The sequence below is a fragment of the Cavia porcellus genome, unplaced genomic scaffold (genome assembly GCF_034190915.1).
Source record: "Cavia porcellus strain 051 isolate PalLab524CR breed Dunkin Hartley unplaced genomic scaffold, mCavPor4.1 scaffold_2, whole genome shotgun sequence".
Lineage (NCBI taxonomy): Eukaryota > Metazoa > Chordata > Mammalia > Rodentia > Caviidae > Cavia > Cavia porcellus.
This window is the reverse complement of record NW_026947485.1, coordinates 63,232,479-63,304,567: the sequence shown is the minus strand read 5'-3', so window position 1 is coordinate 63,304,567 and position 72,089 is coordinate 63,232,479. Positions and strand designations below refer to the sequence as shown.

The 72,089-nt window shown below is 38.2% G+C and overlaps 1 long non-coding RNA gene across 1 annotated transcript; it reads right to left on the bottom strand.

The window, feature by feature from the left end:
* Positions 1 to 45,573: 45,573 nt before the first annotated feature.
* Positions 45,574 to 46,649, bottom strand: LOC134474474 (uncharacterized). The gene is made up of 2 exons (XR_010045357.1): positions 46,203 to 46,649; positions 45,574 to 45,781 (listed from the first exon to the last, which is right to left on the bottom strand). It is a non-coding gene; the product is annotated as an uncharacterized LOC134474474 (long non-coding RNA).
* Between the last annotated feature and the right edge of the window lie 25,440 nt (positions 46,650 to 72,089).

Here is a 72,089-nt window from a genome sequence, read left to right as displayed (position 1 = left end):
ACTTCACCCTAAATTGGTCATAGTCATTTAAATCCTAATTTTGTTTTATCAGAGGTATTGTGAGTTGAGAATCAATTGATGAAGCTCCCACTTTTGAGATCCGTTTATGATGCCGAATACTATGGTGTTTGCTAGCCATACTGAAAAAGTCCCTATTGTTCAAAAACTTTGCTCCTACAAACATGATCTTCTGTCTACCTAAATAATCCTATCTTATAGCTTCCATTTTTTAAAAAAGTTTAGAACAAAAAATATGTTTAGAGATTGAGTTCACATACTTCAGAGTACAGGTCTTTTAGTCATGAGCTATATATGGTTTCTCAATTTAAATTTATTATTTAAATTGTTCACATTAAATTTTAATTTTCACTTCTCTGTTTCAGGAGCTATACTTCAAGTGCTCAGTATCTACATGTGGCTTGTGGCTAACAGCTAGGTATGCCTATGCAGAACATTTTCATCACCAAAGAAGATTCAGAAGATTACGTAGGATGGTGCTAATATAGACCAATGCGGGTGCTACCTGCATTATGTGTAATGATTATGGTTAGTAAAAAATTTTAATAGGTATTATTTTAACGTGTAATATACAATATAGATCAAAGCCATAGTTCCACAGATATTATTGCTTAGGATAAAAGCTAACGTATACCTTATTATGAGTTGATTTAAATAAAAATATACTACAAGAGTTACTAAGATATGATATGATACATTTGTGCATTACTTGAATGAATAAGGGTTGAGAAACAGGGGGCTAATTGTTTAAAATATATTTTTTTAAATGAGTAGAATTTCTAGAAAGCCACATGTGTTATTCTGGAGCAATCATCTCCTCCTAAAAGTGATTATCAAAAAAAGTGTTTAACACTTAAACAAAGAAAGGAGGGAAGGAGAGAAGGGAAGGAGGGAGGGAAGGAGGTGGGCAGAGGCATATTCCAGGGAGGAGTAGATTAAGTCAGGAAGGCTGATACTGTACAAGAGGAAAGAGTTCATCAAGTCATCGCAAGTACAGCAAAGAGGGAGAGCAAAAACTTTCTAGCATGAGCTCTCAGCAGCCTATGAAATCATCCTTCACATTTCCTTACAGAGATTGAATATAATGCATATAGTGAAATTCCAATGTGCATCCATTTACAAAACTCTCAAAAGTTTAATCTTCCTTTCCACTTTCACTGACTGCAGTGGAAATTTCATTAGGGAAGATTTGGGTAGAAAGGTTAGTGCAGCTACAATAAAAGATTATTTAATCTTCGAAGTAAATTTATGAACTTACTGATCCCTGGACTAATCCGATAAAACATTCTAATCTTGCAAAGTCACATTCTGGGAAGCGACAGGTGCTGATGGTGCTGCTCCAGTGAGCTTTCCAACAAGCGTAAGTGCTCCTTCCATGGCGTCAGCTTGGTGGTAAGAGTGGCTGTGACTCAGACGCTGGATTTCACTTTTGCAATCTAACATCCCTGTAGAATGTACAGGCTTAGAAAAACTCCAGAGGACTCCCAAGAATATGCTGATAACATGTGCAGGAAGGGCAGAGCTGTAAGAGCAAAAGTGACAAGGTGAAGGGTCCTAGGTGGAAAGCAGACCAAAAAATACCATCAATTCATCTGATTAAAAAGTTTTTGTACATCAAAAGAAATCACCAAAGGAGTGAAAAGATACCTACAGAGTGGGAAAAGTTTTGGTCAGTAGTCCCTCAGAGAAAGGACTGACATCTAGAATACATAAAAATTGAAAACAAGATCACCCCAAATTCAAAGACCCAATCCAAAAATGGGCATTGGAGACAAATGCGTACTTCTCTGGTGAAGAAATACAAATAGCAAGTAAATATATTTTAAAATGCTCAACAACACTGGTCATTTGAGAAATGCATATTAAAACAACACTGAGTTTCCATCTCACTCCAGAGAGAATGGCTATCATCAAGAAATCACCAATAACAAATGCTGTCAGGAGAAAGAAACTTCACTGTTCATGAAAATATAGACTGGTGCAACCATTAGGAAAATCAGTTCAGAGATTCCTCAGAAAACTAGGATCCCATTCAACTCAGCTATTTCCCTTCTGGGTAGCTTACCAGAAGTATTAAAGACATCATACCACAGCAATATATATATATATATATATATATATATATATATATATATTCATCTTCAAAGCAACACAATTTATAATAGCTAAATCTTGGAAACAACTCAAATGCCCATCAACTGAGGAATGGACAAAAAATGTGATATTTTCATGCAATGCAGTATTAGTCAGCCATAAAAAAGGATAAACATGAGACTTTTGTAGGTAAATGGATGCAACTTGAGACCATATTCATACATGAAAAAAATCAAACTCAAATGTGTAAACATCATATTGTTTCTCTGGTACAAGTAACTGAAAGAGTACATAATGTCCAAAACATAAAATAGATGTTGTGAAGTGGGCAGAAATAGTTCAAAAGAAAAAAAAAAAGGGACTAGGATGAGAGAAAGGGAAAAAGAAGGAAGGGAAAAGGAAAAAGAAAAACAAAATAGTTGCACTATTAGTTTCTCACAGTTCTTTGAAAAGAAAGGCTTGTGCTATTATCAATTGGAGAATATTTTATGCCCATATCTCACACTTTGAGTAACTACTTTTAAGATACCAATACACAAAGTATTAAATATTGTTCTTCTCCTACTATATTATTTTTATAAAATTTTCTTTTACTTTTTTCCATAAAATAAAAAAATTTGATCAGCAAGTAGGCCATAAAAAAAAAATACTGGTAAGATTTTTGAGCATGTCAGAGATCTCCATAGAGATTCCAGAAATTCGTGGGTGGCATTTTGGAGGCGAACAGAAGGTATGAGGTACTGCTGGTTTGAAGGTAGAAATATTCACTGCTACATTTTCCTAGAAATAGCTCTGTACTTGGTTCTGGTATGCTTTCATGCTCATACTATAAAGAAACTATTTCTATTGACTTTAATTCCTTGTATCCAAAAAAAGAGAGAAGCTATTTATTTGTTTGTTTATTTATTTATTGCAGTGCTGGGGATCCAACCCAGGGCCTTATGCATGCAAGATAGAGCTCCTGCCCTGCCACTGAGCCACATCCCCACGCCCATGTTGTTTCATTGTTTCAGCGGTCCACCATCTGTTTCCCATCTCTAACATTTCCAGATCCCAGACTCTCTGAGAAGTTGGCTTCACCCTCCCATGTATGCCGAATTGTAGAACAATAAATCCATGAACTTCATTCTCCCACTCTCACTATGGAAACTAATATGTGTGTTCTTTGGCCAAAATTTTCTGTCTCTCTCATACTCTCACAGGATCATCTCTTACAGCCAGGGAGTGGGCATGTGAACAAAGTTTAGCCAATCAAATTTTATCTCCCAGGATTTTGAATCTTGCATTGAATTATTGAAGAACAGAAGAAGCAGTCCACTCTTTATAGCTACAGTGCCTAAAAAAGACTCTTGAACTGTCCCTGTTAGTAAGACCTTTCAATGCTACCTTGTTTAATAGATTCCATTTTTCACTTAACTAAAAGTTTCTGTTATTTCTAACTGTTATGGTATGAATTGTGCTTTGTAAAAAATGCAAATCTTGAAATTTTAGATCTTAGAATGTGACTTCGCTTGGAAATAGTATCTTTCAGATGTCATTATTTAAATTGGAGTGAATTCATATTAAAATAGATAAAAACCGTAACCAATATAACTAGTGTCCTTAGAAGTAGGGAGATTTTGAACATAGGATAATACCATGTATTGAATATGAAATCGAGGTTGGGTGATGTTTCTTCAAGCCCAGGGTTGCCAAAGGTTGTAATGTAGCACCAGAAGCTAGGTGAGAGCCATGGAGCAGATTCCTCCACACGGCTCTAAGAAGAAACCAAATCCACTGTCGTCATGATTTTGATCTTTTACCCTCCAGTTTCTGTTGTTTTAATGCAACGGTAGAGCTCTGCTATAACATCCCCACAAAATTAATGCAATAAAAATGTTGAATTCTCCTGAGGAGTTTAAGAGAGCAAATTCGCATGAAGTTATTAGGATAGGAAATGTCTGAGTAGCCTGAGGAAAGGAAAAAATTCATGTAGAAAGTTCATAAGTTGGTTTTCAATATAAATCGGAGTACTTCATGGTTTTGCTTACATCATCTCTAGGCTACAGAACAAAACAATAATTGATAAGAACAAGGAGATGATTGTGCATTTAGGATATAAAGAGAAGTCTGAGGTTAAACAATAATACACAGCTGGAACGGTTGGAGACTAAGTGAAAGTGTGGGATGCACACCCATGAGGATAAACTCTGTTAGAAGCACTAAAGTTTTTGCTTTTGCTTGTTTCCTAAAAATGATGGATTATATTTACTACTCTCTAGTTGATACCTTGATATAATGTTAGCATCTGCTCTGAGTCAGATGTTAATATGGTATGGGCAGAAGGCCCAGTTTTGATCTGATTAAGGTAACTAACTTTATCTCTTCAGTGCCCAAGGATTAAGTGAGCCCTAATTAACTCTTATTCTTTCAGCAAATATCTATTAAATATGTTCTGTGAGCCAGAAATGTGTGGTGCATAAAACAGACAGGTTTTTACTCCCATACCAGAGGTAGGAACAATTGTTATAGGAATCAATGGCCAGATGTATCATGGGGAAACAACATTTAATTTTCTAAGTAAAGGTCTGGTGAGAATTGTTAGGTGCAAGGTAAACAGGAGGTGAGGAGCATGGTACAGGTACCTCTACAGGCAGAGGATGCGTGATGGATTAGAAGTTACTGTGAATGCCTAGCGGTAAGAAAGAACACCTCATTAAGGCAGAAGCACTAAAAGAAACGCACTCTGGTGAAGACACGAAGTCAGGGAGGCCAGAAAAACAAAGAGTTTGTTTATTCACAGGAAACTTCGAGTTTTAATCTGGAAAATGATGTAGCTAGGTCTGCCATCCTTAAGATCATTCCTGTCACTGAATAGAGAGTGACAAAGAGACAGCCAGTCTACGTGTATGGAAGCTGCTTGAAATCTGGTAGCATGGAGGAGGAGGTGGAGACAGGTCATAGCACAGTCCCTGTGAACAGACAACGGCATCACATCTGCGAGAAGGCAAATGCCGTGGCTCCCAAGCAGGAGGGTGCATTTCTGTGCTGGCTGAGCCCAAACTACCATTTTTCTTATTGCCTGTGTGTTTGTTGAGGAAGAGTGGTAGCTCCAACATTCTCATTGCTAAAGATCAGTGGGTACCTTGACACATTTCCCAGGCCTGACCATTTACCATGAGAAAAGGGTGAGAACTCTGTGTCCTCTGGCTAATGGCCAACAGGTTTTCTATGATCCTGGACCCCTCACTCCTGTGACATACCAGGTCTAACACGAGCACAGCCTTTCACCCTCCTCCTTATCTGTATTTTCCAGACAGTCTTTGAACTAAGAAACATTAGCTCAGGAATAACTAAGGTGTGTTCCTCAACCCGAGCCCTCCTTTTACCTGGAAATTCATCACCTCCCTCCCAAATGGCCTTTTTTTTTTCTATAGTACCAGGGCAGGTAGAAAGCCAACTGGCTAAGCAAACACCCAACTTGGAAGTAAAATCAAAGTGGATATAGGCATCTTTGGGGATACTAAAATCCACAAAGGGAAATGCATTCCTTTTCTCTCTCCAGAAGTTTTCTTCTATTCCCTGGCCATGAAGGTAAAGACTGTAAGGCTTGCATTTTCAGCAGAAGGTGATTTGGTCCCAGCAACTGTTGATACTCTGCTTAGAGTCCTGAGTTTCTAATACCTTTGGTCAGATTTGAGACTTGTTACAACTCAGAGAAAAAAGCAAAACCAAATCCTGGCCCATCTTGTATTATACTAACCCAAATGTTATATTCTAAAATTTTGAGGGTGTCTGAACTTGAGAAAGTTAAATTCTGTCACAGCATTTTCAAAATGACAAGAAAGGTTGACCATCCACATTGTGACAGCATTTGAGTATGCTATGTATCAAAATACTTACACTGGGCCTGGGGATATAGCTTAGCAGCACAAGTGCCTGCCTGGCCAGCACAAGGTAGTGAGTTTGATTCCCAGTGTCAAAAAAAGAAGAAAGAAAGAAAGAAAGAAAGAAAGAAAGAAAGAGAGAGAGAGAGAAACAAATTACATTGGACAGAGTGACATTAATAAGTACCATACTTACAGTTGTAGAGATACAGATATATAGATACATTCAGAACTTCTTTCATGGGATTAATAATAAAGTATATCTTATTGAAAGAGTTTACCCCTAAACACAATTTTTAATGTCATCTAGAGTGTGATTAAGTGGAAAAACATATTTGAGTGTCATTTCAACTCCCAAATAACATATCCCAGTTTTTTATCAAATTGATTAGTTGTTGACAGGTCATCTAAAAAATAAATTTTAAAGTACTCTTCTTATAGTTTATACATGATGGACTCAGATACACTAATCTTCAAGTTCCAAAACTTTCTACCAGTGAAAGGTAGTTTCTTATGAAAGTGGACACCGAGTCCTAATACAATTAAGGCCTGTGCTTGTGGCTCTCTTTTTGAGGTCACCATCCTTATGTGGCTGATTAGATTCCACTTCTGAGAATAGATACTAAACACATTTCCAGTGACAGCAATTGCTTTAAACTCTTTAAAGCCTTCAAAATAGAACATGTTTAATTTAGAGCCCTTAGTTGAAATAATTAGCAATTAAGACTCAAGGAAATTACATTTAAATCTTTCCCGTAGAATACTTGAAAACTTAGATACCAATTCAGAATTGCCTATGAGAGTAGATTGCTCATTGTAAAAGTTTCCGAACAACTTTTTTTCTACTTTTCTTGTTTAACCCGAATGTCCCCTTTGTGCCAATAGCACGGCGCATGGCTAAGAGCGTGAGTCACCTTGAGATGGGCAACTGATGAGGCGCTGGACCTGCTGCAGTTTCCCTTTGGTGGTTTCGCCAATGACTCCTGCTCGACTTCATCCCAAGATAGGACAACCATGCCTATCACAGACTCAAAGACTTCCAATGTCCTTTTTGATTACATTAAAAAGAAAACTATTAAATCTCATCTCTGAGAAATGTTTCTTCATTAGCTTAAAAGGCGACCCTATAGCTGTCCTCGTGCACTCTTGTAAATGCCCATCTTTGCTTCCGCTTCCCTGTCTTCTCTACACGTTTCCCCAACTGAGATCCATAGTTTCAAGTCCGCCACGCCCCACAAGTCCTTCCAAAGTCAGGTGTCACGGCTAGGACCGAGCTCTCTCCATCTGAGCCCCTTCCTAGCTCACCTTCTGATCAGGTCACATCTGTCCCACTTCCCGGGATCTCTCCAGCAATGCTTCTTGACCCGCTAATTGAAAAACCTGCTTCCGTGAAGGCACTATTAAATAGAAATGGTATCACTTTCTCAGAAAACGTTGCTTTTTAAACTTCAGCCTCCATCACCTTGCTCCGAACCAGTGACGCCATGACAAGAGAGAGGCAAGCTCCTGAGAGGCAGAGGAACACTGCGGCTCTGCTGCAATTCTCATACTCCAGGCATGCTTTGTTTTGTGACTGACTTCATTCACAACCTTCACAAAACTACAAAGCCTGAGATTTGGAAAGGATTTAAAGATAAGTCAACATTTTCATTTGAAAGGTAAAGAAACCCTGCACAGAAGAGCTCTGACAAGTCATACAATAAACAGAAAGAGAAGCAAGGACTCCTGGCTCCAAATCCGATCCTTACTCCTTTACCTCACAGATTCCCAATTAATTAACTTTCCAGAAAATAAAGAATCTGCGCTACTATTTGAGGCTGTAATTTCCCGTTGAATGAGGCAACTAAGATTGGAAAGAATATGTATAAGCATCTGCAAAGAGCATGTTCAATTTTAAAAAGCATAATTAATATTAAAATATAATAAAACTCTTAGCAGTTGGATAACAAAATCCACAAACTACTATTAAATTGCCACAAAATCCTGGCAGGTAACTCCATCCTGTGTGTACAAATGATTCTCAAACATGCAAAAGGGAAAAGAAAGTGCTCTAAAGGGTATAACTACATGTACGTTTAAGTGTGTAGGACTGAACTATATTACTAAGTTTTTGTTGGATCGTTGAACAGAACTGTTTGCAGTTTCACTGTTTGAATGTCCACTTTGTATGCTTTAATTTTGTAAATTGAACAACTATTCCTAAGATGACAGTAAGTAATTTATCAACTAGTGATTTCTTAGTATTTATTTTATTATTTTTTTGGAATTCTGTATTGTCGCTACTCTTTTTTTCTGTTTTGCTTTTATTTCTCTTTAAATGAAATTTTTTAAAAACATACAAAAGGGTGGAGCCAAAGGCATGTCAAAACCTTCACAAGAGGAGGGCATCTCTAACTGCATCTGAAATATCTAAGACATTTCATTTATTTATGTTTTTAATTTTAGTTCCAATTAGAAAATATTGCAAACAAATAGAAAATAGAAATATAACCATTACATACATATTCACCACAGTTAAAATACATTGTTATATCACATTAGCTTGATATATACATTTCTTGCTTAAACCTTGTTAAGAAATATAATATATAGTCATAGATAGAGCTCTACCAGGAACATTACCTTCCTGTCTCTTTCTTTGAATGACAAGAACTTGGGTAAAGTATGAACACATCTTTGCCATATAAATAATTGTATGGTGCCAATATGCTTATGTTATATAATAATAATGGTATACTATAATAATTATTATACTATTCCTTTGAGTATTATAAATTTTTATAGAAATATTGATGTTGTATATATCTTTTTACAGCATGCATTTCCCTAAATACATTTGCTGAGGTTTCTTCATATAGATATATGTAGATTTCATTCAAGTTCTGAGTAGTATTCATTGAATAAGTAAACACAGCTTCTCTCTCAGTTCTGAACTAAGAAGCAATAAAATTGTTTTATGGTTTCACCTTTGTGAACAGTCTCGCTATAAAAAATCTTGGTGTATGGCTGTTTATGCACATGGAGACAGGGGTTGTTCTGAGGTGTATAACTAGAAATAGAACTTTACAACTTTGGAAATCATGTTCTAATTAATGGCATATGTCTTCCAAAATGGTTCCTGTGCTCAGTTTCCCTATTTTTTTTACCAATATTTAATGCTATCAGACTTTCTTATATCTTGGAAAAAAATTATATCTCACGATAATTTAATTGGTATTCTCTTTATATCAGTGCAATTGAATAGCTCTTCATATACTCATGAAATCTCCCAGTTTCTCATTCTGTGAACTGTCTTTTTATAGCTGTTTCCTACTTGCAAATAAGTTATTTTCTTTCCTCATTGATCTGTAAAGCTTTTTATGTATTCTAAATACTCTTGCCTTTTCAATCATATAAATGAAAAATATTTTCTCTCAGTGTGGGTGGCTTTTTCACTCTGTGAAATATTTGGTTGCCTGCTGCTTTTTAATTTAATGAAGTTCAATTTACCACTATTACTTTTATATGTATTTGTCATCACAAAAACATCTCTTATCTGAAGTCACAAATTCTACTTCTTTCCTTCATTCTTGAACATTTTAAAAGTGTTCTCTTTCACATTTTGTATTCAGTCTCTTTGCATGTATTTTTATATAGGGTGTAAAATAGGAATTTATCACCTTTTTTTCCATGGAGAGCTGATTGTCATAACACTGTTTACTGACCATGCCAGACTTTCCTTATGGATTTATAAGACCACATTCCTTTACAGGAAGGCTTACTTGGAAATCAGTCTATTTTAGGCTCTGGACTGTCTTTCCAGGAGTCACTCCATCACAATAACACTCTTTCATTTAATAAGTTTTACCCGTAATCATTTTCTCCCATTTCTTCTCCTATGTTTCATTTTTGTTTCCCTTTCAGTCATTTTTGCTTTTTGTATAACTTTGGGTCAGCTTGTAAAGTTTGTAAAACTAATTTACTTTTTAAATGAGTTAAAACAGAGCTTTCCTTCAGAGATCAAATCTTGCAAGTCTTGCACGTTACGTGTCTTCTCTACATGTATTGAGGACTTCTTTTAGGGCTTTTAGTAGAATTGCATAATGACTGTTCATTATCTACAGTGCCATTGAGAAAGTAGGTGAGCAGATCATGTCTGAAGATGGGGTTCAAGTATGCAGATTTAGTTCTGACTGTCCCTGCGGGTGAGCAGAGCAGCTGGTTGGTACTCAGTCCGCTGGCAGTTGGGCACCATGACTACTCATGCTGGCAGAGCTCCTATGTCTCCAAGATCTGCAGAGCGTGGCCAACCAAATGAAAGAGGAAGTTTGCGATTAATTAAAAATAAATGAAACAAAAATCTTCCCCCAGTGACTTGCCTCTCATTTTGGTTGTAATCCACCATGAACATGCAGAGGCCATATGGGGCGTTTACCAAATGGAAAAGGTAAGGAACTATGTCAAAGAGACCACAGACAGTTGATCCAGACCGCACCAGTAATTCTTTTAAATCCTTTCATTTCACCCTCGTCAAGAGACACAGCAGCATTTAAAATCTGACTGGCCCATATAAATTACCTTTCTACTCATCCGGCTGTGAAATTAACAATCTAGGAAGACAGGTCCTGTCAAGCTTGCCTGCGGAGCTGCCGAGGGGTTCAGAATACATTGGTGTGGGAAAGGAGCCCTTGCACCTGGGAGAAAATCAGAGGCCTGAGCTTTGCCCAGCACCGTGAGCTTGGGTCTGGGTCCGGCTGCCCAAGACAGAACCCAAGACAGCATGAGGAAGGTGTTTCTGGGAAAGACTGGGGTTCGGAGCCACAGCTGCTGGGCTGAAAAGGAGAGTGCTGTGTGCCCCAAGTCCACAGGAGGGTGACAGAGCAGGCAGCAAGCCCAGAAGACAGGTTAAGATACTAGAATGCAAAAAATACAGCCACAGATTTTACTTGTTTGTTGGTTTGTCTTTTGGTGTTTGTTTACATTTTTAACATCACCTAAACTAGATCCTTGGAGTAGGACATTTAAGCTTTCCTAGTCTTCGATCCCTAATATTTTAAAGAATACCAATAATCTATTTTAGAAGAAGTAGCTAACTCATAATGAAGCTACATTACTAAAAGGTTAAACCGTTGCATATTTCTCTGCTGTTTGAACGTGTGATAAGAAATGGTTAGAACCAACCTCATGCCCCTAAACTCTCATAATTTCTTTCAGAGCCTCGCGCCTCCTTACAATGGACAGTGCTGTTCATTTCCATCTCTATCTTTACGAATGAGTAATGGGATTACTTGAAAGAGTCCCTAAATTTATCTCCTTGAAAGGATTCACAGATTAATCTCCTATTCTATAGGAAAGACCAGTTTTATCAAGAAACTCTTACCTATTAGGAGATGAAAAATAATAGAAGGAGAAAAGCATTTTGCTGGTTTCTACCACTGGTGCTCATGTGTGCGCACACCCAACCTCACACACACAGCTGCACGCAGATATGTGAACATGACAGCACCTATCTGCCCACTAGGCTGCATTCTGTGTGAGCTGGCAAAATTCCAGCCTGGGAGTGAACAGGCCAGCAGAGTTTTGGTGACATTGCGTAAGAGTGTGCCAGAGAAGCGCAATCGAAGCTCTTGGGTAGCTACTGCTATTAATCATTTTGTTAGTAGTATTGATGTGAAGGATTCTGTTGGTTATCTCTCATTTATTAGCTACGTTTTCCTCAAAAAAGATTTGAGGTAGGCTTCATCAACTCCCTTTCATAGCTCAAAGGTTTATATAGCATCAAAGATCACAAGTTACGAGGCAGCATTGGACTTTGAATCAAGCTCGGACTCTAAAATGTCAAAAAAAAACCTTTCAATCCCATAGTGCACTGAAACATAGAAAAAAGAAGACTAACAAGGAAACAAACAAATAAATAAAAACCATAAGCAGCTATAAGCAGTTCTTGCCTTCTTCTCATGCCCAAAGCCTGTTCTTCTAGCAAAAAACAAGAACATTCTAGAATAATTTCTTCTTATTAGACTGTTAAAACTTAAAAAATGTTATAGATCATTCTCCATGCTTGTGCTTTACATAAGGAAAACTAGATGCTCAAAGAGTCACAAACGATCTCATTTTAGTGAGCGAGCAAAAATTAGAAATGGGCTACCTTTATTTCTAGATCAGTGCTCCTAATTTTATAACTAAAAAGAAAGCATTTTTCAGATAAAAATTTCTTTTCTTTGCCTTTTCCTTGTCTCAATGATTTTCAACCTAGAAAATTTTGAAAACTTGCAAATGTTTCTTTCCCTTGCATAACCAATGTATTTATTGGCATGTATTTATGGTTACAGTTTCCTCTACTATGAAGAAGAAAATCAAGATTATTATCTGAATAAAAGGACATTTTTCATTTTTTTCCCATAGGAAGAAAACATCAATTCATTTCAACACAATATATTTTTCTTTTCATCTTTTTCACTCCAACAAGAAAAGTTTTGAGTGAGTCTATGGTGTCAGTTTTGCTTTAGTTTTAACTTCCCTAGCAAGTTAGTCTGTAACTGTTGGGTCATTTGAGTTGTACATTGATATTCTGTATTCCACAAAATTAGATGCTGAAGGAATCCATTTGAGACATGAAAAAGTCTCCAAAGAAAAATATTCATAATCTTCAAGCTGAAGAAAATTTGACTTGTTGGAAAGTTAAACTAAAAATAATAATTTAAAAGAACACGTAAAATAAATAGCAGTGACTGGATCAACTCTTCCTATGCAGACACATATGAATAAATAGGCAAACATTAATATATTAGGGATTTAGTACTTCTTTTAAAATACAATTAAAATTGATCCACCTTTATTTGAGTTTCTAGTGAAAGGATCTAAAAGAAGTTTTGAAACGGCATCTTCTGGGCTGTCTCTCTCCATCCAAAATCCATCCTTCTTTACTTTTCAAAACCAGGGGTGGGAGTCCGCCAAGTCCATTCTCCGCCAGCTGACTTCCATGTAGGTTCTGTCAATAAGGGGGTGATGGAGATAGACAGAAAAAGTAGAGAAAGGGAAAAAAGACGGAGTAGGTAACCCTTCTGTTGGCTCTGGGCTCAGATTTATTTGGACACTAATGGAAATAAAAATTATTCGTATGCCCTGAGAGTAAAATAGCAGCCACCTCGAGGTGAAGAGCTGAGCCCAACATAACAGAGTCTCCTCCAAACTACTGAGTGCCTGCGCCCACCAGAAAGTGCCATGTCTACGCCAGTTCTTAGACTTGCCTGCCAACATCACAGTGCTTGTTCAAATTTTTTTTTTTTTTTTTTTTTTTTGGCTGAGCCACATTGCCCAGGATGTTTTTATTTTTTATTCTAAGAGAGTCTTGTTAAATTACGAAGGTGCACAGCCTGGGCTCAAAGCTCTCTCCCTCCTGCCTCAGCCTCCCAGAGTACTGGAATTACAGCTGTGTGCCGTTTCTTCTCAAGCAGCTGAGGTGTGGCAACAACCCCAACACCAGCTCTACAAACTCCTACTCTCAGTGTGGGATTTATTTCCTTTTCAGTCCCCAGTCCTGGAGTAGTACATTCCACTATATGCTCATATTGACCTTTTTTTTTTTTTTTTTTTTTTTTTTTTTTGTGGTCCTAAAATCTCTGTGTGACCAATTCCCTATATTAAATTATCTTGTAGAATGCCTATGTGTTTCTGTTTTCTTGGTCATACCTTGTCACAGAAACAAAAGTGACACTACGTGGAGAAATAGATGGCTTGGAGGCCTAAGGGAGTAGGTTGGGATGAAATACAACAAAGCAGAAAGCTCATTACTATTACTTTGAACTGGATGAGAAAACGACAGAAGGAATCTTTTAAAAACAGCTGTCCTCAGTTTTTCAAGGGCTGCCACATGGCCAAGAAATTAGAAAATGCAAAGTTCCAGGAGAACAAAGCTAAGCACAGAACCCAAAGGAAGCAAGGAAGCACTCACTTTTCCATGAGAAAGAACTTCCTGCCAGGACTTGCAGAGAAAATTCAATTTAAGAATCTCAAAACTAGGGGGCTGGGGATTTAGCTCAGCGGCACAAGCGCCTGCCTTGCAAGCACATGGTCGTGAGTTCAATCGCCGGTACCGATAAAAAAAAAAAAAAAAAAAAAAAAAAGAATCTCGAAACTCATATTTGATGTTTCTACTAACACCTGAAAATAAACAAAAGAGTAAAGGCAGTACGGGGAAATAATGTATGTATCGGTTAAAAGCACCAGAGACTCTTCTATTGACTACAGAATCAAATTGATTACCCATAAATTGATCTCTGAGATGCCTGGAAAAAAGATGCAAGTGATAAATGATGAATGTAGTGAACTCCAGTCAAATGTACCAAAGGCAATGTGAAAGACAAAAATATTATTTTTAAGAATTTATTAACACAGGGTTAAGGTACAAATGTTGTCATCTGTTACTCCATTAGAGTCAAGTAACATCAGGGGAATGAACTATCTTAGATGCAATGTAAAAGATTCTGGAAACTGGAGGCTCAACAGTTTTTTTGGTTTTTGTTTTTTTAATTCTGGTAGTCTAATCTAAAGCTGTTCTGAAGTCATTATGTTCAATGCCGGATTCCTGTGAATTTCTGATCAAGGATGTCCAAAGCTAGCCAAAGGAGAAGCAATCTTTCATTAAGCTTATAATAAAACAACAATGAAAACTGTGAATGAAAGCACATAATCAGCAGGTGCTTCTGTATGTTGCCCTCATTTCCCCTCACATTCATAAGTAGTCTCTCCAAATTAAGAAACGTACTCTATATACCATGGTTTTATCTAAATTTTTAAGTTGTATTATACGAATTTTGTTGATCTTTTCTTCTTGCAAGATTTTCGGCATATTCAAGTAGTAAGAAATTCCCACATAGCCATAACTTTCTGCACTAAGTGTAAGTTGTCAGTATCGAGGAAAGAAAAATAATTGTGTTTTATTGTCCCATTTTCTTTCTCCCATCATCTTCCAGTTCTTCTTTAGGCGTCATGGCCCCTGGAAAGCAGTTAGGGTTATGTCCTCATGTTAGAACTTTAATTTCAAGAAGCATTTCTGCTCCCTCAAAACCTCAGGGGAAGTTTAAGTTTTCATGCTCAGTAGAGCCAAGGGGGAAAAAAAGCCAAACACAATACAAAAAGAGCTAAAGTTTAACACAAATCCCAGAGCCTCAGGATAAAGTTCTGTGATATTTTATCCAGATTCTCCTCCTAGTCAATATTGACAAGTGCAAACATGAAAGGCCCATCTCAAGAAGAATGTGTATTATAAAATCACAGTAGAGCTGCTTACTTCACACCAAGTTACAACAAGACCTCACACCTCCTCTGGGTCCTTTAGAAAGAAGATTACAGTGGCACTAAGTCATGACGGCACATGGTGGCCCTGGCAGATGTGGATTTTTTAAATAGATGTTCGCACATGGGTTTCAGGTTTGATTCTTCCTTAAGCTTGTTCAAAAAAGGCTTTATTCTAGCTTTTGGAGACCTACAGTCAAGAAATCTGGGTCTGCCTGTGTAAACAAAAACATACACAGCTAAATAAGGGAATTTAACGTACACCTCTATGAATTTGTAAAGAACACAAGTGGCTAGTTACGTCTCTCCATTAATGCAAAAGTGGAATCTTGTGTAATTATTCTATAAATTTAAACCATCCCAAAACAGATCTTCTCCTGGGTGTGATGGCATAAATCTGTCGTCCCAGCACTCCAAAGGCTGAAGCAGGAGGATCACTGGGAGTTTGAGACCAGCTTGGGCTGCAAAGTGAGTTCAAGGCCAGCCTGAACTACACAGAAAAACCCTGTTTGAAAAAGACAATAAATAAATAAATCTGATCTTCTGAAAGATGATTGTTTTCCCTAAGATTACTTCCCAAAACACTACTCCAACAAGATCACTCAGTGAGCATCCTGGACAGCCAAGCACCCACTGACCTAGAACTCCTGTCATGCATAGATTCAGGCCAAATTTGACAGCAAAGTAGCAAAGACAATTAGGAAGACAAACTCATTATTAATAATCAAATAACATTCAACAATACTATTTTATCCTCACAATAATTCTGAGCAGAGGTTCAGACAGATTAAGTGGCTTTCCAAAACTTTCTTATCGAGTGGCAGTGTTGACGTGTGGACTGAAACCTCACTCTAACATTGACTTTTCCTGTAATTCCATCGTGCACAGACTGCTGCTCAGCACCCTTAGCTTTGATCCTGCAGAACAGAATTAACGTTTTATCTCCATCTTTGTGAATCTTGTTCATCCTCTAAGACTCAGCTTGTATTATACCTTAATAAATCTCCTTAATTATACTCTACCAGTACTCTCTCCAGGATCTAAGGTCTAGAATAAATAATCCCCACCTGTGTGGCAATTATCTTGTCATAGGTACATTGTCACTTTCCCAATGAGGTATGTTTGTTTCTTTGTAGTTTATAAAATGCCTAGCACACCACAGAATGGAAAAAAAAATGCTTATTTCTAGGGTAATTGCTAGCTGAAGATTTTATTAAAAATCATTTCAAATCATTCCAAACTTAAGCCCTTTCTTAAGTAGGGAGAGCTTGGATTTCTTTTCTTCTCTTTTCTTTTCTTTTCTTTTCTTTTCATTCTTTCTATCTTCCTTTCTTTCTTTTTTTTTATATTTCAATTTACCCGTTGATTTTGCAAGATTTTAACTTGATTTGTATATGTGACTCAGGGATGATATTCAAAATAGTCAGTGTCATAATATCAGGAGTATAATCAATCAGAATGGAGCAGGTTTTAATTTGCATCTCTTGAAGGAACAATGATGTTGAGCGTTTTTTCATATATTTATTCAGCATTTGTATTTCTTCTTCTGAAAAGTACATACTCGTCTCAGATACCCATTTTTGGATTAGACCTCTGAATTTGCAGGGTCTCATTTTTTTCAATTCTCTATATGTTTTAGATACAAATCTATTGTCTGACAGGCAGGTGGCTATAATTATTTTTCCCATTTTGTGGGTTGTCTTTTCACTCTGATGGTGATTTCTTTTGCTATACAAAAGCTTTTTAATGAGGTAAGATCCTGTTTGTTTATTCTATGTAATGTTTCCCAAGTGGTCCAGGTTTTGTTCATGCAGTCTGTCTACACCTATGTATTCAAAATGTCTACCTATTTTCTCTTCCAGTAGATTTAGTGTTTTTGTTTTAATATTTAGATTTTTGATCCATTTTGACTTTAGTTTAATGAGTGGTGATAGACTTGTGTCCAGTTTTAGTCTTCAATATGTGGAAAGCCAGTTTCTCTAGCACCATTTATTAAAGAGGCTATCTTTCTTCCAGTGAACATGTTTGTCAAAGCTAAGATGGCTGAGTGTGTTTCGGATGCACCTGCATCTCCTATTCTGTTCCACTGATCCTCAGGCTTATTGTTTTATTTGGTTTGTTGTTCCAATACCATGTTGATTTTATCAAAGTAGCTTTCTAGTATAATGTCATTGGTCAATTTTTCATACCTATATCTTATACTCTGAGCAACTACTTTGAAGATAATAACATGTAATGTATTAATCATTTTTACTCTCCTATTATCTTCTTGTTTTGAAATTTTTATTATTTTTTCTCTTTAAAATAAAATTTTTTAAAAATGGAGCAGAGTACCAGACCTTGTCTATTGAGTAAAATATTAAACCTTAATTGATGAATTGGTATGAGACTGTGGCTAGAATGACAGGAAGGTTTTGGCAGGGTTAAGGGGCTTAGAGCAAGACCTCTCTATCAAATACTTTTCATGGAAATATTTTAATATTTTAACAACTAACATGGCTGGATTAGTCAAAATATATTTGTCAGTGTTGGTCTGACTCTCATATTCTTCAAACACAGAAATAGCCAATATGGGAAATACAGCAGCCATGAAGTGTGTGCTAAGGAGGATCAAGCACATAACTGTCTTGATGGATGTTTTTAAATACATAGAAAATCCCCACTTCTCCTCTGAGTTTTGTGTAGCCAGGACATCCATGTAGCTTTAGAACCAACAGAACAAAGCACCGCAGGACTTAGTTTCTAAACTACATTAGAAGGGATTTTTAGCCAATGGTACTTGAGTTTTTAATCTTCGTATTTGTCACTTTGCTATGCTTTCACTGATCTTACTAAAATTGTGGTTATTGATTATAATAAATTTATACCCTAATACTTAAGAAAATTCAAAAAATATACAATGAAACATGATAAAATATATTTATTACTAACAAGATGTATTGGATAAAGAAAATAGATACAGTTAGGAGTGATACTAATGCATAAAGTACTTACTACATAGTCTGATAAATTTAGAATAAGTGAATGTAGGTTTTGGTTTATAATCTTTCTATTAGAAAATGCAAAGGGAAACATCCATTATAAAATACTCAGAGTCCAGGGATAAAAACAAACCAATTGTTTAGAGAAACTCGCTGATTCATTCTCTTGGGACTGCTACCAGTAATGAGAGCATATACTTTAAGTGGAATTCTATGCAACTGTCTTCTTTAATTGGAAACCTGTTGTAAAAAGCTAGTAAACAAACAAGAAGCTTAACTGTTGGAGGCATTCAGCTTGCACTGAGCTGAATTTATTCTTCTCCCAACCAAGACCCAAAAACAATCCAAACTCATTTCAGTCAATAAGCCACACTTAAAATTTTGAATACTGAGTCTGTGCCACAGTTTTCCATCTGCATGACAACGTGCTGGAAAGAACCAACATAAGGAGGTTTGGTTAATTTGGCTCATGGTTTCAGAGTTCAGTACATGGTCTCCCGGCTCTGTTACTCTTTGATACGTGGGGAGGCAGAGCACTGTGGCAGAACGCAGTATACAGTAGAACATAATTGCTCAATTTAAGGCAAGTAGGAAGCAAAAATAAAAGAGGCAAAGGGACCCGTGTCCTCATGTCCTATACTGCCTCCAGTGACCTACCTTTCTTCCACTAGGTCTCTCACTTGAGAAAGCTCCATTGCTTCCCCACATCATCATCATCTGGGGAGCAACCCTTTAGTGCATGGGCGTTTGGGAATATTTAAGAATCAAAGTATAACACCAGTCAAGCAATTTGGTCAAAACAACCACATTAGAGGTATCCATTTCCCCAAATTGTCAGAACCTGAGTGAAATGGACATGGATTTACCTAACATGTTTTGAAGACTCCAATCCTCTAATCTCAAAGACAAGTTCAGACCTTGTAAACATGCCACAGTGTTCACAACCTCAGGCTTGGAATCCCATTCTGAGCAATTACTAGAAGACCCATTTAATTTGAAATTCAATTTTTGTAGCTCTTAATTCTAAGCAATTCTACTATGAGAGATCCTTTTATAGTATACATTTGGGATATGTTCCTTTGTGTTTCTGGAGATGTGTTTTAGAAGAGATGTGTTTTAGAACTTTTTATGATAGGTGGATGTAATTGGCTTTAGTGATTCAGAGGCAGAATTCATTTTGGAGACATTTATGAAAAATGCATATTAATAAGAGAAGAGTCATTTTCTCTCTCCATTTCTAAAGAGGCTCCCCAGAGGAGAAACTAGAAGGTGTGATTGCTTTCAGTTTTTCCACTATCACTCTATTTTTGCTGCAATATACTAAATCAGAGAATTACAAAAAGAATCCAAAGAGGGGCAGAGTTGTAAAAGATTTGGGCTCATGGCAACACCATCTTCACACCCCAAGAACCCCATATCCAGATCCCAAAGTCCAGTGAACAGAAGTTGTAATGACTAGAAGACATGATGTGGGGGTGCCCAGACAGTGGGAGTGGACATGGAAGAAAATGTACTTTGTTTGATCATTTTGCTATCAATCTGCATGTCATTCAATCTTCCATGCCTCAGTGGATTTTTTTTATAGTATCTTTCAGAGTATACATTACGCTTGAGTTAGGTGCTTTTCCTAAAATTCACAGTATATAATTACTGTTATTTTGTTTAATTATTCTGAAAATGCAAAAGAGGAAGTATACAAAATAATTTAATGAACTTAGTTTTTAACTTGCCGAAGTCACTAATCTTATTTCCCTTAATAAACCCATGAACAAAACTCCCCCGGCTCATTAATCTTGAAATCGGAAATCAAATCCAAAGGGAGAAGCACTTAATATACTTAAAATGTTGAGCACTTTTACAACTCATTCTCATACAAAATCTTATTTAAATTTATCTTATGAGAACAATTTATTCTTTTAGCTTTGAGAGCTGTTCCCTTAGCACTGGAGCCCTTAATGGGCACATAATAAACCTTTAATGAATTTTTAAAAGGAGTCAGGGAGAAGGGAAGGGAAGGAGGGCGAAGAAGAGAGGAGGGAAGGGAGCAAGCTGGTTTTACCTAGGAGAACTCAAGGGATGCTAGGGATTTGTCACATTATACTGTCCTGGCAGGATTCAAGCCTTCATTGTTTAAATCTCTCATTTTTTTTATTATTTGAAGCCCCTTTTGTTCTGCCTAGAAAACAAGATATTGCATTTTCCTTCAGAATACCATATTATTATTTATTAACTCCAAGGAGTTGTTCATTGCTAACAATTGATTTTAATTCTTCTCCAGTCTCCTATTCTGGTTATTTCTGTAATAAAATCATAACCCTAACTTAACCCTAAAATCTTAACCCTAACTGTAGACCAGTATTATTTTAACACTAGAAACTTTAAAGCATAACTTTGATATTAAATTGTGATGCTAAGTCTTAATTTGATTCCAAGGCTTTGGACAGAAATTTCTCATTTGCACCTCATACAAGAAGGACATGATTTTTAACTTTTTCATTGTTGTCAATTCCTCTACACCATTCATAATAGGAGCAAATAAATGAAGTCTTCATTCAAACCTCTCACAGATACCACTGTAAAAAATTAAATACATAAAAGTGTGAGGTATAAATATAGAAGACGATGAGGCTTCCTTAGGTTTGAAAAAGAAAATAAATATATGATCATATGCTTAATGTTCATACCATTGACTGCGTGATCACAGTCTGATTCTTTCCCAGTCATACTTATGTAGGATAGAGGTCATGGGTTCAGAAAAAGAGATGCTTAATTCTCATAAAAATATTTTCCCACTGAATTTCAATTGACCATACATATAAAATTCTCCTGAATGTGTTACTGTTCATGCCTAGGAATACAATGATACAATGAGCCTATTAAAATGATGTGTGGATAACATTTAATGAGGTCAAAATCCTGATGAAACTGAGGTTACAAAATAAACACATATCCAGAATGAACACAAGCACATGCACACACACTCTCATGCACGCACATCAGTCATTAGTAATACTGGTAATCTCAAAGGATAAAAAGCATGAAGACTCACAAGATGCGGAATATGGTGCGGAACCGAAAGTATCTTAAAAGCTTTGAGGATCAGGCTCGAGGGCTGAGATAAGTATCTCTCCATGTGGATGACAATTCCCAAATCATTCTATCTTGTTTAGAAGCTAGAACTATGGGTGCTAATATCGTTTACTCAACAGTTTGTTGGGAAAAGTAAACAGGAAATGGAAAGCTTTTGGCTCAATGCCTGATCACGTATGTATTGAAATGTTAAATCCACTTTGCATGTGAGTCTCTAGTTAGTAAGGGCAAGGAAAAGATAATGCACATTTTTTTCCTCCATGGTCTAATCACGTTTCTCAAAATAGCTTCCTGAATTTTTTCCCTTAATTAAAAAAATAATAAATAAATAAATACTTTAAAAAAAAAGAGGGAGATTGAGATAAAAGAGGACATAACAACATAACAATACGGGTCAAAGCATAACAATTTCAGCGACCTAGTGCTTCAACACAAGATAACCCGACTTAATAGTAGTTACCATAGTGTCTCTTTCCTTGAAATATTTGAGTATAACTTCGTATACTGTAGCATCAAACATATCAAGGCAGTGTGAAACCATTCAAGAGGATGAAAGTATTACAGGGTATTTAGAACCAGCTAACAGAAAATGAACAATGGTTTCTATATTATCTCTTTGCCTAATAAAAATTTTTGTTTATACTATCACATATAATAAAACCCAGTAAGATACAACATGATAAAACCGATGGAGACAGAAGAACAACAGTTTGGTGGGACTTCAAAACAAGATGATATTAAATCAGCACTAGCTATTATGATGTCTTGTTTTCTTCAAAATAGCTGTTCAAGGGGCTGGGGATTTAGCTCAGTGGCATAAGCACTTGCCTTGCAAGGAGGCAGTCATGAGTTCGATCCCTGGTACCGATAAAAAGGAAAAAGACAAAAAAAAAAAAAAAATAGCTGTTCATATCATCACAGGCAATAATATCAAACAGCCCAGAATAAAGCCATTACAATTATTGAGTGAAAACTTTATAAGGTTTCAAAGCCACATAATGGGGAATCATGATTTCCACATACTTTTATATATTTGAGTCATTTCTTACAATAGGGAAACTATTTGGTATTCATACATGTGAGTTTGATTTATTTCACTTATGAGTATGGTCTCAAGCTGCGTCCATTTATTTATAAATATCTCAATGTAATCCTTCTTTATAGCTGAGTAGTACTCCATTGTATAAAAATACCACAACTTTTTTATCCATTCCTCAGTTGATGGACACTTAAGTTGTTTCCAAAATCTGGCAATTACAAATTGTGCTGCTATAAAAATCAAAAAAATAGCAGAGTATATATTAGCATGATATATTATGTAACTTTTTTGATTTCCTATTAACTTATTTGAAGCCCTGTATTGCTCCCACCATCTTGTTTTGACTGATTTTACTCTGTTCTGTTCGCTTTGATAGTATCAAGTTTAAGGGTATAGGCAACTAGTTTGAAGGCAATAAGATTCACTATGACGCCCATTCTGGTTGACTATTACCTTCTTTTGAAGTCCTGTAATTGTTGTACACTAGCAAAAAGAGCTTCGTTATATTTGTATTATACCAAAATACCTACAACGTGACCCTAACTGTTCTGTAGATGTTTTTCTTCTCCCTTCTCCCTCTGGGTGACCTAACTGATATGTTAAACATTGCTGCCCTCTACAAATAAGAGATGTGGTGCTAAAATAAGGTGACAAAAGGTTGTTAATTGCTGCTAGACTCCTCTATCCTCTGCTAAGGAAAACAAAGGTCTTCCTCATTAACAGATTTCCTGATCCACGCCCATGACCCCCTTACTTTGTAAATTGTAATATATACTGAAAAGTGGCAAGTATAGAGGAGCAACACACAGCTTTTGCAATCTCCAACTGCACTGTGTCGCTGGGCCCAGGATAAATCAGTGGTGCTTTTTAAAGTATGTTTTGCCTCATTTTTTGAACTCGAGTTTGAGGGCTCGTTTGGATTACAAGATCAGTGTCTCTGATGTTTAGGTTTTATTGGTCTTGTTCTGTACTGTTTTGTTTGGTTTTATTATACCTAATGATATAGGCAATTCTTTTTAAGGTAGCAAGAAGCATTATGGTAACCATTGTTGATTACCTTGTATTCTGTTTTTGCATCATGTACTATGTCCATCCTTTGTTTTGACTGACTGCTTTTTTTTTTTTTTTGTCATATTTGGTTTTATTCTTTTCCAAAAAAAGTAATAGAAATTATGGGAGTAATAAAACCCAAAATGTATAAATGTTATTGTAAAAAAGAGAGAGAAAAAAAGTGCTATAAAGGATACAACTGCAAGTGTGTTTAGGTGTGTTAAGATAGATGACCATATTACTAAGTTTTTGTTAGATCATTGAACACAACTATTTGCAGTCTCACTGTTTGAATGTCCACTTTGTATGCTTTAATCCTGTAACTTGAACAACTATTTCTAAGATGACAATATGTAATCTATTAACTAGTGATTTCTTATTGTTTTTTTTAATTCTGTATTACTTGTATCCTTATACTGTTTTGCTTTGTTTTTCTCCTTTAAATAAAAAAAAAAATAGCTTCCTGAAGAATACTTACTAAACAAAACCCTTTTTTATTTTAACAGAGAGTATCCTGTTTATACAGACCTGAAATAATAGTTTGTCATTTCTTATCTTTATTTTTGTTAAATTCTAGTCTGGGCTTGCCAAATTGACCTTATCAGTTATATCCCTGTACATTAAAAGTATAGCAAGCTTTTGGTTAGTTTCATTCTCTTCATTATCTTACTCAACTGAAATATTGTTTCTCTATTTTTTCTGGAAACTATTGCCCCTTCTGTTGACGTACCAACCGTCATTTCTGGTATTCTCATGCCCATGTCTTCTATTTCATTTTCCTTCTCTTTACTTTCATTTTCATCAGTATATATTTGCTATGCACAAAATTACATCCATCACGGGGAGTCAATACATGTGCAATACATGCATCTTAATTCTTTTTACTGCACCTTGCATTCTTCTCCTTCCCGTCTCCCTCCATTCCTCAGTACTCCACTCCAGAATTACCTTTCATAGAAGTAAGATGCACGGAACAATGAAGTCAGCTGTCACTGTGTGATGCGTATTACCTTAAATATTAGGAGTTGAACTTCTGTTTCGTCTGGCCCTCTTAAAATCTCTCTCTACAAAACCCCAATCAAGAAAAGCGTTTCTAGAGATAATTCATCATATCATCTTAGATCAGAAGAGTACAGAGGAATGCGGGTAGAGGAATCAAGGATTTGAGGCATTTGTTTACTACAGTGGAAAATTGCCAGGTCCCTACAGTACCAACTTTTCCTATGCTAAGCTTTCCTCCCAGTTAAAGGAAAACAAATTAAGATAATTATAAGGCAGTGGTTCTGAACCTTTAGAGTGCTTAAGAATTATCCTGAAAACTTGTTCTATGTAAGGACATTCCTTTTGAGTAGACTTGTAAAAAAGACAGGCCTCTGAAATTTTTAACATGGTTCCCTATGATTCTGATACAGAAATTTCATGGTCTGCTTTTTATATCAAAGACCTAAAACACAAATGAAAAGTAGCAAGTAAAAACTATAAAACCCAAGTTGATGAAATCATGAACAAGTAAATCTACATATTTACCATTAATTAGAAAACTATGCAAAGCAGAAATTAGTGAATGTCTTGTCTGCTTTAGAGTCATATCCCAAGAAAATATCATAGTACATTTATTTTAAAGTTACTATTTAAAGACAGTGAAGTACAATTAATCACACAAATATATTAAACAACAAAATTATCAACAAGACATTATTTAATAGGAGTTTATCTACTATGAAATATATAGTTCTCAGGCCCTGTTTAAAATTCACTTTTAGAAAATCTTATGAAATCTAAGAAATAAGGTTTGTTAATATGAACACATATTACAGAGATTCTAAATCATACGTTGTAAACCATGATGCTTCATGGTGATATATGAAATAAGGTGAAAATAGGAAAAACAGAATATACAATAATCTAATTACAACTTTTTAATAGACTGACAAGGATTACTGGCATAAAGGCGTAGCAATTTGTATTAGATTTTTCTGCTTGCATCTTTTGCTTTATAATTTTAAGAACATGCAACTCCAGAAATGCACAAGTTAAGACAAGTGAATAATTTTAATATGTGAACAAAACAAGAGTAGAAAACTGAGATTATAAAACAATCAAATTATTCAAATGAATGTTGTTAGGTATTACAAAAAGAGAAAGAAATCAAGGAGTTTTATGTGATCTCAGATTCACTGAAATTCTGAGTAGTTCTAAAGAATTTTTGGAAACTTAGAAAATTTTTTCCAAAGGTTTAGATAAATTTTGGTAGTCAAGAAACCTTGAGTTAGAGTGCTTTTTCCTCATTTCTTTGGGCAATTGTGACTGGCAAATGCTGGCCAAGTGTCCTTTGCCATCAGTCTGGCTATCTGCACTCCATTTCTTAGTTTTTTATCCTTCAGTCATTCCTATATAGGCCATTAAAGAATAACTGCAGAGAACACCTGTAATAACCTTCCTGATGACTCAAATCCAAAATTACATTCTACCCAGATCAATCCTTCACTGAGAGTTTTAAAGTTCCTTTGAATTGGTATATTGCCAAAGAGTGTTGACATCTTTGATAATTTGTTTTACCCTAAAAAAGATATACATGTATGTATGAATTTACATTAGCATCAAAATCCACAAGGAGGCAAATTATTTCCAGCTTATTGACATTTAGTCACTTGGAGAAAAACTGGCACATTCACTCCAATATAATTAATTTTTGCTGAGAATACTCGGAGGTCTGTTTTCCCAAAGCAGCCTATGATCTGTGTGTGGCACTGGGAAGGGCATACTTCATTGGACACTGTCATTGCTTTTCCATCTGGCAACAGGTGGCCGTTAATATGAAATGTTGAACTAACACTGAAATGAAATCCCTGCACAAGTACTGACTTGGGAATGCGCTATCGTGTTTGAAAATCTGAGAGCTGTTCATTTCTCTAAATAAGCAAGCTTTCTTTCCAAACTCTTACACAAAAGCAAATGAGCTATTGACATCAGACTATAAGGAAGCAGTTTCCAAGAAAGAAAGAAAGAAAGAAAGAAAGAAAGAAAGAAAGAAAGAAAGAAAGAAAGAAAGAAAGAAAGATAGATTATAGAAATTAATTTACTTGGAAAGCAATGTGTAAAATGGGAATCTCTAGCCCAAAGCAGGGTAAGTGCTGTGATAGCCCACCAGTGAGATTTCATGGAGACACATTTTATCAATTATTGCTCTTCTTTCAAGCACATCATGCAGCTAAATGTGGTAGGAATGAAAAGTAGACAGAGAGCAACTCACACTGTCAATCCATCATGGTCTCCAGAAGTTCGAGGGTTTGTCCTGCTGCTGGTTCATACATCCTTACATGCATCTGGATGACCCAGGCTCACAATGGCTGACCAGGGGCCATCTTAAAGAACCTGCATCTATACCCTTGTTGGTTCAACTATAATGTTTTGCCCTTGTCTTTATCTGTGATCTATATGTGAAGCAATTTTTTAAAAAATAAAATAAGCAAGAATTATATGCATTATGTGGCTAAATGTGCATTACAGACACTCTAATAGAGAATTTTTCTGGGTCCCCTTGAGAAACCAAAATGCTTATTCACATCAGATTAAGAGATTAGGCAATCTACAATGATTTCCTTACTACCTGAATTGCTAGAAAGATTTTACATTTTCTAACAGAAGTTATTTTCCTCTCATTCTTTTTTTTTCTCTCATTTTTGTTAAATCTCTTCCTAAGAGTTTTATTGCAAAATGTTTTCAATTGCTTTTGAAGATAGTTAAGATACAGAAAATAGCATATATGCAACAAATGCTTGCCTGTGAAAAGCAAGTAGCTGTAGCACAGAAAATTTAGATATTTTTATAGAGATTTGATGGGATAGTCTCATTTGATTTTTAAGTTCCAAATATTTAATAGAGTCTGTCTTAAGAGTTTGTCTTTCAGTATCTGATTGTCACCTATAAATATTTTACACTAATTATTAATATTGCACAAGCAACTGCTTCCATACAAAGGACTCTTATTCCGATGACTTTTGATTCCACATAAAGGTCACAATGGGATCACACTGAGTTCTCAGATTATCCTCTCATTGTGACAACACTAATATCCGAGAACATGTTCTCATTTTCACAAATTTTAGTAGTGGGGAATAGAAACTCTAATGGCCAGTATTGTATTTTAATCATCATTCAAGGAGCACAAATTAAATTATTTTCAATGAAAATTTGTCACCATCAAGGATACTTTTTAAATACAACGTGCCACTAGAGAGAACTTTCAAGCTGAACTTTCAAGAATATTTCAAGCAATATAGAACTCATCTCAGATTAACTGCTTTAAAACATGGCATCCTCCTTTGAATATCTAATCCAAATGGATTTCTCCTAGAAATCCCAGCACTTTTAAGTACCTCCTACAAAGACCATGAAGGCAGAAGCCAGACGCCTCCATTTTTGACATACCTAGTCAGTTGTGCCTGTGCAACTGTGGGGATGGGTGTAGAATGAAAAGCATGGTCACAGGGCCGGGGATTTAGCTCAGCGCCATAAGCACCTGCCTTGCAAGCGGGCAATTGCAAGTTCGATCCCCAGTACCAGGGGGAAAAAAAGAAAAGAAAAGCATGGTCACATACATACTGTGCTTTTGTACTACCCATACCACTGGAATAGATAACATATATATTTGAATCATGTGGCCAAAATAGTACGAATTAAAATGTGAGAAATTGGTAAGAAGACTCTACCACTATAAACTGGCTGGAATATGGAGGATAAACGTTAACTGTCTAAGCCTGTAAAGCAATGTATATATTCGGTGAATCTTACTACAGAGAAAATCCGAACTCCCCTTTGTAGACTGTGTGGTGAACGGCTGGCTTTGTTCAAATGACACTGTCCAGTCTCACAGTCATCTCCCTTTGATTCAAAAGCCTGCTTTTCCAGCCTCTCCTTACCAAGGTGCCACTGCTCATGTATAATAGGTTTGTCTCAAGTTTGAGAGCTTTGCTAAGATCATAAACTTCTAAAGCAAACTTTCTCTTTTTAATTTCCTTCTTGTCAACTAAATCTTTAATTGTCAAAAATATTAACATGGAAGTAATGTCTCTCAGAAGAATTTGTGAAAATTGCAAGCTTCCTTGTGACTTCCGATATGACTGGGACCAACTGTTGATAGTAACTCAGATAACAACGCATTTCAAACAGCTAATCTGGTGAGGCTTTCTAAAAATATTAATAACAAAGTCCAAGTGATTCAATTTCTCTGCATGAGTATAACGCAAGTTCACTGACTTCGTGCGTCATCGGGCTCCGGTTGCTAGGAAATCCATGAATAGAACTTAATATGCATTCGGCAACAGGCTGCAGGCACCATTTATCTCCATGGATGCTCCTTCAATTGCCTTTGAAATGACATTACAATAACTTTGAAGTATTCGCAACAAGTCAGAGTCAGTGAACACAAAGGAAACAAGCCATTTTTGGACTTCCTGCACAGCTCTTTGCAGTGCTCATCTGAATGTTTATTGGGGCAGGTAAGGACCATGAAGGACAGACAAGAAACAAAGAGAGATACAATATGAGGTCTGGAGGCGGAGGCATTCCAGGTCACCAATTTGCCGGTGTGGCCACATCAACTTTTCAGAGCTTCGCTTTCCTTTTATAGAATGAGAGCAATGGACTTTTTTTCACAGAATGGTTTTGAGCAATAAGTATCCATGCGTCAAAAGCCCCTGACAGACAACATAGCACAATTAATTATATAACGATAATAGATACTGCAGAAGTAGCAGAGTCTGTAGACTTAAAGCAACAGAAGTAGAAGAATGGCTATTGCTACCAGGACAACTACCACGATAGGAGCTACTATTATTATTTTGGAAATGACTATATGAGAGGAATCCTTTAGTTTTAAAGCCTTGAAGATATCATGATAACGTAAAAATAAATGAAAAGGGATGTTTATTAGTCATTTAAAATGTACAGGAAGTAGGTAAGTCAGAAAGTTTTGTTTCCTTTTTGTTTTTATTTTCCAATCACTGCAGAGAGGAGAGCATAAAGCATAACCCAGAAATATGAAAGATGGTCAAGGTTTGACTTCTTCAAACAATGGTTGCTTGTTTGAAGTGGCAACTTCTACTTCAACACATTTAGAAGTAGCTACTTTTTATTGATTCAAGAAATTTAAAAAATTATGAGTGACATCTAGACAGCTGGATTTCAAAAAGTGGTTTGGGTTGAAGTGCTTTGATTTGAGCAGGAAATTATAGAGCAGTGGAATGAAATAGCAATGAATGAACTGGCTTTGGTCCCAGCTCTGGTCTCTGCTCACTGGATGACTGGTCTCTGATCACTGGTGCGCATACAGCTCTGCACACACTCCGTCCCTTGTCTGACAGATGAGAAAGTTAAATCTGCCATCACAACCTTCTGAGATAGTTGATGTATGTTACATACAAGAAAACCAACACTCAGAGCTTCCCCAAAGCTAGCAAGCTCACAAAACTAGTAAGAGGAAAAGCAAAGAATTAAGTTCAGGTATGCTTTAAGCTAATAGTGATAGCTGCCAGCTGTTTGGTAATTTTTTTACCTGTGGTATGGAGTAATGTGCCAGATTTTGGTGAAGAAAATTTGGTAATCTACATGAGTAATAAGCAGGCATCTAGAAGCTTCCCTTTCAAGTTTAACAAAAACAGCTCTACAATTATCATTTGTATATATTGTTTCCAGATACAATTTTGTTCAAGAAACAGTTCCCTTGCTTAAAAATGCATAAAAGCTCTTTCATATCATGCTGTTTTTCAACATGTGCATTCAATTTCCAAGAGTGCTATTCCAGCAGAATTTTAGCTAAAATAGATATCTCCCTTATTGACCTTCTTCAGAACAGTGCCAGTTGCCATTTGTGCCTATCTCGCACTTGCAAAGTGTGTAGTGTTTGAGCAAATGAATTTTTGTGCTAAATTTTAATTAATTTAAGTTGTGTATAGCCGTATGTGGCTAACAGTTACCATGTTAGATGGCGCAGTAATGTACAGATACAGACAAGCAAGGAGGGTCCATGGATTAATGAGAGTTAAGCCACAGCAATGAGGCAACTTTCAGTTTATGGTTAAACGATATCCAATAAGACTAATGAGAAGCCAAAGTACCTTCCTTCAAGATGTGAAATAAGCAGATAGTGTAGCTGTCATGACTCTCTGGGCTTTTGTGATGTTGTTGTTTTCCCTAGAACAGACTGAACAACGTCCTCATCATTCTAAATGCAGGTGGAAGAGGTAGGGCTGTGTTTCCTGCACAACTATCTATCTACCCTGACATAGGGGCTCTGTTTATCTTTGCAAGTTACTCTACAAGCATCTCATTATTTTAAGAGGACTGTTTCAAATACAGCAGTATTTTTTCATTAAGTAGGGCAATTGAAAGGCCGACTTCAGTGTTCGCTTCTGCCTTTTTTAACAGCCAACTACTTCCTTCCCTGGGTTACCCTTCTCTTTCACCTTGGGGATCTTGACTCTTATTCTCTGCAGGGGAGATGACCCCACCCCAAAAGGAGAAGTTGCCAAGGCAAGGGGACAGATCGGGCAGAGCCCCTGCCACAAGTCACAGTTCACAGAGAGAGAAAGTGTTCAAATCAAATATCTGTCTCTCACAGATTATTATTACAGCTATGTTCTTTCCCAGTGGTTTTATAAACACAAAATGAGATTTCTTTTTTTTTGCTTGATTTCAAAGAAACCAGTGCATTCACAGTTCAGTTCTCTCCCCATAGGGACGCCCTTCCCCCACGCCCTCCATATCTCAGTGAATCAGACCACCTGACAGCAAAGGCAGGGAAATCATTTCTCATATTGTCAACTGATGAATGCCTGAATAATGCACCGTTTAAACAAAATCGGAGCCTCACAGTTTCAAAATGCCGATAACTGTTCTCCAAGCACTTCTGGTGGAGAAGTACACTACTGGTTCTGTATTAATTCATTCAGATACACTAGGGTGAGACATTAAAATCAAAATAGTCCAAACTAGAGTATTCTCTCAACTGGAACAATAAAGTCCCAGGGATCAAGCCACAGGACTTGATAGGAGCACCTAGAGAGAAGCCATGCTGAGTGGAAATCTTTAAGGATACTTCTGTCAGTTAACCTACCAGACCCGACTTCCGATCATCATGCAGGGTCCAGCAAACTTGTACATTCTTTCATATATGGATATTTATAGTCAGTGTACGATTCCTCCCATACATTAGGACCTTGATAAACGCTCAGGATAACACAATGGACAAGACCAGTACGCTCTCACAGAACTGAGATAAACAAAGACTTCAGTTGATTGGGGATCTCTTAACCTTAAGAGCTATGAAGGAAACATCAGAGCAGTGTTGAAGGGGACAGCTAAGGTCTTTCTGTGGCGGTGACATTGGGGCTATCAGGGGTAGGCTCACTGAGACACCAGGTCCAAGCAACCTCTGGGAGAGAAGGCTGACTCAAGAAATGGCCCTGCTGGCAGTAGTAACAGGACCTCTGTGGCTTCACAGGAGAGAGATGAGCTGCAGAGACAGCAGCACTTGGACTCTCAGGACTGATGCACTCATGACAGGTGAGATCTGATCCCAATGCCCACAAAGGAGCTATAGACAGGGTTATGAGCAAAAGGCAGTGATGACCTCACAATCTAAAAAAATGTCAAGAGGGCTTTTTGCAACGATCACCAGACCCTGTAAGAGATGGAATCTTTGGGTCATGCCCTCACCTCCTTGCGTGGGGCAGTGGGGCAGTGGAAATCCTTAGTCCCCAAAGCTGAGCAGTCACATCCCCTTGCATCATACTTCTTTGAGCACCACACCGCACCTCCAATCCAGGCCACACCATGAGCTATACCCCTCTTCTCCATGCCTACTTCCGAAAGCCATGGTAGTAGTTAGTAGAAACAGGATTTTCTAGGGATTCTCTGGTTAGTTAACAAGCAATCAGTTTCCAATTTGTGTTCCTCTGATCCATAAGCAACATAACTTTGCTTTGTGCATATCATATCATTCTTATTTGCATACTACGTACAATGTCATCATGTTTTACATACATTTGTTTGTTTTGTTTACCCAAAATAAAGCTATTTTTCTGCAATCATGGGAATAACGTGAACATCCAGAGCCTAGAATTTCCCATCTGCTGGTAAATCTCACAACAAAGAGGCTTTTTGGAAGCATGGCTAAACTTTTAGAGATGTATTTTACAACTCGACTCTTATCTGTTGTCAACAGAAACATATTTTTGCAAAACGTGGCCAAGATGCCAGAGTGTTGAATGTTAAGCTTAAAATATAGAAATATGGAGAGGGGCTGTGGGTAAATTTAAACATAGAGAGTAGTCTCATTATCCAAAGTTTTCAAAATAGCCTTGAAGCATGGGTCCCCAATGTCAAAGCTTGAAGGAAAAGAGTTTCCAATAGATAACCAAAGCCAGGAGTTTCCAAGCTTCTCTAGGAAAAGTCTTTCCTGGCATTTGGATGAGTGGAGCTCAACTGAGAAAGACAGACTTTAAAGCAAACAAGGAAGGTGAATTCTTTTCCAAGGTCATGGTTTCAGTGTTTCTACTTTCATTTCAAATCTCTATTGCTTTTCTCTATCTCTCACTCTCAACTAAACTTGTTCCTTATTTCAAGCAAGAGAAAAGACAAAACTGAGGGAAACCACCAGCATTGTTCCCACCAAAGCTACCGAGATGTCATTACCTGGGCCCTCCGCTGTTACCTCTCCACCTATCACCAGTGCTCCTACCTGCAGCCAGCCTTCTGCCTACCTATTGAAGGGCACTGCTTATTGAAAAATTGTCCTTTACACATGTCATTAACTCCCTGGGTCCACTGAATCTGTCCATCCTCATGAAAATAAATGTAAGTTCTCCCACTCACATCTCCTCAGCCTCTGCCTGAGTTCCCCACCCCTTTACACTGTCACACTAGAAATATTTTTCTTTTCCCTTCTATTTGCTCTCACCTCTTTCAACCTTACTCCTTCAGGGTTTTGACCTTAGGAACAACCACTGGTGGTCCCTAGTGGTCAGCTTATTACCACCAATAGCCAATTCTTAATCTCCATCTCCCTCAACTGCACAGAGACACTGATTGGAGTGGGTAACACTACTCTTAAAGACCTCCTTCACTAGGTGTTGTTATTTAGGTATCTTTCTGTCTCCTTCACCTCACTGTCTCCTGTGCCAGATTTTCCTTATCTTTCCAGCACTCAGGTGACTCTAGGGCTCCGTCCTCAGATTTTCTCTCTTTCCGTTCTCAGAAGATCTCGCACATCTGTTGAGTTCAACATGCCTGACGGATACACATCGATGTAAAGATTCCCAAGTTTACACATTTTCTTTCAAATATTAGACTCATCCATTCATCCAATATGCCATGCCCCCATGTGAAAAGCCAATAGCATTTTTACACCCAATACATCAAAGATTCAATATTTTTAGTTAATTTCTCTAAGTTGACAAAACTTGTATATATTTACCATGATTTACATGGTGTTTTAAACTGTACATACATTGTAGACTGGCTCAGTTGAGCTAATTTACATAGAGACAAAAGAAAGATGTAAAGATTTCTCAGCAGGGAGCCAGGGATGTAGCTCAGCAGCAAAGTGCTGCCTGGCAAGCACAAGGTCCTGAGTTCGATTCCTGATACAAAAATAAATAAATAAAGATTTTTCAGCAGGGTAACATTACCACGGAGACAGAATGGAGACTAATAAATGTCAGAAGAAAAAAAATCAACATCACTGTTGAGTGTAAAGTACGGAGTGGTAAGGGAATCCTGGAAGAGTGGATTCAAGCAAGAGGGAAAAAAGCTTGCCCTAAACTGTGATACTGAGAATAGCAGGTAGAGGGCAGCCATAAGAGAGGCTAGAGAAACAGGATTGCTTATGGCAAATTAAAGGTGAAGACTAAAAAGAAGCCCAAACCTATTAACCTCCATAACTTTTGACTCTTGGAAACATCAGGCATCCCAAACTTGTGTCTGGTCTGGCCAAGGAAAGAGGTGACCAGTTCCAGGAGAAGAACAGCTCCTGCCATGTGGGTCTAACTAAGTCAATTATCAAGATTTACATTCATGTCCTGTGCTCAGTGATCCTGAGTGGAAATGAAATAGTCACTTTTCACAACTGTGGAATACATTGAAGTGCGATTTCACTGTAATGAATTTGGATGAGACTAGTAAAGTGGGATGCAAAAGATTGGAAGTGAATAAAGTTTCACTACCACTAAATTTTACCTGTAATCAGCCTTGTTCCCCCACCAAAGAACCAAAATATCTTTGTCACTATCCTGTACTACATGGTTTGTTGCAACCCTGGACCTCCAATTCCTATCTGTCCTGTAGTTTCATATTAATCTACGTTACAGTTTAAGTAGCTTTTGAGACAGTTGTTAGCCTAGAAAACTCAGAATTGTGTATCAAACTGTTAATATTAAGAAGGCTTTGAGTTTTGAGCTATAAACTTATGTGAACTTTTTATGCTTAATCCTTTCATACAAGGAATAAGTTTTCTTTAGTCTATGTTTCAGATTAATATTTACATTTCTTTTTCAATAATGAATACATTATTGCACAGTTTATAGGAAGGCACAAAGTTAATAATCATACTTATACAAATGACAGAGTAGGTTATTAAAATTTAGTTTAGTAGCCACCATATTTCTGATGATAATTACAGTTATGACTACGATGAAAGCAACCCCTGTAATCATAATAAGCTCAAAGATGATTTAATGCTAATTGCTCTATCATCAATAAATTAGAATACAGAACTGTATGTGGATACAGTGCAATCACAAGGCAAGAGAACGCACATGGATATTGTTACCAGGTATTAGCTTTCCCCATGAGATCAGAGCAAAGAAAAATTTTGGTAAATCCAGGTTTGATTCAGATCGGTTTGAAGAAAAAAATGAGTGTTATTCTTAAAACAAAATGCCCTAAATTTGAAGTTTAGAAAATGTACTGATATATTGAGACCCTCTTTTGCTCCAAATGAGAAGTCCCTGAAACAAGTTAATGAAGGAAACAGCCAATCCATCAAAATCAGATGAAAATAGCTCCGAATGGAGCTGTGCTGTTGCGGGGGGGGGGGGGTGTTCCCATTGAAAAGGCTTCTGGAATGTTGTCCTGTTTTCCTATTACTGCACATAACAGAAGGTCATTCTTGTCAGTCATGATAACAACAAGCTGTGTGTGCTTGACAATTATAGAGATGGATGGCTGAGATTTTGTAATTCATAAATCTTATAAAAGTCCATACACTTGCTCACTGATAATTTGTGTTTAACTCTACTCCACTGCATCCGCACCTCAGTCCCAGAGACACTTTACAAGGCTACATGAACAGCATGACAGAGTCAGAAACCTGGAATGAGTTAGTGCACTTTCAGATATCCAAGGCAGGAGAAGGTATGCAGAGCCATCTGACGTGATAATGATGAGAGAAAAGAAAATACCAAGCTGCACATTTCATGATAAACACGAGATACGCTCATTTCACACGTATTTGCTACAGATGGAAATTTCATTTAATGATGGCTGGTTGTGGATCCTAGCCAAGAGTTTGTAAATACAAAGTAGACATCTTATACAGGATGGCCTCACTTAGAAGCAGCCACACGGAGACCCCAAGACACCATTGTAGCTGGAAATACCTGATGATAGTGGTGACGTTAATTCAGACAATTAGGAAAGTTCTGGAGGAGGAAGGAAGGAAGGAGAGAGAGAGACAGAGAGAGAGAGAGAGAGAGAGAGAGAGAGAGAGAGAGAGAGAAAGAAAGAAAGAAAGAAAGAAAGACAGAAAGAAAAAACTGTTGGTGATCTTCCATGGTACGAAGTGAACAAGTTTCAGTTATTTCATGGATGATGAGCATTTGAAATCTTGAACTAATTCCCACCCTGGAGTAGGCTCCCCAGCCAAACATTCCCAAAGCTTTTTTGACTCGGCGCACTCAAGCCTTAAGCCTCAGAGGCCTCTTACCAGCAGAGGACGCTGTTCCTCCGTGCAAGGGGCCGCACCCCGTCCCTTGTCCCCAGTGCCAGTTTCCCTAGAAAACAGTCCACAAAGAAGAGAAAGGATTTCTGTCATCGGGCCATTTTGTCAGTGTAGTTTTGTACTTCAAACAAAGAGAGAATGGACTCTTTTATCAGCTAAATTGAATTTAAATGCTTTTGTGGTAATTCCTAAAGCTTAATTTTTAGAGAAATTGTGAAAATCCTGGAGTAAAGTGGCAATAAGTGAAATGTCATTCTCTGAAATAAAAGTGTCAGACACCCTTTTCCCTGCAAGTTCAGTGCTCCCATTTAATGCATCTGATGACAGTGAATTTCAGTTGAGGAGGATGCTTCTCAAATTGATCACAATTCTCTCTGTGATTCAGTGAAACCAACATAAACAGCTAGGCTTTAGAATAAATGCAAAAAGTAAGCCATTCAAGTGAACAATGATTTATCATATAATGGAAATCTGACAGCGGAGAGATGTGTCTCCAAGGGGGGAAAAGTTTGAAAAAGAAAAGGAAGAAGATACATATTTTCTGGCGGGAAACAGATAAAACATAAAGACTAAGATAACGAATACAATGAAAAGGAAAATAAGAAATGAGCTCATTTCCCTGAAAGGAAGATCTGTGAAAAATACAAGCAGGATCAATTAGGCAGGGCCCCGTCTCTTGCAGACGTGCCCTCTCATTCATTTGATAGGTGTATCCTTAGCATGCCACACTTGCTAAGAAGTTTGAGGTGCAGACACAAAGTTAAATGACACCCAGGGTCTCGGATCCTGTTTCCAGGCATGTTAGACTCTGAGAGCAGACATAGACTCTATGGAAACCATAATGCACAGGAGAAAGTAATAAATGTCATGAGAAAAATAGGCATGAAGTGTTACAAGTGACAAGAAGCGGGGGTATCAGCCTGCGTTGATGGATGAGTCAAGGAAGACTTCATAAAAGGAACAGGTTTTCAGTTCGGCCATTAAGGCTGAGTGGGATGTCAATAAGAGGATCTGAACATTCCTTATAAAGAGGCAAAATGACATGACTAAGGCTCCAGTGTTGGGAAAGTAATTTGTTTTGTAGCAGTGAGTGTCTGAGGAAAGAACAGGATATAAGCTTACTGAAAGACTCCTGCAAACCGCATCATGAAAGCCCTGGAAGACAGTTAAGAAGTGTGACCTTTACTGTTTTGGAAAGGATGCTTAATTTACCTTTGTGCTTTCATTTGCAGGGAGTCCATGAACTTCTTTGTGTAGTTCTGTGGTTGCACTGGAGGCTGGAGGGTAACGGTCAGGTTTCAGTAGATGATGGAGTCTGGCCGGCTAGGGAAGATGTACCCAGCTCACAAAGCCTGGTCTTCTCCTAGCTGCTGACCTTAGCACACCTACAGCTGACCTCTAGTGGTCAGAGATGTACAGTCTGACCTCGCTCAAGAGTCAGTTGAATTTAGCTGGGGTGGTAACTTGCCCAAATTGGCTCAGTCAGAGCCCTAGACTGTGTGAATTTCAACCTAGAATCCTGAGGTCTGGAATTATGGGAATTAATTCATTCTAATAACAAAATTTAGAGAAATACTCATGAATTCTTTATCTGAAGGTGGCTGACCTTACTTTGCTTTCTAACCTTCATAATACTGGATTGTTTGCATCTTTCTTGAGTTCTTGAGATACCACAGTGTCCTTCCAATATCGCTCCCTCCTCCCTTGGTCTGGTTCGCCAGTTTAATTTACTTGTAACCAAAAGAAGCTGACAGATATAAAAATTTCCTACTACACACTGTAGTGAAAAAGTATTGAAATGTTTCCACAGGGGCATGATGTTACCTAAAAACCATTTCAGAAACATCAGAGTTATCTTTTTAAGTTTTTTCTATCGCCGGTTCTCCATATCAAATTGATACTCTCTTTTATCCACTTTGCATGCAGAAGACTATCTATTCCCAGTGAAGTTCTCCTGGTTCGTGTCCTAACCATTGTCTCTCTCTGAGACCATTAAAATGAGCTTCTAAATGGTCTACTACCATTTCTTTCCTGGGTAGTAGTCCAGACTGCTACCCTCATGCTGACATGGGTCTTTTCCAACTCATGTAAGAGCGTATGAATTGGCTCAAAAATCTTGCCCATATATTTCTATTGAAAAAGTCTAAACTTTCTTGTGCAGCATTCAAAATTCTTCAGTCTGGTCACAATTCACCTTTCCACTGTTATCATCCACAAACAATAGTTTTGAAGTCCCTAGACCTCTGATTAGAACAGGCCATAGATTTTCATAACCTCAGGTCTCTGCATCTACCAGTACTGTTCTCTAAGTTGGGGTTGATATTTGTCTTCTTCTTACCCTAGTTATTCAAGATAGATGTCCAGCCATGGAAGTATCATTCTCTTCAATACCATATAATCTTGAGCAGGAGATTGTATTATAATTTCACTACGCTATAGCTATTTGCACACTAATGCAAAACACATTCTGCTCACGCTTATATTTAGAATCTAAACATAAATACCTGTAAATATTTGAAAGATCTGCAGAAGGTGATGGCAAATGAGAATTCATGAAGGCGATAGAGAACACATGTTCAGACAGGCGTAGAGGGGATTTGGTTAAGTTGGGTGACTATCACCAAAACAGCTCTGGAAGGATGGGCTCGTTCTTGCCCAGACAGAAGTCTTGGAGATAGTCAAGGGTAATCACTGAAGGAAATTGACAGGAAGGGCTAGAGAAGTGAGACACTGGAATGTCAGGGGGCGAGGAAGAAAAGAAAGCAAGAGAAACAGATTAATATTGAGGAACTAGAAAAACAAAATGAGGGTAAAACAGCACTGGCCAGGATGGGGAGGAGTACACAAGAACTGTCCTAAAAGAAGGCATAAGCTGGAGGAACCAACCTTGTCAAGGAATAGAGGACCTCTCTCCTTAAGGCATCAGTGGATATGGCTATGGCAATTATTTTGGAGGGAAAATAAGATGTATTAATTCAAAAAAAAAAAAAGGAATAAGTAGAAAAAATGGTCCTGGGTGTTACAGTGGTCACTCTGTGCAGCAGAGACTATTTCTGCTGTCTCTGTCAAGAACTCTCCCCTAAGCAACATTCATCCAATATAGACTAAGAAAAAGGGAGAACTATAATTTCATAGAGGGAGAGACATTAAGGGGACATAAAGACAGCAAAGATCACTTGAGTTGCATCCACTTCAGATCAAGGGCACCCTTATAATCACATTTAGTTACACATAGATAGGTTGTGGAAACAGCTAGGTGGACCTTAATTTAATTTAACTAATTGATTTATTGGTTTCATTAATTGCTGTCAAAGGATACAAATACTGTCCCCAAGGGCCACAGTTTAGCTGGTCATCACTAGACCTTCTAGGAAAGAAATTGGATTTCTTCGTTCAGCCCTGGAGGTGAGCTATCACAAAGCAAGCAGGTTTTAACAACACAGTGCGGTAGAAAATAAAGACAAAGCAGAAGCTATTGGCACAGACAGTGTCTCCTGACTCCTCATTTTCCTGCATGACAAGGTCTTTGTCCATTAGTCTTTTTAAATTCCTTTTTATCACAGTAAATTACTTTCATTCCTTCCCCAAGCACTGCATCCCCACAATTGTTTTCTTTGGACTTCATTTTTCAGTTTTAACACTGACTTTTCTGTCGTTTTCATAAATGCCATCAAATCTTCTTTGTATATGAGAAATATAGACCAATAAATAATTGATACAATTATTAACTCAGAATTATATAATGACTTGTTTGTTTTTTCCTGCTAAGTTTTAATCTTTGGACATAATACTAAAGCCCAAAACCTTGCGATACAGAGATTTCACTGCTTGTTAGTTTTGGTTTTTGATTCTTGGATTGCTGCTGTTTTTAAAGTAAAATTAATGCCTACTCATTTTTTTCAAATAAAAATTTCAAGCACTGAAAGGAAAGTAAGAATAATACTAAACCTCATATTTATTTCCTTTTGATCTTTTTCTTCTGCATACAGATAAGACAAAATCTCAGCCAAAAGAAGTTAAGTGCTGAAAAAGAATAAAATTTTCACAGTGAATTATTCAGTGCACACCTAGGCAAACAGCACTTCTCATCATGGAACAAAATGAGGTAGAATAACCTTCTTTAAACATTTTGTTCTTCCTCCCTCTCCTTGCTTTCTCAGATTTAACATCTTTAGGACTCTAAAGAACTTGTACTGGGGCCGGGAACTTAGCTCAGCAGCATAAGTGCCTACCTGGCAAGCACCAAGCTCATGAGTTTGAGCCTCAGTTAAAAAAAACTTGTATCAGTGACTAGAAAAAATAGCAGTGTCAGACGTGGTTGCTACTGTGCCCAGGAAGCACTGGCATCCCTGTATGGAAGAGAAGGCAGGGCAGAGCAGAGAGTGAGCTGCCAAGTGGAAGCGGAGGAGCATTTCCAAGGAAATTTCTGACCCCATCACATGGGAGACAACCTCTAGTGAAAGTGCTTAAATGCTTGACAGAATGAGCATTTTGAAGGGTGGCTCAAGTCCAGCATCATTCATGTAAATAAAATCAGCCAAGGAAATTTTGGCAATGGACATGGACGTGAACTCGCTCATCTGTTAAGGCTCCTGGGAAATTGAGGTATTGGGGTATCTTTAGACATTCAGAACATAATGAAATTCAGCTCCCTTTCACAATGTGTGTTCTCTCATTCTCTACACCCCTTTGATAATTAATGCATATGACCACTATGTAATGCCAATTTCCTTTTAAATATTTAAATTTTGACTCCCAAACTAGGAGACCATTTATGCAGGAAACAGGTAGAAAACTTACCTTACACTGTTAAGATGAATGCAATAGTGTGCATTGGGATTAACTCCATAGTAAAAAGACCAAAGACACAAGGACCAATCTCAATATTCCAGTGTCAACTCATTGTCTGAAAGAGAGGTTTGATAAGCAAGACCCTGCTGTCTGCGGGACAGCTGCAACGCGAGCCAGCTGAAATCCCCAGTTCTCATTTCTTTTCAGTGTAGGTTCAACACTGCCGCTCATGGCATTTTCACTTCAGTAATTTCATTATAGGTATAGTCAGGTGCCTTTGCTGTCAAACCATGTTATTATAATAATAAGGAGCTATTGAAATACTAGAGCTAAATCTCTATAAAATAGAAATAATATTATTACTTTAACTGCCTAGAAAATGTAGCCTGCTTACTGTATCGACATTCACGCTGATTTACAGCATAATTTTGCATTCTACAATGCCTTAAGAACTTTAATATGTGTCTAGCTTTTATGACTATGGTTTGGTTTTGATTACACACATAAAATATAAATTAGTAACTGCAGATAATATGTCTTACACCACGAGCCAAAGGATCCCGGTGTGCAAACTATAGTCCAAAAGAGTCAAAGGGAAAAGTCTGAAAATTTCCTCCATGTTTTCAGACCAGTGAACTCCTGCGTGGACACTGCAGTCAGTATCAGTTTGTCGAGGGAGGGTGTAGAACATTTGTAAACAACACCCTGTGGAAATCTCAGTGTGGTAAGATTTCAGGTGTCCATGCGCTTACCTAGACTTTCTGCAGTTACCTGTCATGTTGGTCAGAATTCTGAAAATGGATTCATGGACTCTTACAACTGGAAGGTCTCTTAGCAATCACCCCTGACAGCTTTGTGCCTTTGATCAGAACCTGCTTCTAGCCCATGGTGGATCTGATTCTACTCACATCATTACCCTTAATGTCACCTCTGCAGTTTCACTCTCTGTTCAGAATCCAGATCTATAGCAGCAGTCCCAATACCTACTCCTCTATTGCTTCCAAGTTTTATTTTCTGTTCTTCCATTGCAAGCTAGTTTTTCTGTGGTGCGGCTCTTTTGTATTTCACTTGAAGAGTAAAGAGCCACCAAAAGAGACAATGGAATAATCCAGAGACACCCTGCAGGAAAAATTCAGGCTGCCCTGACTGCCCACCACACCGTAACTTTCCCCAGGGATCTGACCCAGCTGTTAGTGAACTGAAGATCAGTCAACGATGTCACACCATAAATTATCTCCAATATGAGGATTCTAATTTCCTCATCCTTCAACTCCCAGCTTAACTACTTCATCCTCCTCACTGACTGATATTAATAATTAATATCATTTCCCTCGTGTCCCAAGTGCTTTGCATAAATCTCTATTGTAGTTAAGAGTCTGTCTCCCAGTGCAATCATGTAGTTTCCTGAGGAAGTAACTATATCTTATCACTTTCATATCTTCCATCCCCAGAATAGAATAACTGTTTTAAAAACGTCTGAATGTAGAAGAAAATATCAAATAAAAAAATAACAATAGCATTCTCTTTTATTGAACATCAAGTATCATCTGAAATAGAGTACAAAAAAAATGTGAAATCTTATCTCCTCTTTTTATAAGCATAAAGAAGGCTTATGAATATAGTCAGGAAATTCTAACCACAGTACTAAATTCATTTCCAAAAAGAAGGTAACTTTTCATGGTCTCTGTACCTTTGATAACCCTTTCTGATTTTATATATTTATTGTTTGTTCAGCTAAGTCTCAATGCCCTGCATCCTCCAACAGTGGTGACCAGTTGCATACCTGCAGCACGGACGCAAAGTATAGAAAAGTGCCAACATTTCCTTTTGTAAGCACAGCTTCGGCACATGGAATTGAATTCAGAAGTCCTTTCATTAATGTCACTTTTAAAATAAATTGATTTTGGAAACCATTGTCTGCCGTACTTCGCTTGCTGCTTCTTCCATTCAGCACCCGGTACTGTAGTCTTCACGGAAGAACACTAGAGGGTTCTGCTTCCCATTTTTCAAAGGCTTTCGTGTCAACCAAGCCAAGTACAATTACAGCTCTTCCCAGAAGAAGGAAAAGAATAATGTTGGCAGTCGGGCGTCACCACCCAGAACCACAGAAAAAGCTGCAAATATACCCAAAATGGCTTTCTCAGCCTTTATAAACCCAGAAACCTACGTGGCACTTTCTATGGCTGGAGGCAGCACTTTGGGAAATTACCTTTAGAAAGCTGGCTAGAGGTCTATCGGAGCCTTGAAAATAGCCTAAACCCGAGGAGAGAATAAATAAGCAGATTTGGTTTTAATAAGCCTGCCAATTGTATTTTCTTTTCTTTTCTTTTTTTTTTCAAAATGCCAAAAATCAAATAACGGGTAAATTTTTCCCAGCTGGTAAACACATTCAGATTTTCAACCAAAAACCCCTAAAAGGATTAGGACCAATGATGAGAAACTAAGAAAATCATTAATTCCTTCTTGTCAAACTAGAATGGAGAAATCGGTCATATTCAATCTGCATATTTTTCTCTCCACTTAGCATAACCATGATCATAAAAAAGCACAAAATCATGTATCATCTGTGTTTATAGACAGATAAGAGGCTTCTAAGTTTGTCACCCCACATCTGTCAGAACTAACACAGTAAATGCATCAGATAAAATTAATGAAGAGAAGAAAAAAATGAAAACCTTCTTGTCTCTCATGTCAAGAGACAATGTAGCTTTAATTTGTCACTTTCAGCTTTGGGAGACTTTCTGAACTGCTAGGGTATTTGCTTAGTGAATCACTTCACTTGCTGATCATCTCATCTCCCTGGTCCCCATAGTCACTCCTAATTAAAACAAAAACCATACTGCTTGTCACTGCTTCAATAATATGATCCTACCATTTCTCTTTTCAAAACCTCAAGGTAGCTTTTAATTGTACTAAAACCTGGAATTCAACTTAAAATCAGTACTGGGGCCCTCTGTCCATGCCTGAAATGCTCTTGAGTCTCTCACCCAACTGCTGGTCTCCTGGCTCTGCAGGCCTGGGATGGCACAGGGGCCATCCATCTTCACTCTAATAACATCCTGCTGTGACTGCCCTTTTTCTTGATTGTATCTTTCTCTGCTCCAATAAATAAACACTCAGGAGAGAGCAGCAGCAATGGGTAGATTGGGCGATCATGCTGCAGTGCTGTTTAGAAAGTCCAGGTGCAACAGATTCTGCCTTATTTCTTGTAAAACATAAACTGCATGTTTTCAGCTTGTCAGTGAGTTCACCACACTCTTCAAATCCAGATAATATAGACGCAGACATTTCACTTTGGCCATCCTCCCTCACTCCTCACTCCTGACTTAGTCCTTCCTTGGTCCATGAAAAATAAGGAACCCTGGCTTTCCTGTGTGCTGAACTTTCCTGCAATGTCCTTCCATAAAAGGAGTTGGTTTTGTTTCAGAGCCAAGGAATCTGCCTCCAAGGCTTTGGCCTGAGTTGTGGAGGGCTTTTTTTTTTTTTTTTTTTTTTTTCCTTTTCTTTTTTTAATACTTTTAGACAACGTGGAAGTATCTGGAATGTTGCCTTCAGTCTCAGCCGTCCTAGAAATTACTCAGTGTTTCAGGGCCCCCAGCCAGAAGCCACTTCCCTGCCATCCCTGCCACGTTAGCTCCAGCACTGATGTGGGTTCAGAAAGCCTGGCGTAATAGGATTTGTTTGCTGAGAGACCCTCTGCAATAATTCCCACTAAAGCAGCCCCTCCATCTAGTTCCACTAAGCCTCCTCAAAGTTTAAACTACCAGGACCTTGAAGAGCTGGTTGTTACCCAGTCAAGCAAGCACCTTGACCTAGGAATGCCCTCCTTAGAAGGGGGTTCTGTTTCTAACTTGTGGGCTACAAGAGGAGAGATTTCAGGACAGTAATATTTTACAGATTTCCTGCGGAGATGGTCTCAATATAACTCCATCTAGTGCAGCCACCTTTGCTAACTCCCCCAACGCACTATGCAGAGGCTGTAACAATGATCTGGACTTTCAGAATCTAATCAAGTTTCACACACTCAAATGTTTTTTTTTTTTTTTTTTTCATTTTGGGAAAAGAAATTTTTGTTCCCAGGTTCCGGAGTTTGAGCCACCTTCTCTGCAAACGCCAGGGTGGTAGATGGTCCTTAGGATAAGAGGCTTCTCAACCCAGAGCTGAAGCACTAGAACCAGGAGCTCATCAGTCAGAGAATTTTGAGAAATTCAGCTTGAAGAAAGAATTGTGCACTAGTTGGGTTCTGCAAGAAAAAATTGCCTGATTCCAGGCAATCTCACAGGATATCTTGCTGTACCCAGCCTCCTTGACTCATGTGAAGACCTACTCCCTGTCTGCATACACCATGAAAGACAATCAGGGTTTGAGTCTTGTTGAATTAGACATGTTATTTCATGCCACTGAACATTAGTAAATTCATCCATGAAAACTCCCCTCCTCTGCTCATAGCCAATCCCTCTCTGTCATGGTTTAATTTTAGCATCCAATTGATTGTCTGGTCTCATTTCAGGTCACTCACAGAAGAGCTTTCTTTCCATTAGGAACTTTGTTGATTGTAGATCTGTGTCTTTAATACCTAAAAAGATGGAATGGAGAAATGCTAGGAAATCCTTTTCATCTCATTTTCTGTCTGCCACTAGCAAACTTTGACCTCATCCAAGTTATCTGAGCTGATGCTTACTGTTTCTTCATCTGTAAAATAAGATCTCTGAACTACAGAGTATTTGTTTCTTGAGATGGGAGTGTAGTTCAGTGGTAGAGCACTCACCTAATACATACAAGGCTCTGGGTTAAAGGAGTACTTGCCTACTATATAAAAGGTTCTGGATTAAAAACCTGTTTTGTTTTGCTATTTTTTTTTTTTTTTGATACCAGGGATTGAATTCTTTGCCTCTCACTTGCCAGGCAGGCACTGTGCCACTGAGCTGTATCCAGGGTCTAAGTCTAATTTTTTAAGGCAGTGAAGAGTTGAGGCTCAGCAAAGTTAAGAAGCTCACCTCAAAGCCAGAGCTTGTTAGGATGAGGTCAGGACCAAGTCCCAGCAGTCCAACTGGACTGAGTCACCACAGGTCATCCTTCTGATGTAAGATGTACTTAGCAGCAAAAGGCGGCCCAGCATGACCCTGGAACAGCTCGTCACAGCCTAATCCAGCTATAAAACAGAGAGAGTAATAATAATAATAATACCAACTTAAGGGGCCCGATAAATGAGTAACTAAATGTAGGCAGAGAGAAAGAAACGGGTATATGAAATAGTAGGCACTCAACTGAAGTCCACTTGAATCCCCTTAGTGTAGTGAGTAATAGTGGTTACCCTTTGGGACTTCTGACTAGCATTCCAAGTTTTGTTTTAAACTTTTTCTTTTTGATCAACTTTAGTCTGATTTTTGTATATGGCAATTGAACTTGCTATCAACTATAAAAATAATAAAGATATATGTTGTGGGTCATCCCTATACTATTTATCAGAAATATTGATAGCATACAGTCTAAAACCACAAACTGAAGAACTTGAAACAGTCTCAGAACTTCCTGACTTCTAGACATTTCTCTTCATGGACATTTTATTTCCCTATATGGGATCAGTTGTTTTTCTTCATTAAAGATATCAGAAATGAAGAAACATTAGGAAAATTGCACTGCTCATTCTTTGAATTTGCATTATTTACTGTTGTTAGTGTAGCTTTAGCCACAGTACTGCGACATAGTTTTCCCTGTGTTAGAAAATTCTGTGGTCATTTTGTTATTCAGAAAAGTTTGCTGAGATTGAAATTGAAAGAGTTCTGAACTATGGATAACCCATGCACTACTATGTGATTGCTACATTATTAGTTTTCTTAAAATTATTCTACCAAAAAACACAGATTTATTTGGAATGATTCAGAACAACGAAATAAATACAGCACTGATTTCAAATGCAAATGCCATGTCATTTCTAAATAAGTCAATCTTCAGAAGACAATGATAAGCCAACCACGTAATTTCTGCATGTCAAAGAGTTTTAAAGGTGTTAGCTAATAAATTGAAGTACACATCAAAGTTTTTAAAATAAAAATGTTAAATATAAGTTACTTCTTCATACATATCTAAAGCCTGTCAGGTACAGGGGAAAATAATCTGCTGCACCCCACCTGTTAACTGAGCCGCCCCTCCTCACAAAGATGGCCGGTGGCGGCCTCCTGGTTCCATCTCTGTGGCTGTGTCCTTGAGTTCTAGCCTCTCCTGCAGCAATCATGGCAGAGCTGCAGTGTGTCAAGTCCAGGTGGCAAAGTTAGCTGGACTTCAGAGTACCAGATGCAAAAGGTATTTCTGGATCTGTCAAGGACCTAGCCTAGGATAATGGGTAGCTTCACTAAGGTGATCACTTCACCTCAGCAAGAAAGGATGCAGAGCGACTACAAGCAGACATCCTCCCAAGGAGACATTTAGAGCAGTTCTGGACTAGCCAGGCCCATGAGCTGTCTTGGGCTCTCTTGGCTGTGGGTGTTCAAATTAGTCCCAACATCTGTTTTCACCAGCTGTTAAAACCTAAGCCCTCTCTCCTCAGCCAGGTTGCATTCATATTTTTTAAAAGAGATTGACACTACCTGTTGGTAATTTATGAGTGAGTGGGCTGAGAATCAAGGAGGTGGAAAAATCGTGACATGCAAATGCGATTTCCCTCCCCTTATGGCTCAGAATGTTAATCATACAAGAAATACTCCTATTCTTCACGAGGAGGATGCACATGACCTTAAATTAACAGGGGCTTGTAAAATCTAGTATGCTTCTCTGTTCCTAAAGGTGGAGGCTGAGTAAACTACTGCTTTTTCACTGGGATTTACAGCATGGTAAACAACGCAACCGGAAATGACAGCGTCCAGTCCAGCCCCTGGGTGGCCCTTTCTGCTCCTTAAGCAGAATCCGTACCCTGCCCCTTTAAGGCACTGGGGTTTGCTAACTCGCCAGAGGAGGAATTCTGCCCTCCCTGGACTGAGTCAGACTGAGCAGCTCAGAAGAATGCGCCCCTGCGAGCCCCCAAGCTTTCCACTGTGGAAAGACAGCCCAGCCCCCCACGGGAGCCTTCCCACTCCCGACCTCCAGGGCACAGGCCACAGTGTTCCTTACAGGGAGCGCCAGAATGTTCCAAAGGCCTGCGAAAATTAGAAGCATACTTCCTGACTCAAACAAAGCCTGCCCTCCGCATGCAGGAGGGCCCCAGAGAGAAGGCAGCTGCGGGGTGGGCCAGGCGCAGACTGAGGCCTGGAGAGGCAAGGGGTGGCTGTCTGGTGTGCCCTCCTGTACCACACACACACACACACACACACACACACACACACACACACACACGTACTGTAAGTCATTGTCTCAGCCAAGGGGGACAAAAGGAAAAGTTTCAAGGCAGCTTGAAGCACAGCCCCACCCCCTGACCACGTGTGAGAAAGGAGATGGGAGGGGAAGGAGGGAAGAACCAGATGAGTGCACTGAAAGAAGAAATAAAAAGAAACAAAACGAAGTTCTTTCTCCTTCCCTCCTCCACTCTGAGATATTTTGGCAGCTTCTAACCTTGCTAACATTCCCAAGAGTAAGTTTCAAAAAAAATACAGCTTATTCAAGAGACCAGCACAATTCAGGGCACACACTTCGAACTTCCACCACAAGTGCTAAGAATGACAGTAACAAGGCAACCGTGAAACTGGGCGTCATCATGGAGGAAGAGGGGAGGGACCAAGCAGAATGAGGAACATAGCCCTCTGGGACCACGCATGCCAGTCTTAAAGCTGGTTGTGGCTTAAAATCAGGTTGTGGCTCAGGTCTGTAATACTAGCATTGGGGAGGCTGAAGCAGGCAGATCCTAAGTTTGATCCCAATCTGGGCAACCAGCCAATTAATGAGGCTCTAAAGAACAGGGGCGGCGATGCAGCTCCCCGTGAAGGCCCTGGGTTCAATCCCCAGTACTGCAATAGAAAATACCTCAGGCACAGAGCTGTCTCTGCTCCCTCCCAAGGCTGCAGTGGAATCAGTTGTGGGAAAACCATTGTATAATTTTGTTTCCAAATGTTTCATTTTTGTTTGATCTAGTGTATGAAATAGTATCAAAAACAAAAACGAGTCTCCTTTAAACACAAAGAACATAGATTATTCCATGAAATATGACCTTACTTTCTCCCACAAATTGGGTAAATGAAATAAATTGGCTACATAAGTAAATAGGTGGTCTAAAAGCAGAAATTTAAGTTTTGCTTCATAAGAGTTTTATGTAATACTGGTTAGCTTATGTTCTGTGATTATTTTGACTTAAAGTTGAAACACTAAAATGGCAACTAAAGATCTGCTCATACCTTATTCTTATTTAAAATATGCATCCTAATATGTGACTTTTAACAATATATGTTGTGGGGCTGGGGATTTAGCTCAGTGGCATAAGTGCCTGCCTTGTGAGCAGGCAGTCGTGAGTTCGATCCCCAGTACCGATAAAAAGGAAAAAGACAAAAAAAAAAAAAAAAATATATATATATATATATATATATATATATATATATATATGTTGCTTTTGCAATGGTATAACCATCTTTAATTAATCTTGTCCACCTAGCAACACATTTATCCAGGGATCAAATGAGTTTTTAGGTGAAAATATGAAAGAGTCAAAAACCATTCAAGGAACTATTGATTTCATGTTTCTTCTGAAGACCTGAAGGTGTCCTTTTCCAATCAACTCATTAGCTTGGAATTTACAATCTTTAATAACCTGGTTGAAACTTTCTTGTTTGCTTTTGTTTGTTTTCCTACTGTTCGTTTTAATGTCTTTCTGCACTTTGAATCACACAAAATCCACCCATTTTCCTCCTCATAACTTCTCTCAGGCTATTTCCTTTTTTAAAAAAAATGACTTTCTTCTACCCCCATCCTCTGGCTATTTTGCTTGCATCTAAGCTCTTCCAACTGTTTCTTTGCTTCTTGTTTGCTTTTTGTGGAACTGAGACTTGAACTCAGGATGCTCACACTGAGCTACATCCCCAATCCTTTTGAAATTTTTACAGTGTGAGATCTCCCTGACTTGCTCAGGCTGAGGTCAAACTTGTGATCCTCCTTACTCCAACTCCCAGAATGCTGGGATCACTGATATGCCCACTGTGCAAGATCCAATGTGTTTTCTTGTATAGATTATTGATTTATGGCCTCTATTTTGGTTCCTTGTATGTCTTATGCCTCTCAGTGGATTATATTTCCTATTTGCTTTTTAGAGTCATACTCCCTGACTATGTTTATCCTAACCTTCATCTTTTAAAAGTACAAAATTTCCTAAAGACGTTCCAAAAGTCAAGACAGAAAATGCCAGGTAGAATAATGTATTTTCCTCAGGCATCTAGCAGACGCTCTGTTAGTGTATATAGATATCATCGAGACATAAACATGTTAGGTCTGAGCCAGACAGATCTGTCAGGCAACAAGCACAACTCAAATAATAATATCAAGCCTGATTCCCAGCTCTGCACCTCTGTTCCAGATTACCACCTTGCATCTGTGGCTGTTGCTTTTGGAGTACTGAGTTGGCCAAGCGCGTCCATTTGTCTGATTAGGTTTGCTTAATCAATATAAAATAGGTTTATTACAAGACCCAAAATGTTCCTATCCATTCCTCTACAAATCCTCCGCCTTAATCTACTTTCATGGGAACTGCTTCTGAAAGCCCTCCTGTTCCAAGGGTTTCCATTAGACTTGTGAAACACTCCACCAAGTTACCTAAAGGTGAAAATTAATTTATTCTCAAGACCTGAATAGTTTTCTCTTTAATTGAACACTGCCTTCCCCGCCCTATTATGTGCTTTCATAAGAATAAATACCTTCTCCACCAAGCTGCCCTGCCCCATCCCCCCAAAAGCCCCTGGTTTCTGAAGGGTCAGGGACTTTAAAAAGCGTTGCCACTGATTCCTCAGAAAGCAATGTGCAGTGCAGCTGTCCTACCCTCACGCTGGCCTCTCACATTTCTGTCTCTTGCCTTTCCTCCAACCTCTCTCCCCGCCTTCAGGCATACTTTCCATCTCTGTTATTGCTCTTTCCTGCTTTCTCTCCCCTGCACCCTTTCATTCCCAGCTCACCAGAAGCTTATGGGGGAGGGGAAAAGCAGGCCTGGGCCGGGCACAGACCCTGCAGGTGCTGCGTTTCTCCCAGGCATGGAGGAGTCACTAATGCTCCAAAACAACTAAAGCATTTTAAATGAAGATGCATACATACATCTTTCAAACAACTCAAAATGACACAAATTATTCTGCCCTTTATGAGGCTGAGAGAGAGAGAGAGCACTCCGGTTGAAGAAAATAATGCATGCCTCTGAAATATTACCAGATATAAATCACTGTTTCAGAGCTGTAGATTTTCCTGCATAAAATCCAGAATTTGAAGATCACTTTCTATAGTCCTAAACAAAACAACCACTACATCCAAGAGAAATTTACTTAACATCATTAGGTAACCTCTTGTGGGTAGGGAGGCTGTCCTTTGTCAGTGTTAACTGTTTTTCCTCTTTTCCAGATCAACTCAAGCGAAGAATTAAAACACAATCCTCAAGCTTCCCAAAGTGAACACTACCAGGCTTCACCTAGAAATGCAAGTGAGTGCATTGGGTCAGGGAGGACACATAGGGGATACAGCGAAGTGGTGGTGACCTCCACCGAGCAACTGTGAGAAAGAGTGTTAGAGATCGCAAATCTAAGCTAGAAAATAGAGGCAGGAAACCAGGGCTGTGTCTTCCCTGTGGAATGCAATCTGTTTATCCATCTGTCCTGTGTGCGTACAGATATATTCTCCAACTCAGTATTTACTCTCTACTTATGACATTCCAGGTACCAAGACATGGCAAAGAACAAAAGCAAAGCCCCTGTTCTCCTAAACTTTATCTTCCAGTGGGGTAAGACGGAAAGGACACATGAGAAGTAGGTTTGGCTGGTGATATCAAGGCATGGGAGTGCATGCAATAATCTCAGCTCTTTAGGAGGCTGAGATAGGATTGCAGATTTGAGCCCAGCCTAGGCAAATTAGCAAAACCCTGTCTTAAATAAAATAAAATATAGAAGACACCAGAGCAAGCACCTGAAAAGCTCATGTCAGTGAGACCTGTGGATAACTACAGAAAATTGATTCAAGCACAGCAATGGCCCATGCCAAGGCCCTAGTGTGTCTCAGGGGCAGCCAGGAAGCTGGAGCCAGGGAGCTGGCTGTGGGAAGGGAAGGACGGTAGGGTAGGGAGGGTCAAAGGGTGCTCACCTGCAGAGGCCACAGAGCAGATGATGCACTTGTACTTGGAAGGGTTGTTGATGACTTGAGTGAAGATTTGGTATGATTTTAAATATTTTAAAGGATCCTCTAGTACTGAATATAGAGTACAGTAAAATAGTAGTGGTAAAAGTGGCAAGAAATAGGGTTTTTGTGGGCTTTTATTTGTTTGTTGTTTTGCTTTTTTGATGTTCTGATGTGTGTGTGTGTGTCTCTGTACGTACCTGGTGACAGATGTGCCAGAATCCAATAGAGAAACTAAAACACACTGTAAAAGCTGAGTGTAATAGAAATCCAAGATGATTCCCAGGTTCTTGGCCTGAGCAACTGAAAAGCTGGAGCTGCCACTTACTATGATGTGGAGTATAATGGAGTCTTGAAAGGGGTTCATTTCCTGATTTCTTCTTTCTCTCTTTCTTGGTTTCTTTCTATAGATACATTACACCGTGATTGCACGCTGGTAGGGCTGGAGAAGAGAGAGAGTCACAGACAGACAGACAGACAGGCAGACAGACAGACAGACAGACAGAAGAGGAAGAAAAAAGAGAAAAGGAGAAGGAAAGAAAGGAATAAAACAGAAATGCTAGAACATGAAGAATACTGACATCAACTTTTAGACACGCTCATGTCTTGCCCATTGAAGCAAACAAACAAGCAAACAACACTGAACTCCACACTCCGCTCCAGCTACCAGTCTTTCTGTTACCTTCTTCTCAGGGCAGCTTCCTGGAGACACTGTGTATGGGCTCAGCCCCTCCCATGGGCCGTTCACTGTAGCCGCCCATCCGGGCCCTGCCATGTGCTTTTCTCTTTTCTTCTCCGCCGTTTCCTTTCAGCACTGGTTCTGGCACTGTTCCCACCTGTTCTCCAAACTGCAGCCTATCACAGTCCTTTACAAATCCCAGATCTGATCATAAACACGCAAAGCATTTCAGTTGCTTTAGGGAAGACAAAGCTCCCTGACCTGTAAGGTCTCCACTTCCCTTGTGCAGGCCGTGTCCCCACTCTCACGCTGGGAACCAGCCAGGGGCCCTCTAACTCAAGAAGGCGCTCACTTTCACTGTTTTCTGCTGAGCAATCCTCTCTGTCCTCCATATCTTCATGTGTTAATGTTTACCCTTCATATCTCTTCAATCAACAGTTCAAGCAACCCTCAGCCTTCCTGTTTTGGTAAAATCCTACCCTAGATTGTTATGTACTGAATTGCACTCCTACAGAATTCAGTGAGTCCTGAGTGACTCAAATTGTGACCACATCTGAAGTACAGCCTTTGAAGAGGAAGCTGGCAACTAAGCCAAAAAGACAGTGCAGAGTGCGCTATGGTCCACTAACCAGTGTCCCTAGATTAGGAGATTAGGTCACAGACTGAGAGGTAAGCCAGTGAAGACGCAAAAGGAGGCCATCTGTAAGCCAAAGACAGGGGCCTTGAAGAAACCAACCTGCTAACACCTTGACCGTCAGCTGTTACCCTCCAGAACTATCAGAAAATCAAGTTCTGTGGCATTTTGTTGGAGCAGCCCTGCCTGATTAATACAACAGCCCTGCAGCTGACTTCCCCCAGGTCACTTGCCAGGAAATTGATTCTATTTTTTTATTCTTTATGTTTTATATTCCTGTTTTTTAATTGATGTTCGATTAATTTTTAAAATGCAAATTAATGTTTAATCTTGCATGTCTTGACTATAAGGTACAGCAGGGTGGTGATGATTCCTGTTCTTATTTATCTTTTTAGTTCAGGTACACACAGAGTGATTAGCATGAAGCAGAAATTTAATGAATGTTTCTCAAGTAAGTGAGTAAATGAATGAAGAAATAAATATGGCTTGTTTAATTGAATAGTCCAGGTTCCTTTCATTTATTGAACTTTTAAAAAATAATTTAGCAAGCATAAACTAGGAAGCCCTTTGATAGGTGGTCTTATCTTTAAAATTTTTTTTTAATTAATGACTCCAAGAAAAGGAACCAAAATGGAAGCAAAAATTAAAGTGCGTAGGGACCAGTCCTCTGGGAAGTGAATTTACAAAGTGCTCCGGGAGCCCGAATTAAGGAAGAGCCAGCACAGCACAGAGTCTGAGATTTCATTAAAGCACATGAGTCAGGGTTTGGGCCTTGAAAAGCAGGAGAAAGAAGTCCAGAAGAGCACATGGAAATTCAGGACCAGAAAAGCTGCTAAGCAGAGATGCTCAGGAAATGCCAAAGAGTTGTATGCTACTCAAGTCTCTGCCATTAATGTCTGCAGATTTTTATATAAGATTTATTGAAACTAAAAGAAACTTGAACTCAAATTTAATTAATAACAGCCTCAACCTAAACAAGTGTCTTTCCTACAGGACTTTCAGAACCTTTTCCCTGCTCATGTGCATGTGAATTCTCAAAAGAATGCAGCATGTGTTTCCTCAACTTCTGTGACTTTTGAACTTCTTTTTCTTTTTAAAGTGTGTGTCAAAGCTCTACTCTTCTGTTTTCTCCTCTTTCAGAAACTAATGGCCAAAGCAGGGTATATTATAGAGAGAATGACTCAGACATTATCTAGAAGAATAGGCTGGCATTTAACCATAAATCACAAAATCTGTGAGAAACATGCAAAACACAATAAGATGTCATTTAATTATCTTAAGGAATTAGCATCTAGACAGGAAGAAAGTTTAATAGACTCAGTCAGTAAGTACATTATTTGAATCTTATTATGCAGTGAAGCAACTTGGGTAAGCGAGTGTAGACTTAAGTCCCGTTTCAAAATTAAGTGATATGGTCACTTTAACCTAGTGATCTTTTAAAAATTAGAGCTCCCCTGTGGGAATGAATGAAAAGAGCATTTAGAATATTTTCGCTGTCATTAGCAAGCAAGCACCCAGCAGAAAATCAGTATGTAGGTTATTGATTTTATAAATAATTTGTCTACTCAGTATATAAGTAATGCCCATTCTCTAGAAGTGCACAATGTTCGGCATGGTAAAGCTGCTGGTTGGCAGGTAGATAAGATCTGGATATGTATGACAGATACATAAAAATGACGTTTTTTAAGTAGGTTGCATCTAGGCAGTTCAGAATAATCTTAGAAGGTCTGTGGTCGTCAAGCATGTGTGTTGCTTCTGTTTTTCTACTTTACTGTCCCTAATACTGATTTTGATCTTCGATACCATCTCACAGTCCAAAACGGCAACAGGAGGAAAGAGGAATGGCAGTCAGGTAAAAAGGGCTGGATTCCCAAGTAAGCCATTTTCCTTTAAGCTGGACAGCGGTATCATGGCCACCTTTAAATGAAACCTATTTAGAACATATGACGTAGTTGGCTTACCGCTGCCCAGAACATACCAATACCCTGTTACTGAGGAGATCCTTAAGGCCTACAAACCTCAGGCAGCCAGCAGTCTCTGCTATAATAGTGTCATTTAACCTTAGGGAATTTAGAGGTAAATAAAATATACAGATGACAAAGTAAAATCATATCATTCATTTGGGAGTTTTCTATAAGCAAATGCATAAAGTCAGTATTTTTACATTTTCAATGCGTGAGAGTTAGAATTTTGAAGGATGCAATGAAGTAGGTCTGTGATTCCCCTTTAAATGGCATAATTGGATCATTTATTAAATTCTACATTTTAATTTCAAAAGTAGAAGAGAATTTTACTGAAGCTGTAAGTTTATGCATAGTAAAGCTGTTAAAAAGAATCTAAGTTTCATCATCATTGGAAGTTTAATCTATATTTCTTAAGATTTACTTAAAAATTAAAAATGTTGTTTGTTAGACTGCTTAAAGCCCTAAAAAGTCAAACATTTTAAATTTTTAATTCAGTTTGAAATGTTTAAACAATTTTGATTATGTAGAATTTTAAGACTGGAGTTTTAAAAGTGACTGCCGAACACACACACATATTAAGGATTAAACCCAGCATCTCGCCATGTCAGGTAGAGCACTACCAACGGGCTCTATCCTCAGCCCTATTATGCTATATTTTAACAGGGCAATAAGATTTCTAAGTTGAATGTAAAAAAGACTAAGAATAAATATTAAGTTTTTTCTGTAAAAAGTGTTATATTAATTTAAAACTCCAGAATAATCACAGTTTTCTGTGCATTAAAAACTGCTCTAAATAGCACCAAAAAAAAAAAAACTCACATTAATATGCACATGTTTATGAAAGACAGGCATACAACAAAAGAATGCAATTTTTTTCTGGGACCAGGGATTGAACTCACAACCTTGCACTTGCCAGGCAGGCACTTTGCTGTTGAGATATATCCCCCAAAGGAATAAAATCTTAAGTATTTGGGCCCTTCTTCTTGTTCTTCCTTCTCCTTCTCCTTCTCCTTCTCCTTCTCCTTCTCCTTCTCCTTCTCCTTCTCCTTCTCCTTCTCCTTCTCCTTCTCCTTCTCCTTCTCCTCCTCCTCCTCCTCCTCCTCCTCCTCCTCCTCCTCCTCCTTCTCCTTCTCCTTCTCCTTCTCCTTCTTTTCTTAAGTAAAGTAAGTTCATTGGAACTTTGGAAAGAAGAGAATGCCATGCTCACATTAGGGTTTTTCAGGTTAGTTCTGATGAAAATAACTCAAGTCTTAAAGCACCACCTCCAACACTGACAAACCAACACACACTTCCAGGAACTGCATTTCTGATCACCATTACATTTATGTGCTCTCAATGACAAGCATTTCATTTCATTCAGTTTTGTTTTATTTTGTTTGTCTGTTTTTTAGTTGATTTTTTGTTTGTTTTCTTTTTGGTTTTGTTTGCTTGGTTTTTTAATTTTTTGCCTCTGTCCCCAGTAAACCATAAAGTGATCCTACTTTATTCACTTTTTTAGTTATTGTGTCTAACGTAGGCCCATGTATATCATAGTCATACACTGTACATGTCAGCCAGACAGAAAGTAATCAAAACACAGAACCTAGTACTCTATTTTGCATTCAGTGCAATCCTACCAGGTTGTAGCCACCACCTAATACCCATACTTATAAGAAGGTTGATTTCTGCTTTCCTCTCACTTTCAAGTATTTACTGCAATTATAATTAGATAAACAGCAAGTCCTAATTATTAACTATTTTGCCCAAGATACATCTAGCACCAAAGAAAAACAACTGGCTTCTCCAGTCTTTCCTATCAACAGGTTTTCAGCTGTGTAGTCACTTGCAAATGATTACACATTCGCAGGAAAATATGTGCTTGGGCTGGAAGAGTCCCTGCAGTCCCCACAGGCCCACAGGGTGGGCATTCGATTCCTTGATGAAGAGCCTAGTTTCTCTGTCAGGAAAGGAGGAAATTAGAAAAGGAGCAAAGGACCAAATGCTTCAGTGCCCAAAGCAACACCAATTTCAGCATTGACTCCAAGCAACAAGATGGTGGAATTAAACAATACCGAAAAAAAATCTGCTGTCTATGGCTGCCTTAACTATCAAATGACTTAGAAAATAACTTCAAAATAGTTCCCCAACCAAGGACAATATTTTGACAGTGTATACATTGAAAGGGAATTTGGGGAGGATGTTTTAGGGAATGTTTACAAAGTAAGACACATCATCTTTTCAGATCACGGACAGATAAATAAATATTAATATGGCAAAATCCTTTGGTATACCTTTTAATTCTGAGATCATATTTTTGTGTATGAGCTATTTCTTTTAGTGTAAGTGTATATGTTCCTTTGTACCTCTCTCTGTCTCTGTCTCTCTCTCTCTGTCTCTGTCTCTGTCTCTCTCTCTTTCTGTTAATTATACTGTAAAAATCAAACCAGCAGGAACTGCTTCTTATCATTTAATCATTATCCACCCTGGCTGTTGTCATTTTTTTCTTGTCTTATTATAGAGAAATTTTTCTTTCCATTGCCTATACTTCTCTCTAGCACATTAATTATCTTTCTTGTGACAAGCCCCTAATCCATTTTTTTTCTGTGAAATCTGTAGCACTTAATGACGATTATTCTCACTTTGTAAAGGCTTTAGAAGGGACTTTTCAGATCCTGTCTAAATGAGGCCTCTTAAGTCATATGATGTGCTTAGATTGGAGCCCTGGTCTCTCAGATTTGATTAGCAGATCCCCATGGTTTGTTCCTTCTTTACTCAGCTCTATGATTTTAGCACGAAAAAAAATTTAAAAAAGAAAAGAAAAGAAAAACAAGAGTAGCTATCTGGATAATAACAGGAACAAGCCAGAGAAGAGAACGTTCATCTGCCATATGCACTACGACTGAATACAGTCATTAGCCCCAGATGTCTGGTCATTTGAAATGGGGACCTTTCTGCCTCGTATCTTAGGTAGGCTTAGAGTTAAAACTGCCATGTGTAAATAAGAGCCTATTCTTCTCCTGGGGCTCAGAATTAGTAACTGTAGCCTCTGATTCTCTCTTCCTGCATTTTCCTGATCTTCCTGTATTTTAAACGATCAGTACTTTGTCATTACAGTATCTTAGGTCTGCTTTCACTGCTTCCCCTCTGGAAAACAAAGAACAAAACAAAACAAAAATGCTATGTATTAACTCCCAGTTCTTAGTAAATAGGGTCTGACTCTGAAAAGAAGTTACTGTGACTATTATTAAAAGAGCTTGGAAGACAAACTTTGACCATCTTTCACACTTAAAAGAGGAAAGTCACATTCCAGCCTTGCATTGCCAGGAACATACATGCCTAAGGTGTAGTTTGATTTGGGGTTTCCCATGCTACAATCTTCTCTCAAATTGGTGACACGTGTACAAACGCAGGAGTTTTGAGTCAAGGTTATGCAGCTGGCAACTTCTCAACTGCCTGTGCTGGAATGGTACAAAAAGTCTGGGAACAAGATATCATGATTTTGACATAAACCTGAAATACAGCAAATATGTAACAGCTTTTTATAGTCACTGAGATTAAACTGGCATCTTCTGTCCTGGGGAACCAAATGAGAAAGGAGGAATAGCAACCAAAACAACAACGTGAATTAACACTTCTTACGAGTCCACTAAGGTGGCTTCTTCCTAGTTCTTTCAATCAATGGAACAAATTTATAAGGAAGATTTTTTTTTTTTTGCTAGTGTTTAAAGATACAGGGGAAATGAATTGTAAAGTTGTATTAACTTGACCCAAGACATGAATTTAGAAAATACTAGAAGCATCGAGTCCCTAAGGTGGAATTCTGTTACCCACCACCTGTATTCATCACTACCTCTATCTTCACTAGATCCTCTCATCAGAGAACCCCAAATATAACAACAACCCCTAACCAACTGGACCATTGCCTGCGCTCCATTTTTTCCAATCCATAGCCAAGCCCAGGAACAGAATTTTGATGGAACCCAGCCAGCCAACCAGCATGGAAAGACACAATCATTAGATGTAAATCTGTATAATATAGACAGGATGCAAATCTGAAAAGAAACACAGTAACAACACCTTACGTAAAATGTCTTTCGTTTGCTATCTAAGATAATCAAGATTCTAGAGCGTGGCCTGCGATGTCTTTCAGTCCTCAAGCATGCTGTTCCTCTGCCTAAAAAATTTTTCTTCTTGTTCTTTGTCTTGCCCCACCCTAACCCTGACTTCTATTGGAAACTCTTATTTTTGCCTCCAATTAATTTAAAACTTGCTGTCTTGCAGAAGCTTTTCCTGACTCTACACCTCACTATGGGTTCTGGTGGCCCCTTGTACTTTGCTTATTATAAAACATAATTATCATTTTTCATACTTTCTTGTTTTATTGCCCTTTCTTCTTTCTGGATTCAACATTCTTTGAAAGACTGAAAGCCCTTAACTCATCCTGGGCACTATAGAAAGGATGCTGAAGAAAACAATAAGCGAATGAATGGATCAGCAGCATGTCTCTGACAGTACAGGACACAAAACCCTGAAATTGTTCTATGGGCAAGAGAAGTGTCCTTTTTCTGAAAACCCTAAAAACAAGATCAGCTGTTTCTAAGAGAAGTTAACTGTCTTTTCAGGTCCCTTCTAGTCCCACAACTCTTTTTTTTTTTTTTTAAATGTGCCAACACAATTTTTAGATTAGTAATAGCACTGCATCATTATTTTGCCACTTGAGTAGATGAGTGTCTGAGACGAGGGGAGTAGCAGGCCTGGCCCCTCGTCTAATTAAGCCCTGAGCGCACTTGTCTCGAGGTGCGATGGCCACCATTCCACTTCTTAGCATTATCACCATTAGAGAAAAGAGGCGATAAGGAGATTTTTGCTAAGTAGAGTTCTTTAGTTTGTGTGATTTTACCCTCACCAGTGATTAATTACTGACCTCACATCCTTTACTCCTTTTTTTACAGGTTGAAATCCCATATGAGCTATGTGAATTTCTATAGCAATATTGACTATGTTCCCCTTAAAAATGACTAATTTTAGAATATCATTCCTAACCGACCAATACTATTGATTAATCTACAGTTTCTTTCAGCTTCAAAATAATTGCAGTGGCCAGTTTGGTGGACAAACTTGTGCTTAACATAAAGAGTTTTAATATACCATTCTTGATTAAGGGCCATTATGAATGGAAGGTTACATTGTTTTTCTGTATGGCTTAAATATACCTTACTGTTGAGTTTTTAAACTGGACTATTCAGCAAAAACCAAAAGTGAAAAAGGTATGGCATTGATCATTAATATGAAATACATCTTCTAAATTCCAATATATTTCCAGTAAGCCACTTCAACCCATGTTTGCCTGCTTTAGATGAGAAAATTGAGATTGTATACGTATATATACATAAATATATGATCTGACAATAATTTTAATTTTTAGCCTTGCTTATCTTAACAAAGTAATATTTGCTTAGAAGACAAACTATAAAGAACCTAGAAAGTAAACTGAATTACCAAGTTTTCAGCCACATACATCCAGTGAAATCATTGCACTGCAAAGTCTCCAGAGATTATTGTGTTGCTTCTGAAATTTCCAAAACAATATCTGGAGTACAGCTGATGCTAGACACAAGTCATTTCCCCTGGCGGGATGCTTAAGGCCTTCCCTGGCTCATGGGACCGGTGGGCCCGGCCCTTCGCCTATCTCCTTGGCAGCAGTTGCCACGTGTTTCATGGCATCGGTTTCGTAGTGCAGTGGTTATCAAGTTCGCCTCACACGTTCTTCATTGCTGGTCAGTTTTCAGACAGTCAGAACCACTCCCATTTCTTCAGATGTGCTTCACATTCTTTGCCTCGGGGGTTGGGAACTGTAGCATCCTGGTTCCTGCAGCTCTCGGCTCTCTCTTCACCTGGAGATGCTTTTGTTTCCGCTCAGTAGCCCTTCCCTGCACAGTAGATTTCCCTTTCTACACGTTCCAGTCACTGCGTTTCTCTGCCCCAGTGCCTACCCCACCGACTTGATCCTGCTCCGCTGACACCAAGACTTCCCACTACTCTCTTCCTTGAGGGAAGAGGTAGTGTTTGTTCAATATTGGTCTTGATTTTCTTTTGCAAGCAGTAGAAAACCCCCCAAAACTCCCTAAAGCTCAGCAGAGATTTATTAGCTGCACATTCTGGTATTTCAGATCCTCGTTTGATGTTGTCAATCTTCTCTTTCTCGTTATCCATTTGCTTCTCCCTGTGCTTCTCTGTACATGCTCGGCTTCTCTTTATTTTTATTTCTTTTTGTCTTCTAGGCTGTCTCTGTCATTTCTTTGTCTCTAGTGCCTTAGTTTTCATTTACGCTTCTCTATTGGTTAGTAATCCTTCTCATGGCAGAGACTTCCTGCCAGTGTTAGGTGAGAATCTGGAGTTGGGGTTTGGTTTTTGGCTATGCACAGCAGCAGGGACATCATCTCAGTGTAATAATCACAAATGAAACAAGAGCCTTTCTTTCCTGGTGCCCAAATACAAAATCTGAAGTGGAGCACTAGGTTTAGCACTAGGTTTAATCCAATGCTCTGGGATTGTACCATTGCTTTGATCAATCACAGTAGCCAAAGGAAATAACCCCTATGATTAATCAGTCCTTGAAATATTGTCAGTCCCATAGACTGGGCCATTAGGACCACCTGGTATAGATACCTCTACCAGAATTAGTGTTGGGGAGGTATAACTTCCTCAAAAAAGAAGGGGTGCAGTTACTGGAAAAGACAAGCATGTGGTACTGTATGAACAAAAAAATGAAATTAACCCACACTTTAACACAATAATTAATGGCTTCCATTATATAATCTCACACCAGAAATTCACCACAGGAAGACCAGAATACTGAGTATGTTATCATGCCCATAAAGTTTTCCAGTAATATGACACCCCATGCCACGTGATCCTGAAATACCATATAAAAATAGTCAGTTCAAATACTTCCTTGCCCAGGAAAGAAAAAGCCTAAATGTCTTATACAATGTTTTATCAAACACTAATTTCTTTAGTGCTGAGGAAACAACACTTCCTTTCAATTATAGCCTTAATATAATTCTCAGAATATGCTCATTTCAAGATAAATTTAAATGTCTGGCTGGCTGTGTTTATACCACTGAACTCATGATCCCCAATTGTATCTTTATAAAATTACAAAATATAACTCACTCCAAAACCTGCATATTGATCAGATTTTTTATTTCTCCAGTTGTGTAGATGTGACAGAAAAAAAAAATTGAAAAGTAGGCACTGACCTAATCACCTTGAACAGAAAACTGCTCATCCCCTCTATGTCAATAACGATCATTTCAGTCACATGTCAATTTGAATTTCCAAGAGAATGAATAAACCATACCTGTTTTCATTTTATATCTAAAGACCAACAGCCAAATTATCTCCTACATTCATTTGATTTTTGTATGCTCTATCTGGTCTTTGTCCATTAAATACATGGAACAAACACGATGTGCTTAATATGCACGAGCACAGTGAGAAACATTGGTTTTCATAGTCGGAGAGTAAATCTTAAACCATAAGATTCACTATTTCATCATGAAAAAGAACTGCGGTGAGAAATGCTCCTTGCTCCTAGTTTGGTAATGGAGTTGTCAATGTTCAACCTTTAGTATGGCTCTTCTGAAGAGTACCATATACATTACTGTTGTCACAGCACAGTTTCACATGGTTAATCTCACACATAAATATTCTGCTACACTCAGGTTAAAAAATTAGTCCATTAAAAACAAGGCAGGCGAGAATGCTAATAAAAGTTCAAATCAATTTGTCTACATTCTCAACATTTACGATTCCTAGCTCTTTAACAAGGCATTTTAGATTTGATTAAAGTACGCTCAATTAATTTCTGCAAAATGCTTGCTGATGATTGAGGAACACAATAGAGAAATAAACTTCATTTTGTCTCCTTAGAACTATTGAAATAAAACACTGTCAGTGAGGATATTACTCTCCTTGGAGACAGCAATTAGGAGACATGTCATAGGTAGGCTCTGGGCAGCCCCAAGGAGTTCTCTGGATTTACCAGCCGTTGAAGTCACACAGGATGTGACCTCCTTGGCTTTCTCTCACTCTGGCTCAATCACTACTGTCTGTCCTGTTCAAGTACAAGATTCCGTGCAGAGAAACTGAAGGAAGGAGTAAAATAAGGATTGAGATCACATATGAATATAAGTTTTCTTTTGACCATAACCACAAATAATAAACAGAATATTTTAAAGGTTAGTAATTAAAGACAATTTTTCCTCTATCATCTTTCTCACACAGAGAAGTCAGATGGAGATGGTATATTCTGCAGGACTTTGGTTCTGATGGGATGAATGCTAGCATACTCCCTCTTGGAACCAAATCTGTATTATTAGGAAAACCTTGATGTGTTATTCAGAAGCTGACAGACACATATTATTCCAGCTGGCTTCAGAGATTACTGCCAACAGCCACATCACTCTCCTTCTCTCTTTTCCTCTTCTTCATTTTTCCTGCCTTCCAAATAAATGAGTTTCCAATTTCCTCCTCAATTCCCATAACTTATGCTTAGAATGCTTTTTTTTTAATGATAACAGTTAAAACCTACTGGAGAAATTCAAATTTGGGTTTTTCCCTTCTGAACTTGCTTTAAAGTACTTAAGGTAGAAGTAATCAAATCATTTCTGGAAGGACCATTGCCACCATTCTAGAAGAATCCTTTGCAGAAAGAAGCAGGAGACATGGACTCACCAATCACCCAAGAAGAAACTGAATTACCAAGAACAATGCAGCTTGCTTCAGTCAAACAAACCAAGCACCTCCTGGATTGCAGGAAAGAGACAAAAATATGGCATGGAATTATTGATCAGAAACAAGAAGAAACTCCATAATTTTAAGATTATGTGTTTCTGTATATTGAAAAGAAGTAAATTCAATGAACAGAAAAGAAGTTTAAAAGAAATTACATTCTGGCTATAAAAAAAAGCACAAGAAATCCCAAGAATTTATAGCTAGAAGTATTTCTGATTCCACAACTACTTGCGAGCTTTTAGTCCTCTTTAAACCCTGCCTAGTAATAAAGAGAAAATCGTTAGAGTTGTCGAGTTTCCATTGTGCAGCTGATGTTGATCTGCTTGTCTGGAAACATCGAGAGCAGTGACATACGGTTTCAATTAGGTGCACAGTACCACAAAATATTCCCTCTACAAGACAAGAAAAGGGTTAGAGTAGGTTAGCAATGATGCTAAAGACCCTTTGACTTATCCTTGGACATTTTAATGTATTTTTCTTGAAGGAATCCTGGTTATACCACAATCACATCCCTGAAGCTTCCAGAGGAACCCCTATAGATCACCATCTGCCCAACAATGTATGAATGAATGAATGAATGAATGAATGAATGAATGAATGAATGACATTCTCCATTGAATGGTTATGGTCTGCAATATTTTTGCTTTCATTTTGTAGTTCCTTTGCTTTGCCTGTGGAAAATGGGTGTCTCAACTTTCATTTTTATTCTCACAGGAATTTGTGAGAAATTGTTGGTTAACAGACACCTGAAAAAACATTCTGAAAATTACAGAAATGTGCAATTCAGATAACTGCCTTCAAGAATCAAAATTACATCAGAAGTTGCTTTTGTGATTATTTTATTTTTATAAACTAGCAGAAATTGTTGTTTTAAATCTATGAAGAATAAAAATAGAAAATTTTCTATAATTTTTCTGATTAGTCATGTAATCATATCCCAAAAGTCACGTACCTAGAAGGTACTACTTACAAAATATCATTTGCTCCAGTTTTATGTGGAAACAATCTGTAAGCAATGATTAAGGTATAGTCTAATAATTATGTTTAATCAGAAGTTACAAAGGAAAAGTAACTATTAACTTGGTAAGAACAATTTTCAACTGAACTCAATGGAAATGGAATACTATAGTAGAAATCAGAAGTCTGCATCTCTATCAACTTACCCATAAATGTTTTGTATAACTAGATGAAGCCTCATCATGACTACGAGGGAAAGTGTGTGATTTTCCCCTCTACAAAGGGAGATTTCTAAATCTAGAAGAGAAGTTGAAGACCGTCTATCACAAAATCCTCATTTTCCGGATGAGGAAACCAATGCCCAGAGAATTCAATTTCCTTTTTCAAGGCTTCTCAACTGTTCAGTGAACCAAACAGCAAAACAAACAGACTTTTAAATTAGACTTATTTCAGAAATGTAACATTTGCCTCAATGAGTGGAACCAATCACTTTCTTTGATAATAGACCTTCAAAACAAAGCCCAGTTGTTATAATTAAGTAAGGTCAAACGGATCTCATGGAAATTTTTAAATTTTACAAGCCAAAGGGCTTTATAAAGCTTTTATTTGTTTGTTTGTCTTGTTTTTGTTTTTGCTTTTTTGGTACGGGGATCAAACTCATGACCTCATACTTACCAGGCAAGGGTTTGAGGTGCTGAGCTAAATTCCAGGCCCTTAATAAAGCTTTTTCTCCTAAACCCCGAAGTTATCATAGGAAAACTGAGCCTGAGAGAAAATAAAGTTTGTTCACAGCATGACAAGTAGACACCATAGATGTATACACAATATACCCTGTTTCCTCTCTGGAGACACTAATTATACTTTTTGAAGGAATGTTAGTCAAGGCCTCAAGAAGAAGGTGAAATCTTAAGAAAAACTTGAAAAAGGAGAAGTGAATCATGTGGCTACTGAGACAAGATTTTTCAGGCATAAGCAGAGTCCAGGGATAGCAAGAAGGCCAATACAGCAGGAGCAACAGGAACCAGGTAGAGAGTAGCTGGGCTACAGTCAGGGAGGTAATGGAAGGCGAGATCATGTAGATTACTGGTAACCACCATACGAACCATGGCATTTACTCAGACTGAAATGAGCAGCTGCTTGAAGTTTTTGAGCAGACGAGAGTAGCCTTTTTATTTCTCAAGGGTAGGTCTGAATCCTCTGTTCAGAGAAGGCTACAGAGGATTGGAGTTTGAAGCACAAAGACCATTTAGAGATTTTCACCATAAATCCCGCAGAGAAATGATAGCGGCTCATACTGGAATGGTAGAATGAGGTGGTGAGAAGTGAGCAGATTCTCTGCATTCTGAAACCTGACGGACTGGAGGCAAGGAAAAGGTAAAATGGAGGGTAACCACCAAGTTTCTGCCTAAGTAACCAGGGAGATGCAGGTGACATGAAGTGAGGTGAGGCAGGCTGTAAGGGAACCGGAAGACAGTAGAGGGGAGCAGGAGTGCGGTGCTGGACATGTGAGGTTTCAGTTTTCTGTTTCACACAAAGTGGATGAGTCAAGTGTCCGAGTGGACACACAGTCTGAAATTCAGGAGAAAAGCCAGGCCAGACACGACAGTTTGGCAACATTTTTACACATCTGACAGATGTGGCATTTGAATCCCAGTTCTTAAACTAAAGAAATACAAAAACAGGCAACCCATGGGTTGCATTTAATAATATTCAACACTCACACAAGCAAGAAGCTGACAAAAGTATCCTGAAAGAATCAAACATTATTCAATTTTAAGTTCACTCTGTGATAAGTTTCTTTGTATTCCTAGATATTAGAAAATACTGATTTTATGGATGAAAATATAATTAATCTGAAAGATTCCATTGATCCTCTCCTCATGTGTTAACTAACTTCCTTGCAAACATATACTAGACTGATTTTGATTCTTATCTCATTCTATCAAAGACTACCCCATCCCAAATACCTACATAAAATGATGCTTTAGTTTGATATATAGGTACAGTTTTCTTTATCTTTTGGGATATGTCAATATCAGGAGAACTAGCCTGGAATATGCAGAAAGAGATGAGATACTGGCTGTCTTATCAACAGTTGACAAAGTTTCCCTAAGAAGCAATTCAAAAATACACAAAAGATGTGTCTCATGAGTATGTAATGCCCACAAACAAACACTTTAAGGATCTATTAATTAATCATTAAGTTTTCCTATCAAACTACTTGGTTTATATCTCTATGGTAATATCATTAATGAAAATCACAGACGCTGCATATTTGTTTCCTTTCTGAGAGTACACATTAAATTTTTAAAATTAATTCTAAATACATTTAAGTCTCCTATGTCTAGAGTATTTTGAAAGAAATTTCCCATAAAGTTTAAGGATTCTCTCATAAGACAAAAAGGTCCAAACTCACTTTACCTCCATCCCTTAAGGAAAATTCCCCTAATATTTTATTTTAAATAGAGAAAGTAATGAATAATTATGTTGTTATGCTGAAGAAGATATATGAAGCACAAATAATCCTTCAGAAAGAACTGAAGTTAGCTCTATCTCTAGACATTTGCCAGTAAATTCTTCAGTAATACAGAATTGGCTGACTTGCTTTCTCTGTACATTTGCCTCCCCCGCAAAACATACTTAAGGTGTATTTAAAGGGGATTCGAGATCCGAAAATAATACTAAAGTCAACACATCTGGAGGCAGCTAGCTGTTGGATTTATTTTTTTCTTGGCAGTATGTAAAGGTAACTAAAAACAGAAAGGCATATGGGAGGAGGAAACACAACAAAATTTACACAGGCATTGCCATCCAAATACACAAACACACACTGAGTATCAAAGCACTTTATGCAGAGACCACTGCCAGAGAATAAACAGTCTGTACATGACATGTGACATGTGACTCAACTGTGATGCATTAGTCATTCACTCAACAAATACTCTGAGCTTCACTTCTGTCCTTGCCCTGTGCTAAGTTCTGTGGATACCATGGGGAAACAGTTCCGGGGGTTTTCAGTCCTGTGAGAAAAAAGCACAATCAGACAATCACTGAGCATGTGAGAAGTGGCCCCTCAGGCCCCTCCTTAAAAGTCTTACTGCCATATTCATCAAATTCGCTTTTGCGTTGAAGTTGTCCATCCTCTCTTTACTATGTAAATATACTTGATCATTTAAAAGTGTTTTAGAATCCTCCTCAGGCAAGCAAAGGTAAGTTCTTCATTTCTTAGTGTGTTCCTGCTGCAATATTTAAATTCATCCCTGGGGTACCTATTCCCTCCCCTGAAAAAGACACTAGAAAACACCTACACGTACACACCACTAAAATTAAATAAGCCATATTGCCATTATGAAGTTGGCTTTCCTGTGCAAGGATAGAGATGAGCATGAATAATCCTACCACACATCACCGTCTGATAAGCCACCCCCACGAAGCATAGCGCCACTTACAAATGACATTGTTTGGAGGATCCAAGGCTAAGGAGGAAAACATTCAAAGAAAAGAAAAATTACCAAATAAATGAGTGAAATATGAGATGCACCTTAAACAATGCTTTAAATTTCAGCTTTAAAATTCAGCAGATGTGACAGAGAAGACAGTAAAACCCAGACCAAGCTAAAGAAAAACAAAAATAGCAAACTCTCAGACATAGAAAATGGGGCAAGATGGAGGGACTGCAAATGACCAGGAAACACCGGCTCAGGGAAGGCGCATTTCGCTTTTTCACATCCAGGTTTGTGTCTGTTCACTTGTGTGTTTGTCAGTGAGATGTTTTCATACATTTATTGCAAAGTGACACTTCTATCACTTTCTCAAAAATACTTACATGAAAAAGCACAGGCTTTGGACTCAGAAAATCGAGGAGCCAATCCCAGAAACTGTTGAACTCTGAGTCACTGATGCAATCTTTCTGGAGTCAGGTTTCCTCTTATTCTGTGAAGTAGGGAAGATAATGATGTCTTACAGAAGAGTCTGGGGTAAATAAGACAATGCCTTTGAAAACATTCTATGGGGAAAGCATGCGGAAATGCTTCTTTCCTGGGACTTATATTGTGTTCATAGAATTCTGTCTTTTCATAAATCAGTACAAGTCTAGCCACAAGTTTATATTTAATTCCAAGTTACCAGTTTCATTTGACAGTTTCATCGTACCTGGTTCTGTCACAGCAGAACTGAACCCTCCATTACTCTTCTAAAAAGATTTAGTTTTCACAAAGTAATGACACACATATCAACATCATCTGTAATACTTAAGAGTATTTTAATTTTTGGTTTGAGATTTCCGTTAGGGAGACATGGTATATCACCTTTATTAAAAAAAAAAAAGGCAAGGCATCTAACATGGCTGTTATCTCTTCCTGCAGAAATATTGCAGTTTTTGAAAGTTCCAGATAGCACTATAATTTTTTTAAATTAAGGAGGGAAAAAAATAAAGTACAGAAGGGATAAAAGAAGAGTTAAGAGGTAATACTGTTTCATTTCCTCTCTATCTGGGAGACATCTCCTGGAAAACATACCAAATATCAAGAATTGAGATAAGAAAGTTACTGTTATAAAATCATATATAAACATAACTTAAAATCTAGATTTAATAAAGATCCTACTTCCTGAACCTACACTTTAAAAATTTGAGAGATTTCTCCTTAGAGTACTAATTGCTATATAAAACTTTACAAACACATAGGTACTCTACTCCAGCATTACATATCAGTAAGTCTCTGGCAATTTCTATTATTGCTAAGTGTAAACTAGTTTTTTTAAAATGAAAATTCAAATAACATTTCAATTTCATGTTTTCTTATGCTCCCTTCTTTTCATGGTGGCAATTAGATATTACTGAAGTATATTTGTTTTTTTATTATCTATTGCATTCAAAGAAGAGACCTAGTGCCAGCCGAAAGGAGAGAGAACAGCTGGAGCAGAGGGACCCTGGTCCAGCCCCACCCACTGCCTCTCCAACCTGAGAAGTGCACCACATCTGCCATCCAGAAGGAGGGAGCTGGGCCGAGCTGCTGGAACCTACTCCAGCCTCGGCTGTGACCTTCTTTTGACCTGGAGAGCACCAGCACTACTGCCACTGCCTGGAGGAGGGAGCAGCCCTGCTGAGGAGGTTTGAGGCCTACCTAGGCCATAGGGGGACCCTCTATCAGCCTGGGAAGCTTTGCCATCCAAGGAGCTGGATGACTACACAACACCCAATCCCTGGGTGTTGAGATCCTGGGAGAGTAAGAGATCCTGGCTTTAGGGGGTTAGGGGGTCTGCTGGGCTTGCAGCCACACTAGATTGGGCTTAGCAGGATTTGGGATTGCCTGGACCACACCAGGTCGCCTTCTTTCCCTCAGGGGAGCTTTGCTACCAGAGGGGGAAACTGTGAAGCTTGAGGAGGCTTTAGGTCTACCTGAGAGGAGCCTAGCAATCCTCTTTTAATCCAGGGGCCCCGCTGCCCAAGGAGGGAGCTACACTACCAGAGGAGTCCCAGGAGCCCAGGACATAAGAGACAATTTCCAACACATCCAGGGGAAACGCTGGAACAACACTTGAAACACAAAAATATAGGAAAATGACAAAACAAAAGACCAAAATGCAATCTCAAACATCCAGCCCATCCCAAGAAAGCCTAGGAGCCATGTACATAGACAAAAACTACATGCCATATACCTGAAATACATGAAACAATAGTAATCAAAATAAAGAAGCAACTCTGGGAAGCTTTAAAGGAATTCAAACTAGAAATAATCTCTCAGGTAAAAGAAGAAATGATAAAAGAAATGAAGGAGATGTGAACATATCTAAAGAAGACACAGTTAAAAAATTGGAGGATCTAAACAAAAAGATAGAATCCCTGGATGAACAATATAAGAAACAAACAGAATATATACAATAGATGCAAAGATATATACAGGAAATCAAAAATTCCATTGAAAGTTGTAAAAACTGCCTCAATGAATGTGAACATAGAATTTCAGACCTCTAAGACAAGATTGCAGCCAGTGAATAGGAAAGGAAAGATCTTTTAAAAATAACAAGAAATAAAAAAAAAAAAATTTAACACCTGCAAGATGACGCAAAGAAAAACAACATAAGGTTGATAGGGATAAATGAAAAAGAAGGAGACAACATAAAGGATGTCAAGAGGATATTTAAAGAAGTAATATTTCCCAAACATGAAATTGGAAATTTCCCAAACATGAAATTGGAAACTGATATCAGGATCAGTGAAGCATATAGAACTCCAAATAGCCATAGTCAAAATAAAACTACACCCAGACATATAATAATCACCATCCCAGAAATCAAACAGAAGAATAGAATATTAAAAGCTGCCAGAGAGAAAAGACAGATCACCTATAAAGGAAAACCTATCAGAATCACAGCAGACTTCTCAAAATGAACAATAAAGGCAAGAAGAGCATGGAGTGAAGTATTTCAGATCCTAAAGGAAAATGATTTCCAACCTAGACTGATGTACCCTGAAAAACTGTCCAAAATCGATGGAGAAATAAGATACTTCCACGACAAAGAACAGCTGAAGAACTTCATGATCACCAAGCCAAACCTGCAAAGAATACTGAAAGACAGTTTAGATACACTT